This window comes from Lissotriton helveticus, chromosome 1_1 (assembly GCF_964261635.1).
Source record: "Lissotriton helveticus chromosome 1_1, aLisHel1.1, whole genome shotgun sequence".
Classification (NCBI taxonomy): Eukaryota; Metazoa; Chordata; class Amphibia; order Caudata; family Salamandridae; genus Lissotriton; species Lissotriton helveticus.
In genome coordinates, this window is record NC_136057.1 from 409,848,695 (window position 1) to 409,920,783 (window position 72,089).

The window sequence follows — 72,089 nt, forward strand, 5'->3', positions numbered from 1 at the left end:
TGTATGTATGAGTGAAGATTGCACTGCTGCTTGTGCTGTACCTGTTTGATGTATGTATGAGTGAAGCTTGCACTGCTGCTTGTGCTGTACCTGTGCTGTACCTGTTTGATGTATGTATGAGTGAAGCTTGCACTGCTGCTTTTGCTGTACCTGTTTGATCGATGTACGTATGTATGAGTGAATCTTGAACTGCTGCTTGTGCTGTACTTGTTTGATGTATGTATGAGTGAAGCTTGCACTGCTGCTTGTGCTGTACCTGTTTGATGTATGTATGAGTGAAGCTTGCACTGCTGCTTATGTCAATAAATCAGCCTTAGTCTCATGTGTTGTGATGTCACGCACCTCTAGCAAGCATTTCTGTAAGTCAGTGGGAGATTGTATCTATACCTTTCAGCCCACCTAGGAGGTGTTTAATAAAAATGTAAAACATTTCAAAGGAGCTAGTAACATTATATTTACCACAGGAAAGACTTTGTAATGTTTGTAAAAAATTTTAGCTGCAGTAAATTGACAACATAATACATATTAAAGACAACTGCAATAGACATATACACTGACAGGGAAAGACACAAAGTTGTTGTGATACTTCTATACACTTACAGGAAAAGCTGCAGCACAAAGATGTTGTGATACTTGTGCATGTCTTTCCCAAATGCTATTTTCCTTATTACACTGACCTATGTCTATAGATAGTTCTACGAACACACTAATGTAAGTCAAAAGACAACAAATGTTTAGTTTTAAAAAGATGTGAGGTTACAAACTGAAAAGCAGAAAGAAAAGTATATTGACAGACAAAAGGCCTCCTGCCCTCATAAAACTGAAGGTAACATCTGTTTTGTGTTAATTACTTCTTATCTCATCTTGTCACAGTAGTGTTACATTCCTATCCTTCCCACTGGCCTCACGCTTGAATGAGAGGGGGCAAACAGATTGGAAACTAAGTTTTCCCACGAAGTGGAAAACAAAAGAAAACAGCAGCATATTCTGTGAAACATAAGTACCTTAAAAGTATGTCTGTAAAAGGAAATATAAAAGTACCTGCAACATAGTCGCAAAATGTAATGTTTCAAATTAAAAGTGAATGGAGATTACAGAATGTGTGAGAGTGGCTGGTGCCAGCGTAGAGGAGGAGGTGGGTATTGTACTTTAGTGGAAGGAGGAAAAGATTATTGAGAAAAACTGTCAATGTAGCAGAAGGCCTTAGGAAAAAAACAACAATAGTGAGAAAAGGGGTAGGAAATGCCGTCTACTGTATGAACGCGTACTTTGAAATGCAGGCCAGCCATAATTAATTGCACCGTGTCTAGAGGACAGGTCTGGGGACTGCAACTTGTTTACCCACAGTAAGCGCATGCCTGCTTCCACGCACAAATTACTCCCAAGCATGCTTCAATTGTGTTTGTAAAGCGTGCTTCGCAATGCGATCGACCATCATTAATTGCACTGCATATGAAAGACATTTTGGAGCCCTGCCACTTTCTTTAACAAATTAAGCCCTCACACACAAAACTCTAAACTCTACACTCAACAGCACACAGCACACGCACTCAACATCACTCTGCACTGAACAACACTCTGCTGTCAACACCACTGTGCAGTCAACAGCACACAAACTCTGCACTTCACAGCACACAGTAGCCCCACTCAACATCACTCTGCACTCAACAGCAAACACAAAGAAGCACGATTGATCAGCGACATTAACGATTTCCAGATCACTAGGTGAAATGTCTGCCAGAGTGCTCAGCCTGTTATCGTTCCGACACTGTAATACAGAGGACTATTACGGTTGCTAATTTATCCAGAGTTACAGCCCCTAGAAACGGCAATACAGAATCCACCGCAATTATACACTACCTGATACGGCGCTACACGTACTGGGTGCGGTCCAGTTCAGAAGCGCCATTACTCTGCAATAAGCAAAAAGACAACAGCACTTGTGGACCATTACATTAACAGGAGCCTACAGAAAAACGCTCCTGTGCTGTTACTGTCCCACCAAAGGAAATGCACCATGAATTAAGTATGCTGACAAGGACTGCTAATACTGTCCCACTAAAAGAAAATGCACCATGAATTGACTATGCTGATTAGGAGTGCTGGTACTGTCCCACTAAAAGGAAATGCACCATGCCAAGAAGTGCCAGTAGTGCACCACAACAAAGGAATCCCGTTGAAAACCTCAAGTGCTGTCCCAATTACATAAAAGGTGGACCACAAACAAACGTACTACTGCCCCGTTAAAAGAACAGGAGCCAAGCTGAAAAGTGCTGGTACTGTTGTATAAAAGGCACAGGAGCACTGCTGGGGAGGGCTTGCACTCTTCCATTAAAGGGACAGAAGCGCTGCTGCCACGAACCAGCACTTTCCTAGTAAACGTCTTGTAGCGATGTGCCAGTACTGTCCTATTAAAGAAACACGATACCTGGTGAAGTGCAGGGTAAAGACGGGGCAATTAAGAGAACGATTCCCTGAGCGAAGGAAAGTTTCATCTAGGATTCATACAAACTTCAACTTTTGTACCGAATACTACCAATACCAAGTTTAACGGTAATTTTTTTTATCGACCGTAGGAAAATGAAGGTCAGAGACATCCCTGACTGAAGTGAAAAATTTACGCTGAGCCAAATGACTGAACGCATCCAATAAAGCGCTTGCCACAGATAATACAAAGAGCCGCCCGCACAACGCACACCATGAAATGGAAACAAAGCAGCTGAGGCCAGGTACCACACATATGTCAACAACCCGGGCGCACGCCAAACAGACTGCAGAATCTCACGCACACGCACTATCAGCTCCCTCTCTCTTATCTCATTGTCGCGCACCACCAAGCCAGCTCTTCAAAGGCCAGCACAAAGGATGAAGACTAATTCACATTTACCGATGCAGACCAACGCGCGCCCGACAAACGCAATGCTGAATGGTGAACGCGCTCAGACCATCTGGATTGCATTACAGAGCCACCCTGACAGCTCCTAATTGAAATTAATGGACTGCCGTGCGCACAACCGCACAGAAAATGCCAAAAATGGCGACCAAAAATTACATATCGCCTATCGCGTCAAGGCTACTAAAAAGACAGCACAGCGAAGACGAATCACTATGCAGATGGCAAACAAAATGACTGAAAAAGCTCGCGCACTGAGGAATTTTTCCTGCAAGTTCCAAAAGCCCTTAACAAAAGGAGCTCGGAGCTCCGCCCCCTGCTGACGCTGGGGGGGCATAGGCCGAGCCCTAAAAACAATGGTTCCCTTGGAATGTGAATACTGTAGGGTACTACAATTATTTATAGTAGCCACGGAAATTAGGAATGAATGACAATATATATTGTGTCATGTACAGGGTGTTAAACACTATAAAAAAGGAGGAGGACCCCACACAGGCTTATAAGGGACTGGGGGGAAAGATAGTGTCAAAAAAGAAGGAAAGTCCCATTCACCAAATGGACAACAAGGGATATGTCCGGTTTCAGTATTCCTACTGAAGATGTTTAACTAAGAACAGCATGCCAAATTCATGGGCGGGAAAGGCAAAGGTACAGTGTAGTATTATACCATATAGACCGTATCTCAAGGGGGACAGTTTTAAACTTGCACAGATTACAACAAATAACTTTAGGCTGTATTAATCATTTGAGACTTTTTGCAACACATGTTTGGTAAAACTCTGTTATCAAATTTATTAACCTCGCTTTTAAAGACGATGAAAAGTATTTGTAGGTAGTAGTAAGATGGAAGCAGTGATTACTGTTTAAACAGGTAAGAATATTACCTAAAAGAACGCCTAACTGAGATAAGGAGAAATTTGAAACATCTAGTAAACTGGTATAGGACTTTATACATCGTAATTTTTTCTTTTTAAACAGTTATCACATACCGACTCCGGATATTAGAGGAGAGGTGCCTTACTCCCTTCATCTACCACGAACCTATTGGTTCATAACTTCCTCTTTTTTAGGTAAGAATATTTGGTAATTAAATTCAAATAAATCGATGTAGGCTCTTTTGAGTCCGTCTACCCATATAACATATCGATCATTTTTGATCTTCCAGTTGACGCAATATAAATTTTAAAAGAATCAGATCTTCTTTAACCACATTTTATTAACCTTTGGTTTTTAAATAAGACATCATGCCAAAATAGTCCAGCATATGCACAATAAATCTGTCTCATCAATAAAATTAACTTCTAGTCAAATTCACCTTTTCTTACTTTTTTAAGATAGGTTGTCTACCATTAAAAAATTATATGCAGGTGAGATAGATTGAATAAAGCCTTTTGTAATAGCTTACTCTGTTTATTTAGAACTATAGGTATCTTTTTGAAATATAAGACTCCTGAAATGTTACGCCAATTTCTCTCGAACATATATTCTTGGGAATATTTCCGTTATTAATAATACTGTGATGTACGTTTGTTTATTACGTCTATGAAATATGTAAGTGTTTTCCAACTTTGTGTCCTCAATCAAATTTGTACTACAATATAAGTCTGGCTAGGTAAAGAAAAAGAAAAAGAAAAAGAAAAATTTCTTGCAACTGAATCATGTTCGATCTATGTAAATACAAGAAATAGCAATGCACTGTGATTTAAATGTTATTTTGTTTTATCTTATTTCATTTAGAAAAAGTGGCTGAATACTGATCTGTCCTGATGAAGACAAATGACTTTGTCGAAACGCGTTGACACACAGCCTTATTTTTCATAAAATTTGAGAATTTATTTTTAAGAAAAAGCCCCCCCCTTTTTTTATGTGTATCGATATGTCTGCTTTATATCTATTAATGAAAAGCCCGATGAAGTAACATTTACTCGTATTATGTAACCTCTTTTATTGAATCACATGTATCCATACATCTTTTATATTTATATTAAAAACTAACCTTTTGATATCATTCCAGTCCATTGCTTTAATTTTATCGATTATGTGTTTATGAATATGTTTTTTTTGAAATAGCCAGTTTTCTGTTTTAATTGTCTGCCTGGGTAGATACCTTTACAAAATAATTGTTTTCCCTGACCCAGGAGTACGATCCATATCAGGGGGTCCTTGATACCTACAAAAAAAAATCAAATTTATTAACACAATCAATTTCACAATACATATAGTCATTACAACACAATTAAAAAAGCAGGTCCCAATGCTTTCGTTTTCGTGCCCGAAGCATTGACCGAGACGCACTGCCAGGAGAAAGGAGCAGGGAGGCCGAAAGATATAAAGAAGATTACCACACTATCCCCAGTTGAGTGATTTGTTACCTGCTGTTCCTTAATCGGATATAAAGAAGATTAAGCCAGTAGCGGCTCTCCTCCAATATAACCTATTTGGAATAGAACTATCCAAGCGATATTGAATACGGTGGCTCCTCCTGGCAGTAAGATTCAGCAACAGAACATCATTCTAACAGATCGACATATAGATCCTGAACGTCCGCTTATAAAAGCTGGTGGCTATTAAATGCATATATGATTTAAAAACCTAAATCCAAGAGATAGGTCACATTTTGTCAATTGAATACGGCATCCTGTGATCCGTCTCCCACCGTAGAAGCAATCAGAAAACTTCTCGTGGTAGCCAGTAACCTCCAGTAGAGCCAATTTCACTCCATCTGGAATAAGAATCAGTCCTGAAGAAGGTGTACTAAAAGAGAAACCGAAACGCCGCGTCGACTTTTGTGATTCTTCCTGTTTTTAATTTTGATTGTTTTGTATAAAGAGAAAAAAAAATTTTTATTCTATGTCAAGCATTAATGTCCAATGGGACATGCTTTTTTAATTGTGTTGTAATGACTATATGAATTGTGAAATTGATTGTGTTAATAAATTTGATAACAGAGTTTTACCAAACATGTGTTGCAAAAAGTCTCAAATGATTAATACAGCCTAAAGTTATTTGTTGTAATCTGTGCAAGTTTAAAACTGTCCCCCTTGAGATACGGTCTATATGGTATAATACTACACTGTACCTTTGCCTTTCCCGCCCATGAATTTGGCATGCTGTTCTTAGTTAAACATCTTCAGTAGGAATACTGAAACCGGACATATCCCTTGTTGTCCATTTGGTGAATGGGACTTTCCTTCTTTTTTGACACAGGGTGTTAAACAGGCAGTCAGATAGACATAAGCAAAGACTTGTATTGACTTTGTCTCCAGGTGATAAGAAGACTGGGAGGTGCTCGAAGCCAAAGGAGCGTGGTTCACATGAGATGTGTTAAAAGGTTTCTCCAAAAGAGTGTGATAACAACCATGTCCCCAACAAGAAAGAGAGGATGGTCATCAGCAATGATGGCATGCCAATCTGAACACTGGAATCTGTAAACATCAGTGACCGGCACACATGAGAATCTATTCAACGCCATTGTGACCCTTCCTAAGTGTGTGGGTCCTCACCAGGAAGGAATACTATTAAGAAAGGCTGATGAACACCCTCTCTCCCCCTACCCACCACCCGGTTTATCTTCCTTGCTGATACAGACAGTGGTGTTGTGTTGTACTGTTTACCATGCCAAATGGCAATATAAAGATGTTAAAAGAAAGCCTGATGGATGAATAATCTGGATCCAAGTAGTACCCTGGATTGTCTAGGCTGAGAGTAATAAGTAGTAGTCTGGCAAGTGATAAAGCACAGATGTTAGGCAGAATATCCCAAAACAGAAGGATAGGGGACCACAAAGGTCGGCTGAGCAGCAGTACCGGGGGTTAAATCATCTCAGCAACTCTGGACTCCTGATGAACGAGCAGGCTTTGAAAATTCAGACGTGAACAAACCGACAAGCTGAGAGCTCCACAGTAATCATTATTGTCAAGTGAGGTAAATGTAGGTGGAGTTAGGAATATAAATATATACTTCCTTACAATGTAGCAGAAGGTCGATATAATAGATACAACATTATTGTAGGTCAATATTAACAAATTTGATACAGTGTTTTATAGCCTAAGTAACATATATGAATATTAATAGAGGTGTCACTCAAATACATATTTTATTTAGAAAATAAGAGATGCTGGCTGATTTGGAGTTTGGGCATTAGATTTCCCATCTGCCATGTTGGCGGACTTTCATCCTCAGTGCAAGTTTGCGGTTTAAAGTCCACTATACTTAGAGGAGCTTACTAGAGTAGCCATCAAGATGTCTGTATATGCCATGGAAGAAGCAGTTCTGGTGGAACAACTTTTCAGAAGAAATTCCACCAGTGTCTCTCAATTCTACTTGACATTACGTAGCAAACAAGAGCACAGTCAATGTCCTATACATTGGGGATACCGGATATGCCTACATGGTAGTCTCCCTAACGTCCAGCTGCGTTTATTTTGCAATGTTGGGGAAGAACTATGTAGACCACACTAAACTTCTTGATCTCCACAACAAACACTGACCACGGCAGGACATTGTCGATCAGCTATTTAAACCTTTATTCTACCTAATTACTCATTAAGATTGACTGGAAATTCCCAGACCAGACCTTACTGACCACTCTTGCTCCTTCATTTCTAGGAAAGGCCTTGAAAATGTCACAGACCTGCTCACCTCAACACGTGTTGGCTGTGATCCTCTGTAAAAAACAAAAATAATAATAAGAGAACTAACCATCATATCTACAGTCTAGATATCGCCTTCTCCGATTAAATAAACTGATTTGCAATATTATGATGTCGTTTTACTGGCCACTATAGCCAAATTAAACTGGAGTTGTTTTTTCACCTCCTAACTCTACTCTACTCAGAAACTAGGGCAGCTACCTTAACTGCTGTATCCCAAGGCCCCACCTTCACGTGATAAAATGGGGACACTACACTTACAGCTTTCTGAACTCCTTTCCCCAATTCTTGAGAGTAAAGTCTGCTAGACGCGGTGGTCAACACTTTTCCTAGATTGGCCGAATGTTTCACCACTTTGGCTACTGCAACTCTGGGACTTAGTGGAGCCAATGGTAGACCTCAGGCATTTACCGGTTGTCCACTATTTTCTTTGACAAGTCATGGATGCACAAGAAAGAAAATAAATTAATGGTGTTTGAATAATCTAATAGAAATGGAAAATACAGCACAGGCATGAGATGGGCGAACTACAGGGCACTGAACGGATTCAAAAAAAGGTCACAAGTAAGGTCATTCTTTTGCATTGCTTCTATCTGCTGGGCACCATTAGGCAGTTGTAATTCAGTGTTTCCCAATTAAAGTGGCATATCGATGACTTCGACATCCTCTGGTTTTCACATGTACAACAAAAGGTCTGTGCGTTATGACAACAAAGAAGTCACGCTCACCCGGACTGCAGAATGGAGTAAGTTCATGACAGGGTCTGTTGTGGTAAAACATTACTTATTTTAAAGATGGAGAACATTCTTGTAAATATGACTGAATTTACATACATTTTCGTGTTATTTAACGAGTCTTGGGGTTCACAGTGGAAACTCTGCCGTGTTTAATTTTCGTTATAAAGTAGGCGATTAAAAGACATCAAAATACGCACTCAAACACAAAGTCAACAAAAAGCACAGGTGTTGAAAGTTTCATGCACAACCAAAAGGTGCTCTCGTCTACTGAGACATAAGCCTACACATGGAGACATGGGCCATGTTTATAGTTTAGCAGACGCGGAGAATGTCCCGTCCTCTGTATCACAACTGCATTATAGTCAGTGGCACTTGTAATATGGCAGACGGATGTCCACGTTTTGATGATGTATCTTGCTCGCCAAACTCTAAATCAGGCCCTTTCTCAGATCTGACACACAAAAGTGCCTGCGCTCACACATTGAGCCTTGCTCAAGAGATCCACAGGCACTCAACCAAGCAATAGCGATAATTATCGCTATTGCTTGGTTAGCGATAAAAATGTATCGCCGAGCTGCGATGATTTTTATCGCAGATAAACCTTGCTATTAGCAAGGTTTATCTCTGAAACGATAAAAATCGGCCGAAATGCATGAATATCGCTGTAAAGTCAGCGATATTCATGCATTACCGAGCGAATGCTCTGAGCCATGTTATCCACCTCCCATTGGACAACATGGCTAAGAACTGCTCAGGGCAGGTGTTAGCTTTTGGAGATATTCTCGCTTAGCGCGAATAGCTCCAAAAGTTGGTAATAGGAGATAGCGATGTTAGCGAATGTTTCCAGTCGCTAACATCTTGGCACGCCCACTTTGCATGTCATTAGTGATAAATTTCTCTGACATGCCAAGCGGGGCCCAAGATGGTCGCTATTTCCTACTAGCTGTCGCTAACTGGTGTTAGCGACAGCTAGGTAATAGGGAGATAATTTTATCGCCACTTTCTTGGCTTTTAAAGCCAAAAAAGCGGAGATAAATCCCTTGATAATATGCCCCTCAGTCCTCGCACATTCTGCCTCGGTCACTGGTGACCCGGCTCCCAATCACTGACCATCTGACTCTTAATGTAGAACACCTTTGACAGAATTATTGGACTCGCTAAGGCTTGTTATAGGAGCCAGTGATGTTCAAAGTCATATAAACAGTGCAGGAACAGTTTGTTTTTGGGCTCAGCCAGACATGCTGCTGTGTTCTGCTTGCAGCTACACACAGGCGATACAAGGGGTTAGACTTATTCCCATAAACCTAAATTTGTGGATTATGTTCTGTTTATGATTTTGATCTTCCAGGCACAGTGAACAAACAAAAAAAAACTTTTTTCTCTCTTGTCATGAAATGGGTTGCATATGGATGCATAAAGCTCTACGAAAAACATGGGCAAAATACATGTTTTCCTGAAAGTGGCAAAAATATGTTGTGCGGTATATGCTTAATTCTTGGAACGTGTGCAGGGATTGAGCCCAAAAGTACTGTTTTAAGCCATATGTAGTTTCTGTACTATACCCATGAATGAATGTCTTGAATATATTGTTTCAGTTGAGAATGTTGTTTAATTGTTTCCTTCGTGAAGAAGAAAAAATCAAAATGTATTCAATTTTATAAATAACAAAATATAAACAAGCAGTAGCAATGGTATACGTTTTCAATTTGGCTGCTGAGCTATTGGCTTTGGTTGTGCTCCTTTCCTTTGGGTGGTTATTACAAAAACAAAAATCATTACATGATAGCTGCTTGTCATTTCCACACATTCACGATTGATAAAGTTTAACAGGAAAGTTGCATGGTCACGCTAAAGTTTGTTCGGAGTGGCTTGGTGGAACAGCACACATACATCTGCCACTAAGGGTAGAATCTCATAACACGACCTTATAAGGGGGCAGAGGGGGGATAAGTTAAATGTTGTTGTGATACAGGGTTGGAAAATTATATGTGTACAATGTGTAATCTAAGTGTTGCAGAGGGGGCTCTGAGGACGTGATAGTGAGATATCTGAAATATGCATTTCCACAGCGCGGAGGGAAGGATCGTGTAAGTTGATATGACATGCATGTATGAAAATGTACTGTTCTTACGTAACATGCCAATAAAAAATGATAAATAAAAAACGGGTAGAATCTTCATCCTTAATCTAAGGGTTCCCTGAGACTCCCCGTGCACTGTTTTAAATTCACTTCAATATAAGGGCAACCGAAAGGATTCCTCAGCTATTGGAAACGTGGGTAATTCTTAGGATACATTCCACAGTGTGGGAAACCATGCTTGCCCAAGGTGTGCAGGCACGGCCATTAATGGTGTGTGGTTGTCCACTCTGGAGAACGTAATCCTAGTGGTTACAATATGCCCCCAAAATACCAGGGGATCTTCATTACACCTGTGCATATAAAAGGAGCAGTCTAGGAAATTGACTCCAGTACATGGAAGGAGGGTGGCCTGGGCGCTACCACCACCTTGATTCGGGTAGAGCTTAAATCACTCCAACTACATAATTCCTTGCTAAGTGACAATATTTTAAAAAAGTGGTAAGTGCATCCACCCAACTAAAACAAGTCCACACTTGGAGGGCTGTTCTTCCCTGGCTTGTATTTGGGTCTAGAATGCCACTAACCCCCCTCCAAAAAAAAGTGTCTCCTCTTACCTTTTATCCCTATTACCTTCAAAGGAGAATACGCATCACAAGAACCCCTGCTGGTCTTGGGAAAGGTACAGCCATATTTGGAGGAAGGCAACTATTTGGGGAGAGACTTTTCTGCATATGCACAACTGTCCTGAGAGCAGCAGCTCCCCTGAAATTCAATATTGACACCTTTTCAGGTAATTATGTAAACCATCAACCCCATTTAGTAGTGCTGACTCACGATGGTTATTTCAATGTACCCTCATGTAGCTTTACAGGAAAAGCTAAAAGTTCTAGTGCCATGAAAACACTTTCAATTTAAAGTGCAGGTGTCGCTAAGAGTGGCTGCTCGACGAATAAACAAGCATGGCAAAGCCAATAATTCTTAGTTTTAAATGTACAAGTTCTGGGCTTTGTCAATACTTGTTGCCACCAGCATGTGAACGCAAGCGTTGAGATGCATGTGCATGCATGTCTGGCAGGCTTGGAATGGGGAATGCTATTAAAGGAAACCCGTTTCAAGATGGCCTAAGCATGCAAACATCACAACACACACGTGCGTTGTGATGCATGTGTGCATCATGACACATTCATATGCACGTCTCATGACTCATATGGTCCATTTTAAGTTCAAGTTACCATTCTAAAATGGCAGTCACGTTAAAATGGTAAATCCAAAATGTCAAGTGCAGATATGGATGCAAGCCTTCAAATGTTGTAAAAAAAATGTATATTATAAGAATGTTTAGAAAAACATGCAGAACAAGATGGAGAGCAGAATGAGGATAATTAGGGGAATGAGTGAAAATAGAGCAGGTGGAGGAGAGGGTGCAGTAAGTGTAATAAAGGGAGAGAGATCCAGGAATCTCATGCACTCAACTGGAGTATGGAAAAGAAGAATACAACTCCTCTAATCAGAACATTGTGAGACGTAAATGCTCCTGGGCAGGAGGACAAACACCAGAATAAGGAGAAAAGCCATCGAATCAGGAGCAGGGAAATGAGATACACAACAAAGGCATTCATTCAACAAGCTGCTGGCCCACAGCACACTCTAAGTGAAGGTAATGTATTGGAAACAATATGTCTTGCCCCTATATTTCTAACTCTGTCTGTAGTTGAGACCTCAAAAGATGCTGGTCAGTATTTTGACACTTTTCACATTAGTATATGCAGTCTTTCACTGCTGCATATTTACACTAGTATTACTATTATTATTACTAATCTGTCCTACTATCCCTGAACAGACACGTAACAGCTGATTATCTTAGAATACTGCTCCCTTACTGACCACAAAAAAAATAGAATGTACCTCGTTACATGGCGATAGACGTGTGGTTAGTATATGTTGGTACTAATTGGTTGCATGTCTTTGAAATTCTAAATATGTGCAAGCCTAATGAAAGATTGATTGCATCTGCCTATGGGAAGCGCGCAGGAACATATCCAATATTTACATCATAAGCTGTGTCTACACCATTTCCTTCAGGGAGCTGGAGAGCTACCAGTAACTCATAAGCTACTCCTTAAAGAAGCCTGATGTAGCAGAATCATCGAACTAAGTTGCTGAATTGTGTTCCTGCTTCCTCTCAAAACTATGATGTCGACCACCATATGTCAACTGATAGTCAGTTTCCTGCACTCACCAAAGTATTGAAAAGGCTCTCCTTGTGCACTACAAAGATGATGTCCTTGGCCTCAGTGACAGTTCGCCAGCATATCATTTTGTGCATGAGTCACTGGTGCCTCAGCCTAGTTTCATAATGGATCAGTTCAAATCTCCATATGTTAATATTACTATACAGTCTCCTTACCTAAATCATCATAAAAGATAAATGTCACATGTGGGCTGCAATGTACATTTATACCTCCCACATGTGTGACCAAAAACAATTTGCATCAGGTCTAGCATTGGAACCTGGATGTCTGCAGCCCAAAACACTGCAGCAGTACATGCTGAAATAACCCATGCGTACATGTAGAAACATTTACATTTAAACATTAGTTAACTCACTCCTAGGTGTGGCATCTAGCCCACAAATCAGGGTCCTTAATGTATAAAACTGGTACATGCTAAATATTAGGAACTGTATGCCTGACCAGACCAGCAACATAGCTGCAATGCGCAGATTGTGGTGGCTTTTTATAGGCCAAAAACCTATTGATGATTGAAAGGCACATCTTCACAAATAGTACATTGGAAGTTTGTTTTTAATATTTATTGATTTCATTTGTGATTTTAGAAGTGTTCGTGTTCGAAATAAAGTGGGAAGTTTACGTTAGAGACACCTATTTTGTGCTGCCTTTGTGGGGCCTTTTACTTCTTTTCTTTCGGATTTCCCCCCAGAAGTGATTAGGTGTTGATGAGGTGTGAAATACCTCTCAGTTCAGAGACAATAGTGCTGCCTCGTGGGACCAGAAGGCTGGGAGGAGTGACCACTGCCACTCATCATGGAGTATTGGAGCTGGAAGGGAATATAAATGGCATCCAAAAGGACCAGGTGTCAGAAAATGTTAACCCTGCAGCCCAGACCCGAAAGGAGTGATGTACGTCTCCACTTTTCACTGTAACCCACCACCCAGCAACACTGCCTAATCTGTTTGTTAGATGTTTCTTGGGAACGAAGAATGAGATAAGACAGAAAACTGGGGCACTAGATAGCACAGCTCTCCTTGGCCTTTGTACTCTCTACCATTCCTATATGACTCTTAGAGTATATCCATTCATATCCCTTCCCTATGTATATTGAGATAACTTTAATCACTAGTATATGCAGTAGACCTCTGTACTCTCTACCATTCCTACGTGAGTCTATATCCATTCGTAGCCCTTCCCTATGTATGTAGAGATAACTCTAATCACTAGTCTCTACTTTGTGTGACTTTACATCTTGTACATTTGCAATTTTTTCTGTTTGTATCTTTTATGTAACGCATGTAATCCTTAGTCCTTATGTTTTGCAACTGGTTCTTACGTAAAGCTCTCTGACACCTTCGGGTAAAGTTTGCGCTATATAAAATCGCATTAAATACAAATAAATAAATAAAAAAAACTGGGCACTTCCTTCAACTTGAGGAGCGTTGGTGCCTAAAGATAAAAAGAAGCTTTTAAGGTCATTTGAGATGTTGCTACAGCACCTTATATCTAGTACTGAATGTGATAAACCTTTAGTACATCTCTTTGTCTCCAACTTTCTAAGGTTTAAAGAAACTCTGTGTCTTCTTAGAGCTGAAACAAAATTAGCTTCGTTAAAATAAATGTTAAGAGCCTTCTAGGCTATTACGCTTCTCACACTTTTTGACAACTACCCTCTCTGTTATATTAACATGCTCTGTGACTTAGTTTATGTGCAAAGTTACATGTTCATAATCTGTAATATAATACCTGCACATTAATATTAAAGAGTTCACCTAACAATAAGCACAAACTTTCCCTGACTCACTTACCTTAATACAGCGCCGGACTGGATGTAGTGGGCATTGGACGTTTTCTCCGGAGACTGGAAGGGTGGGGCCTGTGGTGATTGGGGGCGCTAGGCCCTCTTTACGCTAGGCATACAATCACGCAATCAGACACGGACACAGTGGCTGGGGATAGGTAATGGGCCCTGAGCACGTGCGCTCAGCCCCTTTTATTGGCCAGGGTCATCTGACCTATGACGCCTGGTGGTGGGTGGGTGTTAGGTGTGCTTTTACAATAGAACTGAGACACTAGACCGTGTCTTCCGACAGTACATCCCTCCCAACCTTAGTTAAGAAAATTAAACCAACTAAAGTCCAACCTGTGGGAAAGAATATAGTTCACACAAAACCCATAACGCAATTCACGACGACTACCACGTAGTCTTCTCCACTGCTGGTCACGTCAACTGCTGGCAATGGCGTATCTTCTTGCCTTGGCAGACTTGCAGCTTGTAGGTGGGCTGTACAGTCTCTCTCACTCCGTTTCACGTCCTGTGAACATGTAGAGGTAAGAATTGCAGGTCCCGAGTGTTTTGCTTCCCGCTGGACCGTCCTGGTCAAGGTGTTCGGTTTAAACTGGTGTCTGTCCTTGACGGGATCTTCAGTTGCAGGTTATCCCTCTCATGGATACCCCTCTCTCGTGGGTGTCCCCTCTCACTGGACGACCCAGAGGCCCTCTTGCCAGGCTCCCGCTGGACCGGAGAACATGCCGCCTTGTCGCTCCAAAGTGTTGAAGGACGTCGCTACGGGCCCTCTCTCCATGTCCGAAGCTCCACCTGAAAGGGTGTTGTTGGCACTGGTTCCGTCTTGTGCGACCTTCCGTCTTCCAGGATCTTCAGCGCCAGCTTCTACGGTCCGTCTCTCATTGGGGATCCGCTGTCACCGGTGTCCCCGAGGCCTCTGCCCCTGGATTTCCGCGGCCCTTGTGTCGGTTCCATCCCAGAGGCTGGTGTTGCCAACAGACCGGCCTGCTCGCTTCCGTCCTTCCTGGATGACTGTAGGGTTCGCACGTGTATGCTCGCTTCCAGTGATGCTACTTGTCCCGGTCGTGCGTGCGTGGACTGTCGTGCACCTCTCACGTTCTCCTCGGTGTTTCCCCTTCTTGTGTGTCGTAGTGTCTTGGTCCACACTCCTCTTAGTTCTACTCCATTCTCTTATCTTCCTGTCGTCGTGCTTCTCAGACCTCTTCTCCTTTCCTTCTCTTCGGTGGTGGCAGACGTGCCAACCAGACCTCTTCTCCTTTCTTCTTCTTTGGTGGCGTCGTGCCACTCAGACCTCCTCTTCGTCCTTTTCGCAACGCGGTCTGGTCACCTTGCTGTCTTCCTCTTCCTGGCCAGACTTCTCCAGGCAGCGTGCACTCCGCCTGCTTCCATCCTGTCTTGTCCTGGTTTATGGACACTGTCTTCTTCCAGTCTGTGACTGGACTGGTCGTTGCGATCTCTCTTAGACTTGGAATGTTGCATTGTGGTTGTTGAAGTTCGCTGTCCATGTTTGTGGACTGTGTCTTGGTGTTCGTACTTCTTGGACCTCTTGCCGGTCCATTCTGCTGCCGATGCTGGCAAGCTATCTTCGGTCCTCTTGTGGGATACTTGCTCTGTTGTGGTTTGTTGACCCTCGCTTCGGTCACCTCCTTTTGCGACCCTCGGTGAGTCGGCTTTTGATGCGGCCATCTAGCTGGCCGGCTTCTTGAGTGCGTCACATCGTGTGACCGTCCGGGATACTTCGTGCGACCGTCTGAGGGGTCGGCTTTGGGTGCGGCCATCTGGCTGGCCGATTTCTTGGGTGCATCACGTTGTGTGACCGTCCGGGTTCTTTGTGCGACCGTCTGAGGGGTCGGCTTTCTTGGGTGACCAGCGGGGTGGTCTTCTGCGTGAGTCCTCTCACTTTGCGGACTTCGGTTTGGTCGCTCTTCGCTCTGTTCCAGTCCTTTAGTGTTGGCGCCCTTTTGTGCGCGCCCTTCTTGTGCGTCCTTAGGTGCGGAGGGTTACGTCACCGCTCCGAGCTTCTTAGTGTTCAAGTCGCTTCCCGTTACTTCACGGGGTGTGCTTGCTTCACGTTCTTTTCTTCCTGTTGCGATGGTGCTTTGTCACCACGTGGTGCGCAACTCTGCGCCCTTACGCTTCTGTGTCATTAGATATTTGCTGCATTGGATCGTTGGTGTTGGCTCTTCCTGCTGCTGTGAGTACCTGTGGCCACTAGGCATCACTGCTCTCTCCGTCCTTGATCCTGGCAGGCGTTCCTGAAGTTCTGTGGTGGCCTGGCACCACTGGTACGTCATGCAACCTTGCGCTTTCTGTGGGCTAGCAGCAGTCTGTACTGCCTCTGTGCTGTTGGCATGTCGTCTTCCTAGACATCCTGGATCTGCCTTACTTTTGAGCCTCCGTGTTGTATCACTCAACTTTGCATGGAGGGTGCAGTGTTGCTGAAAGGCCACCAGGTGGCAGCGTTGCTTCCACCTGTGCTTTCCCAGTCTCTATTATACTTTCATGTAGCGTGTCCTCGTGTGTGGAACAGTGCTGCCTGCACGGGTGTCGGGCTCTGCCGGAGGATTTTCCCCTTGATCACCCGGTGAGTGCACTTCTGTCAATTCGTGGGGGGAGGAGGGGTGAAAGCCAGTTACCTCTGTATTCTTGCTGTGTCTTTCCTCGCTGCTGGTCGCTTCCTAACGCCTCACAGGAAGCTGGGCTTCCGTGGACTCTTCACTCCCTCTTCCCGGGGAGCTTGCGAGGTGGGGCACTTAGCAGGGGGGGCACTGCATCGTCTCACGGGGCGGCGCTGGCCATGTGCAGTACCTCGCCACCCTACCCTCCTCATTTCTCAGGCTGCGCTGGGCTGAGGAGAGCCAGTGCTGCTGCTGTTGGGGCCGGTCCTCTCTTGGTGCACGGGTGGGCTCCGCAGTCATTCACAGCGCCCGGCAGCTCTCATTTAAAGTTCATTCTCCCTACCGCCGCACTTCACACGCACTGCGGCGGGGGACGCTTCTGGCAGGCAGCGGGTAGGCTCCGCTGGTCCTGCTTTGACGCGGGGACATCGTCTGGCGCTGCTCGCCCTGTTTGGGGGCACAGGTCCCATTTGTAGCGGGTGGGCTCCGCTTGCAGTGTATACTCGCCCGGCAACTCTCGACACGCTGCGGGCGCTTCTTTCCACAGTTCATTCACCCCCTCGCCGCGGCAGCCTCAGTCACTCGCTGTGCGGCGGGGGACAGGGGACGCATCAGGGAGGCCGCGGGTGGGCTCCGCTGGCCCTGCCTCATCTTTTGTCTATTTTCCGGCACGGCGCCATGTCATGCGGGTAGGCTCCGCTTGCGACGTTTTCCCGGCCGGCAGCTCGCCTCACGCAGCGGGCGCTTTGCACTCCAGGTCATCTACCCCCTCCCCGCGGCAGCCTCAGTCACTCGCTGCGCGGCGGGGGGCAGGGGACATTTCAGGCAGGCCGCTGGTGGGCTCCGCTGGCCCTGCTGTACTTAATGGTCATGGTGCCGCTGTGGTGAGTGCGGGTGGGCTCCGCTTCAGTCTGTATGCACGAGGGGGGTCGCTTCTGGTTTGGGCGGCCTCCCAGGCTCACCTCAGGCCCACGGGCCTTTTCAATCGCTTCGGCAGTGGCGGGTGGGCTCCGCCGTCGCTCCCTTCCATGGGGCACAGTTGCGGCCGGTGCAGGTGGGCTCTGGCCGGTCCGCTACATTGTCTGGCAGGCTCGAGGGGTGCGGGTTCGGGCTCCCGGTCACCGTCTCGCTACCATGTTGGCCCTGGGCTTGGCACACGCCCCTTGGGCTCCTGGCGACCAGCGCCGATCCTGCGGGCGGGGGTGCGACGTCGCCCCTCAGCTCTCTATTCTTCCCCAACGATTCTCTTCAGTTGGCTGTGGCATGCTGGGCACAGCTCCGCCTCGTCGCCATTGTGGTGATTGGGGGCGCTAGGCCCTCATTACGCTAGGCATACAATCACGCAATCAGACACGGACACAGTGGCTGGGGATAGGTAATGGGCCCTGAGCACGTGCGCTCAGCCCCTTTTATTGGCCAGGGTCATCTGACCTATGACGCCTGGTGGTGGGTGGGTGTTAGGTGTGCTGTTACAATAGAACTGAGACACTAGACCGTGTCTTCCGACAGTACAGGGCCCATTTTGCAGCAGTGAGGGCCGTTTATTTTGTTATTGGGAGCTGGTTTTGCAGAAGTGCTGCAATATCGGCGCCGAGTACCAAAAACAGCAGTGCTTCACGCTTGCACCAGTTATCGTCCCTTCCCTCCTGTTTGGGCTGGTGCTACAAAATTGCCAGGGCTGTTTTGAGTTTCCAGTCCAGGCCTGCCTTAGTACCATATGAGTAACAAAGAAAGTTATAAAAAGTCCATGACCAGATGAGGACCCTTTTTGCTTCTGTTGTGGAAATAACAAGATGCACAGTATTTGTGTTCAGCTATGTGTTAGCCATGAGGACAGAAATATTAAAAAAGGTCTCCTCCTTTTGCGGTCGAACTAGCTGCCTATTTGATTATGCTGGATCACAAGCTGGGCAGAGCTGGTCTTCTCCAAAAACCCGACTGCTGCAAGAGAGAGCAGAAGTAGGTTTTCAAGCTCCTACAAAGAGTGGGTCTTAGTTATTCTTGGATCTAGGGAGATGCAGGACAAGGCAAGTCTCACCAAGTGAAAAATTACCTGGGTAGATATAAATTGCAGGTTCGTCCCACTTAGAAATTTTTCGAGCCCTTTTCAGCTATGAAATCCTGCCTTATCTCGATAGAGGATTTCACGGAACCAAAAAATGTGTATGTGAGAAGGTAGATGTACGGACCGGGCAAGGCATCAAAGTCAGCCCTGTGATGAAGTAGCCTCAGTGGCTAGAGAATGCCCTCTCCTTCTGTAGAGATATGGAATTCACAACAATATAGTTTTCTGTACTAGGTAAAGAGGGATAATCGGCAGGGACAATGATAATATTTCTCCCCATCAACCTCTAGTACCTCTCTTGGTTTCCTTAATCAGGGTAAGAAAGAGCTGGCTGACACTGGAAGGTTGAAAGAACTGAAACTGATCTTGTTCTGAAGAGAAGTTGGAGGAGAGTTTATGCTCCATATGAGTGGTTACCTCAGTGTTTTTCTCACCTTAAGCTGAGGAACAATCTCATCCTGCTGGGGAGGAGGTGAGTTGCTTGATCTGTGAACCACCGTTGGCATTTCTTGAGTACTCACCGGGAGGGCGAAAACAAATGCAATTGAAATAGGTTCTGAGACTTCCTCTCATCTAGCTATGATTTGGGTGTCTGTGGCCTTTTGTGTGTCTTAAATACGAATTTTGCATGAACAAAAAACCAAGACAAGAGGTGTTTGGCACAACAGGACCAGTTGATTTAATCAAACACTACGACTGGGAGTACAGCATACAGAATCTGGTCGCAGGACTGTCTCAAAGTACAATCGTTTTGAATGTCTTTTCAAACATATCTTGAAGTATCATAAAACAATTCCTAGATCCTGTTTTGGGAGTGAAATGTGGGCCTTGTCATGAGGTCATACATTACTCCCACCTGCAGGCAAATGCAGGTGGGTCTCAAACTTGCATGGACACAATGAGTTCCAACGGGTAATGTGCCCAGATGTTCGGCATGTGGAGTGCGTGATTACTTTGTGTGTAGTGTATGCTGTGTCCTGATTGGCTGAGTGTTCCTAACTTCATGTGGCATCTAATTTATGGTCAAGACTGATAATTCTTTAGGTTTAAGGATTCTCACAGTGGCAGACATGGAAGGGAATCTGTCCCTTCGGGCATGGAAAAACAGAAGTCTAACAAAATTGTGTCTAAGTGCTGGTCATGTTGCAAACATTAACTAATGTTGACTTATATTTTCCTTGAGCATTTTTCTTTCAAATTTGTATCAAGTCATATCTCTGATTCTCTTAATTCACTTTTAATTACTTGCGCACGATTTTGTTTACTCAATTCTTCTCCAATTTACTCAAATGATTTATCAATTGTATTGTGTATTGTTTGATTTTCTGACTATAGTGTTGTTCTTGCACTGCTGTAATACTAACATATCTTTAGACCAAACCTACTATGATTAAAACCAATGTTTCCTCATTGAAGCTGTGTTTTTACTTAACAGAAAATGTGGTATATTTATGTTGGTGGGTACCCTGCCCTCCATTAATATTACTAAATCTACATGATACTTCTCCCCGTGCTATTAAATTCCTACCTGATCCCCCTGGCTGACATGAACGGCATTCACAGAGTGGTGCTGCATATCTGTGATATCAATAATCAATTGCAAATATTACTAAAGGATGATCTTCACTTTTGTGCTGGAGGTCCAGAAGGAACAGTAGTTAAAAAGCCGGCCTTTCTACTGCTGGTTAGTTTGGCCAATGATTTGGATATGCGGGAGTACCTGCACAGCACTTGCGTAGGAATGGGTCCCTGTGGTGAGTTTTGTTTACAGTTGCTGCTATCTATTGAGTTATAAAGTTTACTCCAGTGGCAGCCTCTTGGTTTTGTCATCTACCAAGATAATTGCAGGACACACTCTTGTAGGTGATTTCACCTGTTGGGTCCTTTTTTACTGCTATGATGCTGCCCCAATATTGTTTTAACACCTCGACATTAGTCATTTCTTGAGGATGCCTATTCATCATCATCATCAAAATCCTTTATTCGGTATTTAAAAAATACCATAAAAGTACCAATTATACAATTAAAATACAATAACATACAATTCATGACAAATTACATTGGAAACGATTAGCCAGAAATTGCTTCAGCCCATGCCTATTCTTACTGAATGATTAATTTTTGGTTGGCTGTTGCATATCTACTCACCACAGCCTGTACAACTGTTAATCTATTTGTGTTTCAACTGAGGAGTCATGCAATGAACTAATTTAGCTTCAACTCAAAGTAGGAGACAAAGAATTTAGGACCTGGCGCTTCTATCTGCTAGACTTTGCCTCCTGTCACTTAACGATTAGTTGTAAAGTTTTACATGTTCTTGTAAAACAATGCAGTGTTCCGAGTATTGTGTGCCTGTTACATGCTTATTTCATATTAACATGTGTAGTTCATTATTTTCTTTCATTTTACCAGTGTTTTCTTTTATGGCTCTTTCTTGCTGTTTGACTATTACAGTAATGAAATCACCACTAGAGTGAATGAGCACAGAGAGGGGGCACTCATTCCATCTTCACCCTCTGCTGGTCTCATCAGCTCTCCCTAGTCAAGGTAGCAACGTGGACAGACCAAGTCATGTCCATTCCTGCCAGCTGCCTGTTTGAAATTGGGGTCTCTGGTTGGCAGTGGTATGCACCCTGTTCAAGTAGGGACCCTTCCTTCTAGTCAGGATAAGGGAGCTACTTATCCAAGAGAACCCGTGCTCACACCTTGGTAGCTTGGCACAAGCAGTCAGGCAATATGTAAGTATTTGTAGATAACTGTTAGAAATGGGGGACTCTAGTTGGCAGAGGTAGGTACCACTGTCCAAATAGGGACCCTTGCTTCTACTTAGGGTAAGGAGGAAACACTCTGAGATAACCCCTGCTCACCCTCTAGGTAGCTTGGCACGAGCAGTCTAGGCTAACCAGAGGCAAGACCAAAACGACAAAAATCCAACATACACAATTCAAGAATATGGTTTCAAAAGAGTTCTTAAGGTTGCGATAAAATTCTTTAGGTTGTTATAAAATAATCCACAGTTACGTGAAAAGTTCACAGTTGCGTCACGTTTAGCTCACAGTACCTTTAGTTGCGACAAAGTTCCAAAAGCAGAAGCTGATGCGGTGGAAAACAAGCGATGCATTGCTCCTGAGACCCTGGGGATGCGAAGCGACAGCCCCGCTGCAGCAGCGGGTGTGTTGCGACGAATCCGGTCTGTATGGGGAGGAAGGCCACTTGCATGGATTCCGGTGCGTAGGTTCTGTAGGAAGTTTGTTCTCGCAAAGGCATGATGCGACGATCTTTGGAGGTGCGGCGATCTCCGGGGCGACGATGCGCGGACCAGCGGTGATCTTCTCTCTCGCAGCTCCTCGATGCGTTGGCTTCGGCGATGACTCTCGCAGCGACGTGATGCTGTCCGCAAGCAGGCGGTGTGGCGATCTCACCCAGCGACGACAGGCTCTGCGACGACACTCGCAGCGATGTTAGACTTCCTGCAACAATTGGGTGCGTCCCGCAAGCGAAGGATGTGACGGCTCTGACAGTGGTAACAGGCGCTGCGACGATCTCGACCTTCGTAGCGGCGGGAATCTTCTCGCACTGTCGGGGATGCGCTCCGCAGCGAGCGATGCGATAACTTTTCTTTAGCAAAGTCTCTCAAGCTTAGTTTCTAGCTTCCCAACACAGGTACAACTTCCAGAGGCACCACACATGGGCCAAGCACTCCAGGAAGGACAGAACTCTCTCAGTAGAGCTCAGGGGAAGCTGGGGGTGAAGTCCTTTTGTTCCTGGGACTTCAGAACAGGGAGCCAGCTCTTCTCAGGCCCTTGGAGATTCCTTCAAGCAAGGGGGCACAGCACAAAGCAAAGTCCTTCCCCTCTCCTCTGCAACAAAGCAACAGCAGGGCAATCCAGCAGAGCAACAGCTGGACAATCTTCCTTCTTCAGTTTCAGCTTTCTCCTTGGCAGAGGTTCCTTTTTCATTCCAGGATGATCACATTTTCTGTAGTCAGGGGTCCTGTACTTATATCCCTAAAAGTCTTTGTTCCCTTTGTGCAGGAGGGCTCTGAGTCCGGTCTGAACCTGTTCTGGGTGCTCCTTGAGCACTTTGTTTTCCTGTCCTCTCCCTTTCTTTCTGAGAGAGGGGCAGGGTCGTCAGCCGCCCAGCAGGAGGTGGAGCCAGCATTGTGGAGGGAAAGCACAGCCCTGGAGCACTTTGTTGACATAAATTCCTTCTCTCCTTTCACAGTGCAGGGCAGAGACATCAGACGCACCACAGGGGGTGGAGCCAGCACTGTGGGGGGCGGGCACAGTCCTATTCAGGCCCAGGTGCTAACTCCTCCCACCACTCAAGTTGAAAATGTAGTCATTCAGCCTAGGGCTGACTCAGCCAGCCTCCTGGGGAATCCCCAGCCCCTGTCACTCTCAAACCAGACAGTCAATCCACAAGCAGGCCAAGGCACACAGAAAGGTCAGACAAGAGAACAGCAACTTTCTTAAAGTGCTATTCTCAAACACAGGAGTTAAAAAACACCTTTCCTAAAAGATGTGTTATTAAATTCTGAGCTCAGGGATACCAGGCTTTTATGTCCTATCTTGTTCCAATGGGAAGAAATGCTGGTAGCCACTGTAGCCGGCATCCCCCATGATAGCCTATGGAGCAAGATAGCCTTGCAGCAGTGAAAAACGAAAATGGCTGTAATTCACTACCAGAGCATGTCACCTGCACAAGTACATGCTCTACCTTTCAAATACACTGCACCCTGCCCAAGGGGGTACCTCGGGCCTTACATAGGGGTGACCAATGTTCACAAAAAGGGAAGGGTTGGGCCTGGTCAGTGGGGACACTGACCAGGAGGACATGGCAGTTCACAGACTACACACAGGCACTGTGGTGGCAGGCCTGAGACACCATTTTAGGGCTACTCATGTGGGTGGCACAATCAGTGCTGCAGGCCCACTAGTAGCATTTGTCATCACCAGCCCTGGCACACCCAGTGCACTTTACTAGGGACTTCATGGTGATACAAATATGCCAATCATGTATATCCAATCACAATAACAATTTACCCAGAGGGCATATGCACTTTAGCACTGATCAGCAGTGGTAAAGTGTGCAGAGTCCTATTGCCAACAGCCAGAGGTCAGGAAAAATAGGGGAGGGAGAAGCAAAAAGTTTGGGGATGACCCTGCAAGAAGGGCCAGTTCCAACAATAACACATACATCAACACACTGAAAACACTACAAATCGACCCCACACCAGATTAGAAAAATAAAGTATCTTTACGTAAACCAAATAAGACCAAAAAAGACAAAAATCCAACATATACAACTCAAAACATGACTTTTAAAAGGTTTCAAGCAATTCTGTCCATAGAACTCTAAGAATGCAGTGTTTTTATACAAAGTACCTCAAATGCGTAAAAGTCCACAAGGCGAAACATCTGCAGATGAGGGAAGCGTCAGAAAACGTGACAGTTGTGCTGGACGCAAGAGAAGTGGTGCAACAAATCCAGTCTGTTGGGGAAAGTGATGCATCGATGCAGCAGTGGTAAACAGGCGCTGCCTTCAGCCGAGGTCCCATGATGCGTAGATCTTGACAGTCGCACAGCAGGGCCTGTGTCGGAGCCAGTGCAGTGGTCTCAGACCTCGAAGACATTCAGCCTGATTCATCAAGCTGAATTGCACTTGCAAAGGGCAAGATTCTCAGAATCTTGCCTTTTGCGAGTGCAATTTTTGCATTTGGGATTCATCATCCCAAATGCAAAATTCACTATTAAAGAATTCGCACATTTGCGAAGAATTGCATTTAAGGAATCTCTATTTGAGATTCCTTAAATGCAATTCATGAATCATTTGAAAATTGCGAAATTGCAATTTTGGGCCGCTATTTACCGAGAGGTCAGACCTCGTGGTAAATAGCAAAAACATAGAAAAATGCATTTAAATGCATTTTTCTAAGTTGCATGTTACACACACACATGTCCTTTGGACATGTGTGTGCGCAACACCAATGTAGATTACATTTCAGGGGTGCTACAGGGTGTCCTTTGGACACCCCTGCACCCTTGAAATTGCATCCTTATTTGCGATTAGCTAATTGCTAATCGCAAATAAGGAATAACTCCCCATTCATTCCTATGGGCCTGTAGGCCCATAGGAATGAATGGGGAGTTATTCCTTATTTGTGATTAGCAATTTGCTAATCGCAAATAAGGAACATGTAGGAATCGCAATATTTTTTGCAATTCCTACATGAATCCCGTTTTGCAAGTCCTTAATAGCGATTCCTTATGAATCGCTATTAGGGGCTCGCAAAACGGGACAATGATGAATCTGGCTGATAGTGAGCTGAACTCGGCGTGCAGCAGTTTCTTCAGCCGGTAACTGGCACTGCGCGGATTTCTTCAGCCACATGGTGGCGGTGCATGGAAATTTCTCCTGCATGGGACTGCTATGTTAGAAAAACAGGCGCTGGAAGGGCAATGCATCTATTTTGATGGTTTCAAGCAGGTCTTTGCAGCAGGAACAAACTCCAAGGGCCCAGAACTGGATTTTGCACCACAAGACATGTCAGAACTCCCAGCAGTGGAGTTCAGGGATGCTGCAGGTGAAGTCTATTTGTCCCTAAGACTTCTTAACTGGAGGCAAGCTCTACATCAAGGACTTGGAGAATGTTCTTAAGGTGAATACCAACTCAAAGTAAAAGTCCAGTTTGTTCCACTGCCCACAGACAGTAGCAGCAACTGCAGGCTAACCCAGCAAAGCAACACATGGCAAAGGGGCAGTACTCCTCCTGGCAGCTCTTCAGCCCTGCTTCCTGGCAGGGTCCTCTTGGTCCAGAAGTGTTTAAAAAGATTGGGGTTTTAGGTCCAACACTTATACTCTTTTGGCCAATAGCAGGCCTGAGACATGTTTACAAGGCTACTCATGCGGGTGGCACAGCCAGTGCTGCAGGCCCACTAGTAGCTTTTGATTTACAGGGCCTGGGCACACACAGTGCACAATAGTAGGGACTTACCAGTAAATCAAGCATGCCAATCATGGAAACACCAATGTATAACATAATTTACCTGGAGAGCATATGCACTTTAGCACTGAATAGCGGTGGGAAAGTGCCCAGAGTCCTGAAACCAACAAAAACAGGGTAACAAACAGGAGGACAAAAGTCTGGGGGTAAACCCGCTGAAAAAGCAGAATTTAACACAATATATTTCACGTCTCACAACACATCATAGATGCATCATGTTTAACCAAAGTACTCTATCAAATGCTGCTAGTGGGCCTGCAGCACTGCCTGTGCCACCCACACAAACAACCCTTAAAAGGGTTCAGACCTGCCACTGCAGTGTCTGTGCTCAGTAGTGACTGCCATGTCAACTTGGCAAGTGTACCCACTTTCCAGGCCCTCACCTACACCTAAGGTAGGCCCAAGGTATCCCTGGGCAAGGTGCAGTGCCTGTGAAAGGTAGGACATGTACTGGTGTGTGTGACATGTCCTAATAGTGAACTACAGTGTAATTTGTTTTTCACTGTTGAAAGGTTATCTCTCCCATAGGATAGAATGCGGAATACTCTGTAACATTTTACGAGTATATCTTCCCATTGGGACTAGATAGAGAAATGGAGTTTAGTATGGCTGAGCTCAGAATGTAGAAATGCATCTTTTAGTAAAGATGATTTTTATGTTCTGTGTTTGCAAATACCACTTTTAGAAAGTAGGTATTTCCTTGCCTAGCAATCCTGACTGCCTCTGCTGGTTTATGGATTGACTATCAGGCTTTGGAGTGACAGGGGCTGGGGATGCGCATTCTCTCAGACACCCACGGGGGTGGTTTGATGAGTGTCCTGCCTTTTCTTAATGAGTCAGGGCTGGGCTGAACAGACATGGGATGAATTCGGAGGAGTGAGAGGAGTATCACTAGCACCTGAACAGGCCTGGTCAGTATTTAGAGTGGTGGGAGGAGATTTTCCATGCCTCGGAATAGGCCCTGTCTCCCTTGCACAATGCTGTTTCCACCTACTGCTGGGAAGCTGGACCAGAGATGACAGAACTGATTTGGGCTGAGCACAGACACTCTCTGCCCAAAAGAACCAAGAGAAACTGAGTATAAATATTAGGGCCTAGACCCCAGGACTTTAGATTACTGCTGAACTAAGGAACCTGCCAGGAAGAAGGACTGGAATAGCTGTCAGGAGGAACTGCTACTTTGCTGCATGCTCTGCTGTGTTGGGCTGCTGCTTGCTGCCCCTATCTTGGACAGGGAAAGAACTGGATTGTACTTTCATCATCCTGCTGTTAGTTTTCTCAAAGGGCTTGAAGTAGAGCTTGCCGCCTGTTAAAGTCTCAGGGAAATAAAAGACTTCAGAGAACTCACTTGAATCAAGGAATCTGCCAAGAAGAAGAGCTGGAAGAACTTCCAGGTGGAGTAATGCCCCTTTGTTGTGGTATTGCTTTGCTGGGTTGGCCTACAGTTGCTGCTTCTGCAGTGGACATTGAAAGGACTGGAATGAACTTTCTCAACTTGTTGCTGAGTTTCTCCAAGGGCTTGAAGTAGACCTTGCCTCCTGTTTTGAAGTCTCAGGGACCGCAAAGACTTCATCGACCTCTGGGTACTGCCTCTGGAACCGTGGTTTCAGTTGTCACAGAGGGTGGTAAAGCAGCCGACCCCATCACTAACTCTGTTGCTGGCTCTGTGTCCTGAAGGCACCACAGAGGGCATCGGCGCATCTCGCACTGCAACCTCGATCTTACCGACGACGACCGACACTACCGCCGCCAAGCCGCTGCTTGCACCGTGACCTGTGGGCACCGCACTCCGCACCGCCTCACTTCACCCCCCTTGTCTCACCAACGCCGTCGCTGCATGCTGACTTCAACACCCGTGGCCGCACTATGGCTTGGTGACACTGCTCATAAGTCTCAAGATGCACCACCTCGTCCCACAACGCAGTCCAGGCTGACCAACGCCAATTCCAAACAACCAGCTCAGTCACCTGCATCGTGATCTGTCAGCACCGCCTTCACTCTGCACCGCAGCCCTGGTCTCACTGATGAGGCTGGATGACCATCACTGAGCCACAGCCTGCACTGGACCTTGAGGGCACTGCATGCCGCAGCGCGACTCTTCACATCACAACCGGGACGGTTGCCGCAACCAGGCCGCACCAATGTGATCGGCCATAACAAAAAGGTACAGTTGTGGTCAGAAGGAACTGCTGGATTCTGATGTTTTCCGCACTGCGGTAGCACTGGATGGAGCTACCGATCTCAAGGAACTACATTTTTAAGGTTATTCTTGCAAAGTGCATATTTTTAAGTACTGTATGTTGAATTTTTATTGTTTTGGTCTTGTTTTCAAAATATAAAGTATTGGATATTTTTCTAAACTGGTGTGGTGTCCTTTTGTGGTGTTTTCACTGTATTGCTGTTGGTTGTGTGCAAATGCTTTATACACTGCCTCTGAGATATGCCTGAATGCTCATGCCAAGCTACCAAGGGGGGAGCAGGGTTTATTCCAGTCCCTCTTTGGACAAAGGTGCAAACCATTAGCAACTAGAGACCCCCATTTCTAACATCTTGGCATTCTTGATTATTGGCTAATAGTTTCTGTACTGTTGCTGGAGCTAATTTCTTACATTCTGACCATCCGGATTTCTCCAGAGTATTTAGAAAGTTCTAGTTTAGTTTTCTGTAACTTTTCTCTGAATTGAGCCTGCCAGTCTTTGAAGTGAAACAATTTGTCCAAAGTCTTTAAGACCCATGGGTGCGGTTAGTTGACAGATAAGATATCAGTGGACAAAGTGGCTTTGTATAGTCCAAAGGAGTCACAATTATGATTCTTTCATGATATGCTAAGAAAATGTGTACTACAGACCACTGAAGAGCAGTGTGCACATGTACAAGTCCACTCAAATGTTATGATAATGTCTCAATGTTGCTAAAGTTCTTGCATGGTCTTTGGCTGAGGCCATGCTGTGCTCAATAGGGCACATCAATCATGGATGAATAAGAAACAATTAACATTCTAAAAATGTCTTGATAAGATTTTATGCTTATTTCTTCATAATTTGTGGTGAACATGCTTTTCATGCTAGATAAAGTTAAGGGTATTAAAAGTGGAGGTGAAAACTGGTACAATGTGTAAACATCTTTTTTGACTTGACTGTAATGTTTACCTGTGGTGCTAATTGCTATCTCTGTTATGTATAAGATTTTTGTGCACTGTGCCACCACACCATGGCATGGGTCTGCTCCACTTAGTATAGTTGTACTTTTAGGGCAAATGTGCTGAGGTTTTCTTTGGCTCCCTGGAGTTGATTATCTCTCATTGGTTTTCGGCTTTGGAAATCTTTTAAATTACACTGGCATTCATGGCTCTCTGAATATATGCTGTGGCTGATTTAAATGCCTCGGGTGTTATGTCACTGAGGACAAAGGTGTGGATTTCACTGTTGTTCCTCAGGAAACCTTCAACCTCAAAGAGTGACCAATCCTGTGCTTCATTGCACCTCAAGCAAGGTAGCAGAAGAAGAATGGGAGATCATCTTTTTGATCTGTGTTCAATATATAGGAATGCCCATGATTTTACCACATGGTAATCTTATGTTGCCTATTTTTTTCAAGTTTAATCAAAATTATGATGCAGTCCCTTCCTAAATTGAATTATTGTAGTAAGCTCATGAAGGTATTCAAGGAATTGAGGCATAAAAAGTCTAACTGTGGTCACAGCATGTAAGCACTTTGATATTTTTCTATAATCTGTTGATTGCTTAACGACTGTGGGCCATGAGACACATCTGACCATATGTAGCAGAATAAATAGTAGAATCCCAACATCAGTTTTTTGTGAAGTATTATGTCATGCAGCATCATCAAAAAAACGAATCAAAGTCGGTATTATTGTGCATTTCAAACAGGCCTCTAGTAAGTTCTAAGCAAGCAATTCTATCATCATGCTTTCATATCACAGATTCTCTAAGATAAAAAGGTACACAGTTACAGAAGACATGCTATTTTACATCTCTGGTAACCAGCTCTCACTTTAACTTGTGCCCTAACAGCCTTACAGTGGTCGAAGGATCTGTATTTACAGATGAATGGGGCGGAAAGGCAGTCAACATAAACTGATATGATTTCAAGAATTTCAAACGAGTACTTCCAGCTCATAGCAGAGATATAATGAAAAGACTAAGGGCCAGATGTAGGTAAAATCAAATTTGCGAATCGTTAATAGGGAATTTTACCGAATCGCTATTAAGGACTCGCAAAATTGAATGTAGATAGGAATCGCTAAAATATTAGCCAATCCTTAATATTCCTTAATACCGAATCGCAAATTGAGATTCACTAATAAGGAATACCTAACCATTCATTCCTATGGGCTAGGAGGCCCATAGGAATGAATGGGAAGATTTTCTCTATTTGCGATTTGCTATTAGTGAATCGCAAATAGTGGGCGCTATTTCAAGGGTGCCAGGGTATCAAAAGGACACCCTGTTGCACCCCTGAAATGTGCATGGGTGCACATGTGGCGCACATACAACTTGAAGTTGGTGGTAATTAGCGATTCCTTAAGGCTAAAGTGCACTTTCTTTTGTGCTACTAACATTGCATTTTAGGAATAGCAATTTGCAATTCCTTAAATGCAAGAGCAAAATAAGGAATCGCGATTCCTTATCTTGCTAGTAGGTTTAAACTCACTTACATTGCTCGCAGCCAAATAGTGATCGCAAACGCTGAAATTCTGCAAATTTCAGCGTTAAAGCTCGCTATTTGTTCACCTACATCTGGCCCTAAGAGTGCAAACGGGTCAAATTGCTTAGGATTCACTTGGGGGGGGGAGTCTTCTTTCATTACTGTGCTATTGAATATTTAGTGCTGCTAATAAGGTGTTTGCACTGCAAATGCATCCAATGAAAGCAAAAGAGGTGTGGCTACCAAGACCGGAAACTGGCTGAGGTCAGTAATTTTCCCTGATTTCAAACTCATAGAAATTGCCAACAGCAGGAATCTGATCGTGCTGGACCCGGACAAAATCACAAGTTCAGGCTGACCGCAATGGAGGGCAGGCCGAGTACAGGACAGAGTTCCGCCCACTGGGAGATGTACCTTATTTCCTTGATGCTAAGACTATGCAGCATTGCTTTGCGAGGACTCGCGTCACTCTGCATCAGTTCCAATTAATCTTTCAGGTGTGTGGCAAGGCTTTGCGGAACTTCAACTCACTCTGCCTTGGTACTGATGAAGCTTTCAGCTGTGAGGCGATGCTTTTGTGGGGCTTCCTTTGCTCTGCGTCAGATGCTGCTAAGCCTTCGATTTGGAGCTGTATGGCTTTGAGGGGCCTTGTGTCGCTTTAGGTTGAACCTGGTGAAAACTTCAGTTAGGCAGGGAGGAATACACTTTGACTCCAGCCAAGGGTCCAGGACTTTGAGGACACTATTTGGGGGGTCCAGACTCATTCCCACAGAGGCAAGCAGAGAGAAATAGATCAGGCCAAGGTCTGGTCAGCTAAACAGCATAAAGGGCCTCTGGAAGCTTGTTGTGGCCCTGTAACTCACACAGTAGATTACCCAACTGACCCTTGGAGTAAGCCTGGGTAGCCTGGGGTCAAGTCAAGCAGGTACAATCGTCCTTCTTCATATAGCAAGGCAATCCTTCCAGCAGCAGGGCAGTCTTTCTGGCAGTAGGGTTGTTCTTTTGAATGAATATTCCACAGGTTCAGGAGTGTTCTGAAGAGAGGTTCTGAAGGTCTATCTTTGATACCAGTTGCAAGCCTTTTTTGTGGTGGACCCTGATCTACCCTCAAAACTGGGAGTGATCTGTTCTTCCCCTTCCTTTTGGTTTGTCTCCAAATTCTCTAGGGTGTCAAAAGTCAAAGCATGCCTGGTATTAGGTTCCTTTGTGTGTGCTGCAAGCAGATCCCTATGAAGTGTAATCAGGGCTGGGTACAGTCCCCCCTCCTCCCCCATTCCAGCCACCTTGTCAAGAAGACCCTCTCGCTTCACACCTATGGTTCCATTGTCTCACCGTCTGGTAGCAATAACCAACCCACAACAACTCAGCCATTCACAATCGGGTTACCCAGAACCCTTACAAAAAGGCACATTTGGTTTGAACAGAAAAATGTCAACTTTCTAAAAGTTACTTATTTCGAATTGTAACTAAAATCAGACTTTACCAATAAAGCAGATTTTAAATTCCTGTTGATTTGAGTATAAGCATAATATTTCTATCTGCCCTCAGTCTGAAATTAGAACATATTATATGTAATCCACTAATAGTCTATGAGAGAGATAGGCATTACAACACTGAAACACAACTTTGGGAGTAAACCCTACACACACCAGTTTTCAAAGATGGTGCACCCTCCCCCATGAGTGGTTAGGTCCTACCTTACGGGTGATTTTTTACGTTTTAAAAAGGAACGTTTGGGCTGAACAAAAGGTTTATTTTGTCATGCCAAAATGGCAGTTAATATTGCACTACAGGCTGCAGTTGCAGGGCTGAGACATGTTTTTCACTTATTAAATGGTATAAGGCAACCCCAAGGTTATCCTATGGGAGAGGTAGGCCTTGCAGGAGTGAAAAACATATTTAAGAGTTTTTCACTACCAGGAGATGTAAAACTAAAAAGTGCATGTCCAGCTTTTTAAATACACTGCAAGCTGCCCACTGGCTGTCCAGGGCCTCCCCTAGGGTTGACCTATATGTATTAAAAAGTAAGGTTCTGCCCTGGCAAAAGGCTTGTTTTGCAAAGGTCAAAATGGCAGTTTAAAACTGCACACACAGGCTGCAATGGCAGACCTGAGACATGTTTAAAGTGCTACTTTAGAGGGTGTCTCATTGGGTGCTGCTGCCCACTAGTAGCATTTATCGTACCATTTACTGGTGACATACAAGTAAGTTAAATGTGGCTATAAAGTGTAGGTCAATTTTACCATGTTTTAAGGAGAGAGCAAAAGCACTTTAGCACTGGTTAGCATGAGTAAAGTGCGAATAGTCCTAATGCCAACAAACATGAATTTAGCAACAGAAGGCAAAAATCTGGGGTGAACCTGCTGGGAGTGCCAGGTCCACAAATTAGGTTAAAAGAAGCTCAGTGTGCGTTCTACAGATAACTTAAGAATCTCGGCTGAGCTCCCACTTTTGTCTCATTTCCTAAAGCTCCACTGAAGAAATATAATAGAGGGGGGTATATTATTGTCCTTAAATAATTTACATTAATTTCACAAGGTTTATCTGAGGTTTAGACTAAAGGTGGGTTAAAAAAGACTGCATTATTCATCCAAAAGACTGCCACATGACACGTGACCAAATGCCACTTAAATCATTACATTGGGATAAATTTAACAAATGGAAAAATACAATATTTATTAGCTGTAGACGTTTTTATAACCTGCACATGAAAGACTGTGTGTTATTTGTTGTCAGTTGAGGCATCCGTGCTTTATTCTCTCGTGGTGGATTACTGGTTTCTGTAATATGAATAGTGGTTACAGTGCCCAGGCAGGCCACCGAGCACATAGAGTTCAACCCACACACTCTTCCCTCGGCCAATAACAATAACCTCAAACATACCAGAAAAACACGAAAAGGGAATATTTTCCAACCAAAGATATTTGTCGAAATTCAGTTCAGCTTTCTTTGCACCATCTTAATTCCTGCACTCTCATTATCAAATCATACTTTGGGGTTTCTTTTTTGTTTTTGCGTGCATGTCATTTTATTTCAATTTTTTTTTCTTGCTTGCCAGCCCATCCTTCAGTTTCATGCTACTTCAAATTGCAGCTGGATGTACAGTATGAGATATGAATATTTCTTTGCCAAGCATAATTTGGAATTCATTATCTTGCCATTTTTTAGCTCTTGATGGGAGTTGACAGTCAAAACATTCAAACGAGGTTAACCATTAGGCAGCTCTCAGGCAGCAGCCAATGCAAATATCAGGACAAAAGGAGGAGAAAGGCAATTTAGATGGGAAGAGTTTAGGGCATTTTTACAAACAAAATCTTGCTGAGATTTTTTTTCTTTGATGAAGAGAGTAGATTAGGGACTGGACAAGCTCTGGATTTCACACCTCCTAGGACCCAGGTTTTTACTCTTTCTTCGAAGTAGCTTGGCGGCCTGAGTGCGCGGGTCCCCGTTGGATACTAACCCGCATTGCAGAACCACCACAATGAATCAGGCTTTTTCAGAACAGACTAGCGATGAGCAAACTGGAGCACTGCTGCATTCGCCTTTGATATGAAAGCCATGGTGTTCCCAGTTCAGGGTCAGGAGAAGGGCCGTGTGTGGGAGTGGTGTAATAGGAGAGGTAGGAAAGGGTGGAGTGAGCAATCAGGCAGCTGCTCTGACTGGGACAATATTTTCCAGTGCAACATCATTTGTTTCTTAAAGGTGCAGCTTTTCCCACAAGAACAATTTAACAGAGAGAGACATCATGGAGCCTGCACACTGTGCATCTTATTATATGTTAGCCTCACGTGCCCCTCTACTGTATAGATCCTGCAAAAAAACACAGCAGCTCAGTTTCTTATCAAAGTAGCCATGGGTGTATGTATCAAATGAAATTAAATGAGGCATGAGACAGACTTATACAGCTCACAGTTACTAAAAGGCATCAAGGTGCTAAAGAGAGAGGAGAGATTCAAAGAGGAAGACGAAGGAAGGAACTACCATCCCTGTGAAAAACGACTGGACAGGAATTAAAGAGGGAAGAGCCAGGTCTTCAAGGCTTTATGAAACCTTCATTGCTCCTGAAGATCACTGATATCAAATAATGTGGTTCTTTGGTAGGGATTAGAAAGGATATCCAGCAGTAAGGACAGATCTTTGCAGACCATGGTGGTCTATGTCCGAATTCATCACCCACCTGCAAATGTGCCACTGTAAAATTCAACTATATCCTTTGATATTGAAGACAAGAATTGGGGGATGGACATATGGCTAAGACCCTGTCAAAACGAATCAAATTGTCATTGTGCCATGTGTGTTTGTGCAGCCACAGGGTTAGGGCCCCCACTACTCTGTAGATGTCTTCTATTGCACTATTGCATTATAGATATTATCCTGCCAAAATATTGACTACAATAGTATTGTGAAGCTAAGTACATATAGGTAAGCATTGCTTTCGTATTCTTAACTCCACATCTGTTTACCTTGATGTATTTGGCAGAGAGAAAGTCCTTGGGGGCCAACTAGCCCTCCTGTTACCTCCAGTAAGACCCACACAGGTAGATTACTGAGAGGTTGTCAGAGGCAAAGCCCCCTTTATCTGCCACTCTGCAAATGGACCTCCTGGGGAAAAAAGTCTACTTTAGTCCTGAGGTTCTCAGGAGGCAAGCAGACGTCATACCCCCTACCAGCAGTGCGCTGAGTGGCACGTTTGCAGAGCGCTGGAGAGAGGGGGCGTGGCCTCCGACCATCTCTCAGCAATCCCACAATGTTGGGCTTACTGGAGGTAACAGTAGGCCGTGTTGCCCCCTAAGGACCCTTAGAAGCCAATGGGGCTTCATCCCTCAACCAGCAGTGAGCAAGGAGGTGCATTTGCAGAGTAGTGGAGAAATGAGGTGGACCTCCCACGAGTTGCAGTTTACTTTTTCTTTTTCTATTTTTCTATTTTAGGTAGGGGAACTGCGTGACCCCCCCTTCCATGGACCAGTTTGAGCCCTGGGACCCCACCCCTCAGGGCCTGACCCTTTTAAGAAAACATTTAATATAAAAATGGGAGGGGGGTCATGTTCCCCCCACCCCCCCCACCCCCGGCAGGTTTCAGCCCGGGGACCCATCTCCCAGGGCCCAGCCTTAATTTGTATTTTTTTTTAAGTATAAAAGGAGGGGGATCGAGAGGCCCCCCCTCCCGGGCCATTTTCGGCCCCGGGACCCCATCCACCGGGGCATGCCCATTTATTTATTTTTAAATAGGAGGGGGGCACGTGGCTCCCCTTTCCAGGCCTATTTCAGCCCCAGGGACCCTATCCCCCGGGGCTCGCCTTCAACAAATTATTTTTTTAAATGGGAAGCGGGGCCAGCCCAAACCTCCTCCCCGGTCCGATATTGCCCCAGGGACCCCAATCCCCCGGGGGATGTCGACCCTGTTGGTGACTGCGGGGGAGCATAATAGCCCCGCAGTCTCTGCTGGCTCCCTACCTCCTGCGGAATCCAGCATTGCTTTTGGACATCAGGAGCTGCACACATGCAGCTCCCACTGTCCAAAAGCAATTCTGCTCTGCTTCATGGAAGCGAGATCATTTTTACTGCTCTTGCTTCCATGAACCGAGCAGAGTTTGCTATGGCTTGGCAGGCTCAGTGCTCCAGCCAAGTCATAGCAAACTGCAATGTCCTGGGGATGGACACCCTGGAACATTGCAGGAGCAGGCCCTGGGTGGTGGCGGTCCTCAGGTTCATGCAGGGCTCCACGAGGGGGCCATGTGGCATGCATTTTAATTTAATACTCATACTCTGTATCCCAGGGAGCCCACCCCCAGGACACAGTAGCTTTCCTGCCCACTCAGCAGGAGCTTTGAAAATGCTCCCACTGGGTGAGAGCATACTTTTGTTTCCCTGCCTACAGTCTTGCAGTCAGGGAAACTCAGATTGTTGCCACTCACCAGGAGCAAGCAGACACAGCTGCTCCCATGGGGTGGGTGCAATACTGGCTCCCGCAGCACCTAGGATCTGTGCATGCGTGGAGCCAGCTAGGCCAAGGGGGCCCTCTGCCTCCCCTTGTTTCCTCCAATTCACCGTTTGGTTGAAGGCCTGGATGCGCACCGTGGCACCCACCCAGGACAACCTGAGGCTCTGAGGGATGGGGTCCCCAGGGCCAGGAGGGAGGTTGTGCACCTCCTCCCTTTAATAGAAAAAGGCCCCAGGGAATAGGGTCCCTTAGTAGCCCAGGGAGGGAGGGCTCCCTACCTTAATAAAAAGAAAAGAGTTCCGGGAATAAGGTTCCCGGGGCCCATAGTGGCTTGGAGAGGGACATTTTAATAAAAAAAGAAAACAAAAGCCCCCCCCTAAAAGAAATGACCTTGGGGATTGGGACCCAGGACTTGAAGTGGCTTGGGGAGGGAAGCTGCACCAATGGGTTGGGTGCAGGGCCTGACTTCGGCATGTGTGTTGTACAGTTGGCTGAAATGCACCAGTTATAGTTATATCTAGTAACTATAACTTGCACCCTCATGATGCACAGTTAATTAACCCACACATCACTCATCACATGCGCTATAACATCATTGATAACATCAGTGCAGCATTTTGAAATAACATCATTGATTACAAGACTGTACATGGCGAGGGTGCGAGTTATAGTTATCTCAGGAAACGAGTTGTAGTTACTAGAGATAACTATAACTGGTGAAGTTTTGTGGTTTCTTTTTAGTTTAAAACATTACATTCTCAAAGAAATTTTCACCTAAGTATAACATGCATTTAACCTTTTTTACAGTGAATACATATACATTTATGAATGTTATTGCAGAAAAAAGGATTACATTTTACATTCATTATTTTCTATCTCATTAATATGATTGGTATGTATGAATATACATGTGATGTGCATGCACTTCATGATTATTGTATAAATAAAGTAAAAAAATATGTTGGATATAATGTTAGAAGTTAATATTTCCCAAGCCTGGGCTGACCTTTGATTGAACAGAAATGTCGGTCTTGCTGGGTTCTTTATGTTTGTATAGATTGTTTTACTCATCTCCCGGGATGTCAAAACTTATATATGAGGGAGTACCCTGTTTGTATATATGACATTAATGATGGAAAACCTTGCCAAATTAGTGTTACAATAAAGATGAGATGTATCCTTGTATGGTTATGAAAGATGAGGTTTATTAAGCTTGGTTAAGGTTATAGATAACACCCCGCCAGAAGCAGCCTGTTTGCTGCTCAGCCCATTCAAACTGACACTGATCCATACACAAACACTCTCAACATTTTCTATGACCTCACATGCAGACTGAGCAGCAGGGACTTGGAACTCTGGGGAGGATGCATAGTAACCAAGACAAGTCACAACACATCCTCTACCTTATAAAAACAATAGGAAATATAAATAAAACAAGCAACTCGTCCCATAAATATTCCTTCTCGATTAACATCAAATCAAAAGGACAAGAGAGGACACTATATGATTAAACAGTCCGATAAACATTACATGCAATCTTCAACAGGGATTTGGAAACTAATAACACCCCTATGTCATTCAGCTTGCAACATCAAAGTGCAACACACCTGCTCCTGAAAAAAGCTCTTAACCACTCAGGAGGGACAACACTAACATAAGGGTGCAAAACACATGCCCCTACACTATGTCCTTAACCAACTAGGAAGGACAACAGTAAAAATATCAATGGGTGTCTCAGAACACTTACAGCAGGACCAGGAACTTCACACCCTGTACTGCATCGTTTCTCACAGCAGGACCAGGGACTATATACCCTCTACTGCACTTACACAACACATCACAGGACCAGGGACCACAAACCCTACTGCACTTACACAACTCACAGCAGGATCAGGGACTACGTGACCTCTACTGCATCCCCACAACTAATGGCAGGACCAGGGACTTCATACCCTCAACTGTATTGGGGTGTAACAACATACCCCCTGCACCCTTAACCCATTAGGAAGGGTGGTCAACTATGAGCTTACACACTGCCCCTACACAAACCAGGGTGTAACTCACATACCCCTTGGACACATAAACCAGTGTGTAACACACATACTGCCTACAAAGCACAACTTGGGGTCAACACACTGCCCCACTCCCTTAACCCTTAGGAAGGGTGGACATATAAACTAGTAACTCACATACCCCTTAGACACATAAACCGGGGTGTAGCACACGCACCCCCTACAACATACAATTTGGGCTCAACACACTACCCCTACACTCTTAACCCTTTAGGAAGGGTGGACACATAAACCAGGGAAAAATACTCAGAACGCAACATGACACCAACACACTACACAACCCACACTCACCCCTCTGCATATACAACAGGACCAGTGAGGAAAATACACTCTGACAACCAATAAAGCATGGCAAAGAGACCTATACACTGGTAGCACCTAAAGTCCTTCACTCCGGTGAGTGACCTTTCTACCGACATCCAACCCAGATTCAAGCAACAGGACCAACAGGAACAGTCTACTTCCTGAACAATTGCCATAAGATGATCAGCCGTTGCAACTTAGCGTTTTAAAACAGTTCCGGGATATGCCACCCTCGCACGTGTGCACTTTCATATTGAACTTCACTCAAATCCAGGTATTGGAAACATATAAAATGGTGTTCATAGGGCACCTTCTACTGTGAGATACGCTCCCACAGCTCTCCAATGATAGATGCTGGCACACAGCGCCGACATGCGTAGCCACACAATGCTGCCCTCGTACTTCATGGGTTTTGCCGCCCTGCTGAATTTCCTGTTGTTTCATAAGAGGGAGATGTGTTGTGGCTTCTTGTTATCTTATGTATTCTCCCCACAGTCTTGATGTTCCCTGCTGCTCAGCCAGTGAGTGAGGTCATTGGATGGTTGGAATGTTGAGAGCGTTTGTGCTTGGATGAGTTAACAGTTGGATTGAGGAGGGCTGAGCAGCAGGATGCTGCTCCTGGTGGGGCTTGACCTGATTTATGTGTAACCTGATCTGAACCTAATAAACCTACATCGTTTGTAACCTTCAAGACTATATCTTTGATTGTAACAGCAAAGCACGTTCATAAATTTGCATTTCTTTCCAACTAATACATTTTCGCAAAGTGATAATCTTCAAACATTTTTAAGAAAAAGTGCATCTTTAGTGACCCTAAGCAGTTGCATGAAATGTTTCCAGCGTCTCCTTGTGGCGTGAGCAGCAGCGGGTAGACCACCACCACTTGACAGGAGTCGCCCGCTCACAAAGCCCATCAGCACCTTTCACCTGATGATGCCCTGATCGTAGGTTCATCAACTTTTTCCTACGGCAGAATGTCCTACCCATGAATAGCCTTAATGGGTGGGATGTCCTCAGTATCCCTGAGATGGCAGGCTTCCTAAACGTTAGGCAGGCTAAACTTTGTTTCCTGTGCACTAAGGCAAAATCCCCCTCCTTCACGGCGGACACTGTTTTGTGCCTACATTGACCGATGAAGAGTACCCAAGAGTGTGAAAGCTATTTATTACACCCCATAAATCCCAACTATCCGTGTATGTATTTATTGGTTTTCCATTGGTTTTCCTTAAATGGCACCTATTCAGAATTTTTGAGGCAGAGGATGTGGATTTTAGTGCTTACAGCACCAAGGCACGATGTGGCCCAGTGAAATTAATGAAGCATGAAGACTTTATCACACTCGGTTATTACCGGGTTTTGTAAAATTCCCCCAAATTGGAATTCTGATGCCTGTGCAGACAGAGGTTTTCAAAGGATCGAAACACTCCAACACACTCATAACCGATATTATTGGGAAAAGTTAAATATTGTCCGTCCCTTCCTATCACTTGCTGCCTGTCACCTGCTGACTGTCTTGTGCAAGGCTCTTTGGATTGGTGGCTGATTCATTGGGGCAGTTGGGCTTCTCCCCTCCAATGATACCCTGGATATCAAAGGAGATGTCTTGATCTCTAGTGCCAATGTACAGCACTGTGCTTTGTTGTCACTGTTAGTTTCATATTTGAAGTCTGTGTCAGCACATCACTAGTTTGCATTTAGACGGCTGAACCTTGTGTCGGACTCCATCTACATTGCTAATCCTTGGTTCTCACGGCCTCGAATGTAAATTCAGCCTCAGGTATAAAATTGCTCAGCACAATTCTGGATGATAGGTCACTGGCACCGCCCTATTCTGCTGTGAATCCACCCTTTTTAGTGTACAAGAAGGTTGGAGTGGATTCAACAAAGCTTGTTGAGCGCACGCCAACCTATAATAGAATTGGAATGTGTGGGGTCACAAGAGGTATCTCTTCAGTACCATTGCCCTAGGGAAGATGCTACAGGCCATGATGACACTTGGGGCAGGCCATTGGCTCCAGTAGAAGGGGGCTAGTAGGGAACTCCTCTTAACTCTCATGGTGGTTGCACTTGCCTTAGCTGCTGCAATGCCAAGTCCACATGTAAAGTTGGTCTTGGAGGCTGCTGCATCCTGCCTTTGATGTCCAGGCGCCCCGTTATAGTGCCAAGAGAAGGGGCACCAAGGATCAATCCAAATCTCTAAGGCGGCTGGAGTCAGATTCCATCGAGATGAACTGACTTCTAAACTAGTTTGTAGCAGAAGCCTGGAGGTCTGCTGCTCACGTCAATGGTCAAATGTAAGGTCAGAAGATACACAGATTGTGTTTATTTGTTTTGTCTTAACTAATCAGCCGAGAAACATGGCAGCAGCAGAGCAGGGTATTCTATCAGGGTGTAAAAAACATATCATACAGTCCCATGTATTGCAGTATTATTGCATTAAATATATATTTGTCGAAGTGTGTATGATACGTTTTATGAACAAATATGGATGTTGTTTCTTATTGACGTATCCATTATCGCCTCAAATATGCTTGCTAAATTATATGGGTACATTTCAAGCTGGTTTATTCAAGGCTCTTCATTTCCTCATTTCTTCAACGTGTGACCTCCTTTCCAGAGAGAATAATGAGCTCACTATTATATTCATGAGTAAGATCTTATGCTCAAGCTCATCTTGCACTTCCTTTGGCAAATGATTCTGCCACCTGCTCATTAGATAAGCTTTTGATGAAAGTAACGAGTTTCTGTCACATGATTCGTTTCCATAGGTTTGTATTAAGACCGTTTTTTAGTCGCAAATGCTGCGATTCGCAAAAAAGCAGCGTTACAACTAAAAATTCGCAAAACGCGATGAAGAAGTAAAATCGCATCGCAAAATTAAAGAATCGCAAAATTTGCGATTCCTTAAATGCTATGTATCAAGCACCCAAGTTGAACGATTTCTCATTAAGAAATCGCAAATTACCACCAACTTCAAGTTGGTGGTAATTTTCGATTTCTTTCACAAATGCACTTTTTGGCATTTGTAAAGGTGCCATGTACGCACATACATGCCCTAAGGGCATGTATGTGCGCCAAATGCGCACACATGTTCATTTCAGGGGTGCATATGGGTGTCCTTATGACACCCTTGCAGCCTTGAAATTATTCTCAATTTGCGATTCTCAAATTGCGAATCGCAAATTGAGAATGACTTCCGAATCATTCGTATGGGCCTCCTGGCCCATTGAAATGAATGGGAAGGTATACCTTAATTGCGATTTTGCAATTCCTAATCGCAATTAAGGAATATTAAGAATTCGCAAAAGAATGGTGAATTTTAAAATACATCCCATTTTGCAATTCTCAAATAGGGATTCTCAAAAAATCGCTATTTGAGAATCGCAACCACAGATGTTGATACATCTGCCCCAAACTGCCCTAAAATGTGTGGGGCTTATTTACTATTGCAGGGACGTATGGGCAGCAAAAGGGGCTTGTAAAGAAGCCCCTATGTATTTAGCATTATGCTCTAGCTGAACCTTTTCTAACAAGACCCTGGTCAGCTGAAATGGCAATTGTATTTTAATTATTTTGTTGTGCTACTTGCTATTTTTTATTAAATGCAAGATAGACTTTGGATTTCCCGACATCGTTGTGTTTTATTTTTAACACAGGGTGATTTTAACTTTTCATTATCTGCCCTCCCCTTGTGCATGCAGCTAAAAAGAAGCAGATTCAAGAGTCCATAAAACGTGATGAATTTCTGAGATAATGTTTCAGAGAGATCCATTGATGTGTATTTTGAATTATTTTTCCGAAGTGTTTGCAAATTTATTGTACAAGAACCAAAACAAACTCTTTGTATAAATATTAATTTAGTTTAGATTGATAAAAAAAACTGTTTGGTTTTTATTGTATCCTCATAATTTTGATGTGGAGTGGAGATGATCAGGCAAAAACTCACTAAAGGTTGTCATGTTAGTCAATAAATTGTTGGTTATGATTATTATGCTCCTATGCCCCCTCTCTGTAAGATCAACTGAGTATGTCTCGCTGCAAAAAGATCACATTGGAATTACATTGCTAAATTATGTGGCTTTGAAGATTTAAAACTTGCAAAAATGTCAATAATGTGCAGAAGGAAAAAAAACTAAAATCATTAGGTGTTGAATTATGTCAATATATGGAACCATGTTAAAAAGTAATATTTTCTGTTAAATGAGTTGGTTTTTAGGTGGTCTGTGATATAATCTGGAAGATTAAGTCACCATTTTGAAGGAATATTTCTCCATAGTACTGAGGCAGGGTCCTGATGCAGGCCCAACGTGAACTACAAAGCATTTCTCATTCCTTTAGATCGAGTGGGCCTTGCTTGTTTGCAGTGCAATGTGGGACTGGTGTGTGCGCCCCACTATTTTGAAAGTTGCACAGCCACCACTGAGACTTCAATAAAAAAAAGTGGTCTATATAAACAATATATATATATATATATATATTACCTACTGGCGGTCGCCAGTAGGTATATATAGTTAGGATTTTTTCCCTATGGGATTTTTGAAAATTGTATGTCTAATAACTTTGGCGTTTGTGGACGGAATTGGCTGAAATTTTCTGGAAAATGGAACATTTTGTTTCTGAGCAGCCCTTGGAAATTTGGGGGGGTTTCGTCAAGGGGGGGCCGAGAAAAAAGGGGGGTCCCAAAACGTGTTTTTAACATTGAGTTTTCCATAGGGCGGTTGGCCTCACTTTGCATGAAACTTGGCAAAATTGTAGGGACTGGTAGCCCGATGTGCCTTTTCTAGGTCTCAATATATGTGCTCCAGTGGATTTTGAGAAATTAACGTTTAAAAAAAGATATATATCTGTAAGCGCGCTCTGGGCAGCGCTCCGGTCCGCGGACCTTAAGCGTACCGGAACTTCGCGTAGCGTAGCTAAGCTGATTGGCTCTCCGGTGTCTGTCAACATTCTAAACAGTCCGGAGCGGCCGCCATCTTGTCTCTCGGTAGGATTGAGAGACAAGAGGAGGCCAAAACAAAGGCGAAAATGACCATAAGGGGGCATACTAGATCCTCCCTGACCCCCTAGGTTTAATGTGGAGGTTTTAAAAGGGCCCCGCGGGGCAAAAAAAACAAAAAAAATGTTTTGTTTTTTTTTGCGTGGGGAGCGCCCGGTCCGCGAACTGGGAAGCGTTCTGGGCAGCGTACTGCAATGAAAAATGAATGATAGACTTTTCAAATGCTGTATGTTAATTGATTGTTGTTTTTGTTGATTATTTTTTATTTTCTTTATTTTTTAAGCATTTTTTTTATTGTGATTGTGTTTCATAATTTATTAAACTTTCTAACATTTCATTGTCAGAAATTTCATAATTATCATTGAATATACATTGTAGTCTCTGAGGGTGTAAAATGTCCTCATTTTCAAGGAGGTTATCTACTGCTTGTACACATTGCAGTAGTTCTTTGTCTAAAGTTTCATCGAAAAATTCAATATCATTTTCATCATTGATTTCTTGGCTGCTCTCTTGCAGGACAATTTGAAATTCAACTTTCTGTTCGCCTTCCATTTTGCCTGAAATTTAGATTAAAAAAATATATATTAGTAGAGATAGGGCACTGTTGGGATTAATTTTGGGCAGTGTATAGTATCAGAGTGGAAGTAGGAATATAAAAAAGTGTATGTGATTTAACGTAAGTAAATTCATAATTATACAAGAGAAGCCTAACTCCATCCATAACTATAACAGAGAAGTCTATCTAAATCTATAACTACTACAGAGGGATAGTATATAACTATCAGAAAAAGTTTACCATATTAACTTATAGTGCACAATATACTTCAGTTTTAAAAATAAAAACTTACCTTTAGATAGAAGTTGAAGGAATTAGTGAAAATCCTATTGAAATGTACACCAAGAAGTAGTAGTCAAAATGGCTGTGTTTTCTTCTCTTCCTTTATATATATTCAGGTATATAACCAATCAAATGTCAGGTAAAAAAAGTAGAAAATGAAAGTAACATTTTAATTGGTTGTCAATTCCAACACTTCAGATGTGTTTTGTGAAGTAATTTACCTCACGGTATTTAGAGAGGTCTACAGGCTAAATGGCTAAATGGAATTCCAATCAAATTTGTGAAAATGGTAGGGATTGGTATGTAGTATGAGCTAGTCTATATTTGGTGAAATTGTCTCCAGTGGCTTTTCTGTGAACTACTTTCCCACCTTTTTTGATGGTGCGCTTCCCAGGGAGCGACCCGGTACGCGAACCGTTGAGCGCCCCGGTTCGCGAACCTTAAGCGTAACGGGAGTCCACCATTTTGTGTTTCGGTCGAATTAAGATACAAGATGGAGGGCAAATAATGTTCAGAATGGGTAGAAGGGGGCACGGTAGACTTATCTTGACCCCCTAGGTTTTGTGAGGGTGGCTGAGGAGGCCCATATGTGCGAAAAAAAAACATTTTTTTTTTAAATTTCGCGAGGTTAGCTCCCGGTTCGCGTACCGAGTAGCGTCCCAGGGAGCGTACTTTGTTGAAAATTAGTGAAAAATGTTAGAGTAAAATAATAATTGTGAGTGATCAGATGTAGGGTAGCTCTGAGAAGAGCTTTTGGGTTTATGGTACATTTAGGTACTTATAAGTAGGTACCAATGCACATTCTTAAATTCAGAGTGAAAATTCTGTTGCCCTCATCTGAGAAGTGAACTCCATCTCCTCTGTAGATATCTTGCATGTAGTAACGCAAGTTATTGTTGTACAGGGAGCCCATTCCATGGTCTCTCATGTAAGCTGAAACAGATTTGTTTACATGCTTCCTCGACTTCTCAATTTGTGGACAAAATTGGTTTGACCACCTCCATTTCTGTCTTTGGCATATATTTGAATATACCAAGGCAGTCTGAGGAAAAAGTGCCATTAATTGCTCAAAGGTGTCCTTTAAAAGCATTTCCAGACCTACACCAGTCAAAGTGCCCAAGTCATTACCTCCACAGTGCACAATTAACAGGTCAGGTTTGGGCAAATGCATAAAGGTTTTCACCAATGGTATCAATTGGTGACATTTTAATCCTCTGTGGCCAAACCACTTAATTTCCACATCTTGTAAATTGAGGTTAGGTAAATTCCTGTTTTCAGTGTACCTTTGAGCCCAGTGAATATAACTATGTCCAACAATCCAGACAGAAAACATGGTGAGAGAAGGTTCTCCTGCAGTCAGATGAAGTGTGGCAATGAAATGGCAGTTGAAAAAATGAGAGTTTAAAATGAAAAAAACTGTGGAGTTTCTGTGTTCATGAAGCAGTAACAGTGATTGGTGGATTTTGATTGCTGAAAACAGAAAGTTAGGGTGCACGGATGAGTTATTTGAAAGATGTATTTTGAATGGTCAATAAAAAATCATTAAATGAAAGAATGCACTGGATATGCAGGTGCACTGAGAGTTCAGAGTTCAATTGCAACATTGTTGTGTGAACTTGCAAACACCAGAAGTCTTCCAAGAGGTGGTTGCTATGCAGAAAAGGCATGAAATGGCAGAGGGGGGAAGGGTTTTCATTTGAAAAAAAGTGAGGGAAGAGTTTTGATTGGGTGACATGAGAGATATGTGTGAAGAATTACAGCATTTCTGTGCTTTTGATAGCTGCAGACTCTGGAGTGCATACCTTTTGCTCTGCTGAAGACAAATTGGTGTGTTTCTGAGACTGTTTTCAAACTCAAAGTATTTGCTAAGGTGAGAAAATATTTCTTTAATTTAGATAGAGAATAGTGTGCTTTAAGGAGAAAATTATGAATTATGTGGCGCAAATTGCTTGTAAATATGCTCCCACCAGTGCAAGGAAAATTTAGATTTTTAATGTTTGTGTTACATAGCCATGTTAAAAGTGATACAAACATGCTGCAAAGGCAATTAAATAACGCTTTTATGTGTCTTAAGGACATTTTAAGTAATTTTCCCATGTGCAGTGTTTTGAAATTATGATTTGAAAATCGTTTTTGGGGAAAAGGAATTGTTTTTAAATTTATGACAAGGACATAATGGTGTATGCTTCTTTATAAGGCAATTGACTGTCCCTGATGTTATTTTTCCCATTTTAATGTAAGACCTTTCTCTGTGGCGCAAATTGCTTGTAAATATGCTCCCACCTGTGCATGGCAAATTTAGATTTTAAATGTTTGTGTTACATAGCCATGTTAAAAGTGACCCAACCATGCTGGAAAGGCAATAAAAAAACACTTTCATGTGTCTTAAGGACATTTTAAGTAATTTCCCTGTGGGCAGTGTTTTCAAATTATGAATTGAAAATCGTTTTTGAGGTAAAGGAATGTTGTTAAAATTTATGTGCGCCATATGCCCCCAAATTTCTTTTTCAGGGGTGCGGCAGGGTGTTATTGAGACACCCCTACACCTTTGGAAAAATTCCTAATTTGCGATGAGCTAATTGCTAATTGCAAATTGCACCTTCTTTCATATGGGCATCCTGGCGCATGGAAATGAATGGGTAATTTGCAATTAGCAATTTGCTCATCGCAAATTTGGAATGGTAAAGAATCGCTATTTATTCCTTAAAATTTGCTATTTTGGAAATGCAAAATAGTTATATGATACATATGGCGGTTGATGTCTAACAAGATAAGAAGCTTAGGGATAGATTTATGATGACTGGCGCAATGAAGTGGACATCACTTACTTCATTGGTAGAGCTTTACATGTATTATGTCCTCTGTATTCTTCATCAAGCGTAACTTTAATCTGCAATCCTGAGTAGGCCTCACCTTAAACAAACCTCTGGATAGGCCACATCTTATCGTCATCCTGAATTAATCATTTAAAATGCTAGGGACATATTTATGATAGGTGTATGCCTCTTTTGCGCCACTTACAAAACACTGTCCATGGGGAAATGACTTAAAATGTCCTTAAGACACATGAATGTGTTTTTTTAAAGCGTTTGCAATTTTTTTTGGGTCACTTTTAACATGGCTATGTGACTCAAACAGTCAAAATCTAAATTCACCATGCACAGGTGGTAGCATATTTACAAGGAATGTGCTCCATGGGGAAAGGTCTTATAATGTAATATGGGAAAAATGACATCAGAGACACTGAAATGCCTTATAGAGAAGCATACACCATTATGTCCTTGTCATAAATTTGCAAACCATTACTTTTCCCCAAAAACGATTTTCAAATCATAATTTGAAAACACTGCACATGTGGAAATGACTTAAAATGTCCTTAATTCAAAATTTGCTATTCCTTATTTTGCGATTGCACTGAAGGATTTGCAAATTTTGTGATTCCTTAAATGCAATGTATCAAACAAAAAATATGTAAAAAATGACATTAAGGATTTGGAAACTACCACCAACTTCTAGTTGGTGGTAATTTGCGAATTCTTTTCAAAAAGCATTTTTTTCCCAAAAACAAAAGGTGCCATATGACGCCCATACATGCCCATAGGGCATGTATGTGCGCCATATGCCCCCAAATTTCTTTTTCAGGGGTGCAGCAGGGTGTTCTTGAGATACCCCTGCACCCTTGAAAAAATTCCTATTTTGTGATGAGCTAATTGCTAATCGCAAATTGCACCTTCATTCCTATGAGCCTCCTAGCCCATGGAAATGAATGGGTAATTTGCAATTAGCAAATTGCTCATTGCAAATTAGGAATGGTAAAGAATTGCTATTTATTCCTTAAAATTCGCTATTTAGGAAATGCAAAATAGTTTGATGGTACATATGGTGGTTCATCTGTAACAAGATAAGAAGCTTAGGGATACATTTATGATGACTGGCGAAATAAAGTGCAAATCACTTACTTCATTGGTAGGCCTTTACATGTATTATCTCTTCTGTATTCTTCATCAAGCGTAACTTTAATCTGCAATCCTGAGTAGGGCTCACCTTAAACAAACCTTTGGATAGGCCACACCTTATTGTCATCCTGGATTAATCATTTAAAATGCTAGGGACAGATTTATGATAGGTGTATGCCTCTTTTGTGCCACTGTGCGTCACTTTTATGATGCAGCGGCGGTGCTAATTTGCAATTAGCAATTTGCTCATTGCAAATTAGGAATGGTAAAGAATTGCTATTTATTCCTTAAAATTTGCTATTTAGGAAATGCAAAATAGTTTGATGGTACATATGGTGGTTCATCTGTAACAAGATAAGAAGCTTAGGGATACATTTATGATGACTGGCGCAATAAAGTGCACATTACTTACTTCATTGGTAGGCCTTTACATGTATTATCTCCTCTGTATTCTTCATCAAGCGTAACTTTAATCTGCAATCCTGAGTAGGCCTCACCTTAAACAAACCTCTGGATAGGCCACACCTTATCGTCATCCTGGATTAATCATTTAAAATGCTAGGGACAGATTTATGATAGGTGTATGCTTCTTTTGTGCCACTGTGCGTCACTTTTATGATGCAGCAGCGGTGCAAAAGATTTGCTATGAGGCGACAAAATTACAAATTGATGCATTTAGGCAGATATGTCATGGTGTAAAAAAAACGTACCACATGAAACCGATGCAGCAGTGATGCAAAAGATGCACCATGTCGCAAGACAGGCCTCACTTGGGGCCATATGTATCAAGCTAATTAGCATTCGCAAAGATCAAAATTCTACGAATTTCGGCCTTTGCGAATGTTAATTAGACAAATGGTATGTATCAAACAAGTTTGATGCAAAATAAGGAGTAGCAAAATTTGCTATTCCTTATTTTGCAATTGCACTGAAGGATTTGCAAATTTTGTGATTACTTAAATGCAATGTATCAAACAAAAAATATGTAAAAAAATGACATTAAGGATTTGGAAACTACCACCAACTTCTAGTTGGTGGTAATTTGTGAATTCTTTTCAAAAAGCTTTTTTTCCAAAAAACAAAAGGTCCCATATGACGCCCATACATGCCCTTAGGGCATGTATGTGCGCCATATGCCCCCAAATTTCTTTTTCAGGGGGTGCAGCAGGGTGTTCTTGAGACACTCCTGCACCCTTGGAAAAATTCCTAATTTGCGATGAGCAAATTGCTAATCGCAAATTGCAGCTTCATTCCTATGGGCCTCCTGCTGCATGGAAATGAATGGGTAATTTGTAATTAGCAAATAGGTCATCGCAAACTAGGAATGGTAATGAATCGCTATTTATTCCTTAAAGTTCGCTATTTAGGAAATGGAAAAAACTTTGATGATACATATGGCGGTTCATCTCCAACAAGATAAGAAGCTTAGGGATAGATTTATGATGACTGGTGCATCACCAGGGATGTGTCAGTCATCCTGCGCCGCTGTTCCGCCACCCATGGTGTGCTGCATTTACAATGCGGGGCATCATGGGGAAAAAATGGCACAGATGCGTGACGTATCTGTGCTGTAAAGGTAGTGATTGCTGGAGTTGTATCGCAAGTGCGATGCAGCTCAAGCAAGGCTCAGGGGTGCCCCATCTCCACAATGTTGCGTCAAGACCTATGCCTGCTTAAAGCAGGCGCAGGGTTTTGACGAAGCTTTCTCCTATCTAATTGTAAATACGGCACAACATGGGTGGCAGAGTAGTGGTGCACGTTAACTGGTGCATGCCTGGGGATGTGCCATTTAACATAAATCTGCCCCTTTACATTTAAGTATGTGCAGGACACACAGAGTCGGTGAGGCTTATCCAAGGTTAAGAAGAGATGAGTCCTGTTCACTGAAAATTTAGACATAGTCTTCACCTGCTCAGCATTGCTGGACATGGCTAAATAATAGCTGCAAAATATTACTCTTGTTAAACAATTTTACTATTATAATCTCTGAGATTTGTCTCTTACTCTGCAACATCTCATTGTTGTTATCTTTCTTTAAAGATAAAGACAACATCAACATGAGCGACAATCTGCAATCAGTTGATTTTGACCTCATCATTGAACTTGTAATTGAAACATCAGTGGATGTTGATCCTTTGGATGATTTAAATCCTGAGGATGAAGAAGAGCGTGATGAGGATGCAGATTTGTCCGAATTATATGACATAGGGTGGGAAGCTGACCTGCTTGAGCCTATGGAAATATAAACATTTATTTTTAAAATTTATAATTAATAAAAAGTAAAAATGTAAACCGTTTAATTTAAAAATAAAGACACCTTCAAAAACAGGTTATGTGTAGTGTCTTCAATAAAATATTAAAATATGCTCATAAAATTAGATCAGATTCACATATAAAATAGCACAGGTAACATAAATATAAATGTCATTTCTTTTCTGCTATTTCTGTATTGTAAATTTGCCAACGACTAAAAAATCTTCTAATTAAAATGTCAAGTAGTGTGTTAAGTTTTTGATCACTGTTATTGATTTACTGTTTGGTAATAATGGTTAATAACATTTTTTATTATATTTTACCACAGATTCAACTGCAGATCATTTCAAGATTTCACCATGCCAACAATAGAAAGACAGAGAAAGGCTGCAAAACGTCAAAGACAGCAGGTGAAAGAAAATAAGCAGCAGTCCTCTAACAAAAAGATTTGTCAAGTCACGAAGAAAGCACCGGGTAAGAGCACAAAATATTTCATAAGAAATATGTGTAGTAAAAAAAATATTACTACAGAAAATGTTTCAGTCCATAAAACGAGAAGGAATTCAAATGGAAAGGAAAGGCCAATCAAAAATGTTACTGCTAGAGCAAGAGATAACTCTGTGCATGATAGTAGAAGGAAACAACAGTTTAGGGAGATTCGTAAACGAATGTTCCGCAACAGGATAATTGGCAATTTGTTAAAAAATATTAAGAAAGGTCAACAGAAACTGGTTTTTTATAAGAGAAAAAAAAAAGTTGAGAAAGTTATTGATCAGGCATTTGAAATTAAACGTAAGTTATTTATTTTGATAATCAATAGAATTAGGAAGCTAAACAAGGCAATTTATGATTTCAAAAGAAATAGTAGATGGAAGAGAATAGTTAATCGTAGTAATTTTTGTGAAGTTTTTTCTGGAGAATGGATGCATAGTTCAAGCTGTGAGGCATTTTTTAATGAGGAGAGTTATTTCCAGGATAATGATTTGGTGCATGCAGTTGACACCAGTGGTCGTGCTTATGAAGTGAAAGATGGTTGTCCAGTTGAAAAAGAAAAACTTGTGACAACAGAGACAGAAGAGGTGTTAGGTAATGAGGTTTTAGGAAGACGTGCTAAGGGTCCTGTCTACACCTGGAAGTGTAGTAGTATTTGTAGTGTGCGACAGGATTCCATCAATTTGCTTTGTGATTTTGTACGGTCATTTAATAAGAAAAGTTTGAAGCAGAAAATAAGGTTGTTGCAAGAATTAGATCCTTGCAGAGTGAGAGAAGTGACAGGTTTGCATGGTCATTCACTGGCTTGTCTTTCCAGGAGAGTATGCCAGAGTGTTTTTCATCATTTCAGGATGCTAGCAGTGCATCATAATAAAGTGAGGAAATTAGTTAGAATGTTGTATTATGCTAAGAGTCCAGCAATTATGCTTAAACAATTATGTGCTGCTCTTTTGCATGGTTCTGAAGTAGATGTGAAGAATATTTGTGAAGAAATTGAGTTTTGTTACTTTGGAAGTAAAGAGGAGAATGTTGAAATTGACCAAGAAGAAGAGGGTAATGTGGAAGATAGTGTACAGGTTTCCAGTACAGATAATTTCCAGAGGGAAATTGCCACGTTTGAGGTGAAATCAAGTGAGAGGCCAAATTTCACTTGTGTGTGTTGTCGACGCACTTATTATAAGAATCAGACTAAGTTAGTGGATTTATATGCAAAAAGTGAAAGGGAAAATAATAGTGAATGGAAGGATTTCGCAACATACTTGATGGTAGAAAATTGTTTTGATTTGGGATTGGATCAACGTGTGTGTACTTATTGTTGTTGCAAATTAAATCAAAACCAGATGCCTGCTAGAGCAGTTCATAATAATCTGGAATTGGTTGAGATTCCTTCTGAATTGAAGGATTTAAATACTTATGAATCTATTTTGATTCAAAGTATCCATCCCTTTCAGGCTATTGTAAGAATGGAGCCAAAGACAGGGAAATTGCCTCCATCAGATTTACAGAGAGGATTAAAGGGAAGAGTTGTTTATTTGCCTCTAGATTTGAAGAAAAACATTAACACAATTGGAGTAGAAAAAGTGGAAGAGGAACCTCTGGTTATCTTAGTTAATGGGGTTCCGACAAAGAATAAGAAAATATGGCAAGATTTAGTAGATGTTAGGAAAGTTAAAAAGGCAACATTGTATTTGAAAAAAAATAATAAATACTATAAGAATGTATATGTTGCAGAAGAGGAAGTAAGTGAGGAAGAGGATAGCGATTTGTGTGCTGGTCAAATTGAGAAAGTAGAACCCTCTACTAGTGAAGAAATATATGAACATTATAGTGTTCATCCTTTGCATTCCAAGGAAGTCATGGGGAATGCTATTGAGTTGTTTCAAATGAAACAAGCCAAAGGGAGTCCCATTAGTGTTTGGGAGGAAAGTTTGGAAGCTCGGTGTTTCCCACAGCTTTTTCCAACAGGTCAGGGAGGAAGATATGATGAGCGACCTCATCAAATTCCTGCTTCTGAATACCGGACTTTGCGATTGTATGCAGGAGATGCTAGGTTTCGACAATGCATTCCTTATTTGTTTCATCTCCTGTTTGAAAGCGATCTGTCTGGACTGTCATATGCAGTGAACCACATCTTGAAAAGTGGTATACACATGCAAAACATCTCGGCAAGTGACTTTATGGATAAAGTCAATGTCCAAGACAGTATTTTGGATTCTCACCTGATTAATCTCATGGCGTGTCAGCGTGGTACTAATGAGTACTGGTACCGTCGTCATGGTGATTTAAAATGTATGCTGAGGAACTTAGGTACTCCCACATGGTTCCTCACTCTGAGCTGTGCCGAGTATGGCTGGGAAGACTTACTTGAATTTCTACGAGAGGCAAATGCTAACGTAGATAACATCGAATTCAAGACACCCGGAGAACTGTGCTCTTTGGATCCAGTCAATGTATGTAGGTACTTCAATCATAGATTTGAAGCTATGATGTCTTTCATCATGAATAAGAAGAATCCACCTCTTGGAGAGGTGTTGGATTTCTTCTGGAGAAAGGAGTACCAAGCAAGAGGTGCTCCTCATATACATATGTTGCTGTGGATCAAGGATGCACCTAAATTTGGAACGGATCCAGAAGACTCAGTGATGAGTTTCATCCAACAGTATTCTACGTGTGCTGTTCCAAACGCAAAGGAGAAGAAAAGCCTAAGAGAAAAAGTTCTGCGTTTCCAAAGCCATCGATGTGGAAAGTACTGCCGTCGTAAATTCCGAAACAAGGACAAGTTCTACACCAAATGTCGTTTCGGCTTTCCACGACCGGTGATTTCTAAAGGAAGAGTAAACAGTTTGATGTCTTCGCTGCGACACAATGTCATGAAGAAATCACCTAAAAACACATACAATTTGAAGAGGAACGAAGAGTCCAAGTACATCAATGACTACAACCCGGTGATTTTGTCCATGTGGAATGCTAACATGGATATACAGTTTGTGGCTGATAATTGTGTGGCTGTGGCTCGGTATGTGACGTCTTACATCACCAAAAAAGAGAAGACAGAATTGAAGGATATGTGGGAGGACATTTCCCATGAAAAGAGCCTCAGCAAGAAGTTGTACAGTTTCAGTCTGAAGATGTTGTCGCATCGAGAAATCGGAGCGTACGAATGTTCTGACCGGTTGTCTTCAGCAAGTCTCTATGCCAAGTCCAGGAGTATCGTTTGGGCGAGTCTTGGTCTTGCTGCAACGCGTAATCGAGTTCTCAAACCTGTCCGGGAAATTGAGTATTTGGCGGAAAAGGAGCCAAACAGTACCGACATTTTGAAGACCAACATGTTGGATACATATTATCCAAATCGAAGCATTCACCTTGAGAATGTTTGTCTGTATGAGGTTCTTCAAAATTACATATTCAAGAGGAACATCAAAGAAGATACTGAGAAAGGAGTGTATGCTGTAATAGGAAGTGAGGGATGTCTGGTCAAGCAAAGAAAATGCCACTTGGTAAACCATCGAAAATTGAGTGGCGAATCTCCTGAAAAAAAGGAGTTTTTCTATTTAGCACTTTTGCAACTTTTCAAGCCTTGGCGTGCAGAAGAGGAACTGCTTGGAGATTTTCTCTGTTACGAAGACTCTTTCAATGCCGCCAAGGAGACCATAGAATGTCCTGCTTTTCCCAAATATGTAGAAATGTTGAATGCGGAAATTGAGCAGGAAGCAACGATTGCAGCCGAGATTGCCAGAGACAGTTCTCAGGACAGTCAGAGTTCTGCTTCATTGAGTCAGGATCCACTAGGAGGACCTGTTATCGAAAATGAAGCTGCCACTGCTATGAATGAAGTGGAAAGAGCCATGGCACATGCTCAGGAGGATGCGGTTAACTTAGAAGAGTTGGAAAGACAACTCAACGTTGAGCAGAGGAAAATATATGACGAAGTTGCCATGCAAATTGATCATGGATTAAGTCATGATAAGAAAGAGTGCTCATGTACGTCGTTGAAGCCTGTCCGACTGTACGTGAGTGGAGAAGCGGGAACTGGAAAAAGTTTCCTCATTAAAGCAATTTCATGCTATTTGCAGGAAAGGACAGAGTCATCGCTGTCTTGTGTTGTCACTGCTCCAACTGGACTGGCAGCACATAATATTAAAGGGATTACTTTACATCGTTTACTGATGCTGCCAGTGGAGCATGACAACAAATTACAATATCACAAGCTATCTGGAGATGCTTGTTTTGAAGTTTCAAGAATCTTGAGAAAAATGAAACTTCTTATCATTGACGAAGTAAGCATGGTTTCCAATGTCATGCTTGCCTTTGTGCATTTGAGAATGCAAGAAGTTCTCAAAACAGAGTATGATGTGTTATTTGGTGGCAAACACATCATTGTTTTTGGAGATCTTCTGCAGCTGACACCAGTGAAAGGGCAACCTGTGTTCAAAATGCTCACGCATGAAGATACCAGGAAGTGCCTAGGCAGCATTGGCAACGTCAATATATGGTTAAACTTCAATTATGCTGAACTGCATGAAAATATGCGTCAGGCGAAGGATGAAGTTTACAAGACTATTCTACAAGATGTTAGAATTGGAAAAGTGACCGAGCATGGGAAAGAAGCTTTACATGCACGATTACTGTCAAATTTATATCCAGAACAAGATGTTGTGCCTGAGAATATTTTTCAGAAAATTACTGAGAAGAAATCTGGAATATGTTTGATGCCAACTCTTGCAGAATGTGCCAAATTTAACAACAAAATGTTGCATTTAGAAAAGCAAGAGATTGTGAAACTGGAAGCTATTGACAGAGTGGAGCATATGGGATCAACAATTATTTTGTCTGAGAATCTGAAAACAAAATTGGATTCATTAGAGAAGAGTATATCTAAAACTGCAGGTTTTGAAAAGACTCTGAATGTGTGCTTGAACTGCCGTATAATTTTAAGAAGGAATTTACATGTTGAAAGAGGTCTGGTAAATGGATCAATGGGTAATGTTGTTGATTTTGTGAAATACAGAAATAGAGATGGAATTGAATTTTTAAAAATTAAATTTGATGGCATTGAGGAAGTACAGCTAATTGCTCGTTGTTCTGCTAGATTTTTGCTTGTAAAAGACTTATATGTTCGCCGTAAGCAGTTTCCTGTTTGCTTGGCATATGCGGTGACAATCCATAAATCGCAAGGTTTAAGTGTAGACAGTGCATTGGTGAATATTGGCAGTTCTGTGTTCAAGGAGGGTATGGCATATGTGGCATTGTCACGAGTTAGAACTTTATCGGGATTGTACTTGATTGAGTGTGATGTCACAAACATTTGTGCTGATCTAGATTGTGTTAAGGAATATAATAGGTTAAGAAGAGAGTATGCGCCACATTTGCCTCAGTATCCTTTGTTTGAGAAACGTGTGGTAGGCCGGAAATGAAGAAATGTGACCAATACTGGGGAGGTTGTAGCAAAAAGACGAAAAGTCGATGAACCTAAAATTACAAGCAGAAACAAAAAGGATTCTGTTGAAGATGTTGTTGGTTTTCAATTTGAAAACAGTTCTGGTGTCAACTGCTATGCTAATGTAGTGGTTAATGTTTTGTTTTCTCTAGAAAATGTAAAAGAAGAGATTGTGGTCAATTCTGATCAAAGATTTTGCAGTTTGTTAAATTCTGTGTTAGAGAAATGTAGCACTGATAGAAGAAACATAGAAAGTGTGTCTGAAATTCGAAATCTGTTAGACAGATGTTCAGGCCAAACACAATTCTCTCAAAATATTCAGCAAGATTGTCAGGAGTTTTTAATGTATATGCTTGATGTATTACATGCTGAAGGTGTAGATGTAGATCAGCTGTTTGGGCTTTCTTATCAATGGCAGCATGACTGCGAGAACTGTATGGTATCAAGTACTACTAGTGTAGACTCAGAAAGATTTATATATTTAACTTTGCCAGACAGTAAATCAGTCTCCTTTAATAAGCTAGTAAAAGCAGCTGATCACAACATGGAGTGTAGCCAATGTAAATCTGAAATGATGTCCACATTATTTATACGAACATATGGCCAGTATGTCATTTTAATGTTCCAACGATGTAGGCCTGATGGAACAAAATTGACAACTTTAATAAAAAAATTTGTAGCTTCGCAGTTGTCAATATCAGGAAGGACTTTTGTAACTGCAGCAATTATATATCATGACGGCCCTTCAATAACATCAGGACATTACACAGCTTATTTAAAGTCTAGAAATGGCTGGTCATTCTGCAATGATTCTGTTTTAATTTTCAAAAAAAAATTGCCGTATGACCTTAAAAACTCTTACCTGGTGTTTTTAAAACCAACATTTTAGGGAAATAATCTCGGGATGTGCTCTGTGGAATTTCAAGAAGTTCTAATGGCTCCTACACAATTTGGCCTTGAGGATAAGTGTAGTTCAGAGACATAACTTCTAACCATAGGACTGGACGTCATGGAGAAATACGTGCACTTTGAATGAGTTCAGAAAAACTGTTTCTTTTTATAAGCTAATTGAAGCAGCCAATCAAAACATGGAGTAGAGGGAATGTAAGTCTGCAATGCTGTCTACTGTTTTACATTGCTTTGTGATTAAAAGTGATGTAGAGAATTAAATAATTGTAGTAGTCATAGAGGTAGTGTAAGTCTGCTTCATAGTAAGCAGTATCAGTGTCATAGGAAATGTAGAACATGACTGAGCAAGAAGGGGAAGATATTACTATTCCAGGATTGTGAAAATGATCTTCAACATTTTAATTCTGAAAGTTGCGGAAATGCCAAATGACGGGATTGGCTTACAAGAAATCCAAGAGTTATAAATGGCTCTGACCAGATTTGGCCTTGTGGAAACTTGTGGTAGAGAGCAAGAAGTCATTTATTGCATGTAACGTGTTTTTAAAAACGATGGAGATTTTCTTTCAGAAAGTGGCGGGCTGAAAGTAATAACAGCACAAAAGAGTGTAAGCTGTTCATAGGACATCCTTGGACGTCATGGAAAGTAAGTTAACTTTAAGGAGTTCTGAATTTTGATTTCTTATGTTGTATGGGTTTTTTAAACACAATCATTTTGATTGTGTTTTTTTTTCCCCGCTGTTATATGATGAATACCTTCAAGTCACTGTTTTTAGTGAATTTTGATACATTCTGAGAACAGCAAAAATAAACCATTTAACATGTATAATTAATTCTGTACTGTTTGCATTTATGATGTATATGTAGAACTGTGTAGGAGGCATGGAGAAGGTGAGGCTTCTGTAAGTGTCAAAGTTGTTGCATGCAGTGCTGCACTTCTGCGTATTCTTTCATATGCTAGACTACATCTGCACAATGAGATACCTAAGCAAAGGAAACACAAGTGATGTGATTGTGAAATGAGCAAAATAAATTGCACGTATTTCAATTACATCACCTGTGTTTCCTATCATTACGAATCACATTGTGCAGATCAAGTTTAGGTCTGTCCAGGGAAACATAGGAGGTTTGGACTTTGTTGAAGAGTGCAGTGGACATGACTCACTTCATTGGTAGACCTTCACATGTATTATCTCCTCTGTACTCTTCAACAAGTGTAAATCTCATCTGCAACCCTGAGTAGGCCTCACCTCAAACAAACCTCTGGATAGTAGACATCTTATTGGCATCCTGAAGCAATTATTTAAAATTTTAGTGTCTTGCGACACTTTTCTGAAACAACAGCAATGCAAAAGATGCACCATGTTTTAAGATAGGCCTCACTTCATCTGCATCAAGATACTGTTAGTTTAAAATGTATATCTTTAGGACTGTGTAGGGGGCCTGGAGAAGCAGAAGCTTCTGTAAGTGTCAAAGTTGTTGAAAAACTGTTTGTCCGTCAATCTTTTCCCTTGTCTTTTCTAATTTTTAAATACATGTTTTAATATTTTTCAAATGTTTGTTCTCTCTTTCACAGATTGAAAGTATAAAAACAAAAAGTGAGTAATTTAACGACAATTATAAGGTAAATATTTTGTACTCTTTTCGTTACATTTCTATCACATTTAACTACTATTAGTTCCACTGCTTCATTTCTTTAACCCTCAGTTTCCTGCCTTTGCTACTTCCCTCATTCCTTTCTCTATTACCTACTTACTCAACTCCTTCCACTCTTTTTCTCAGTCCCTCTCTTCTCATAGTTCCTCACTCTTGTTCACTCACTCCGTCTCTATTACTCTTAGTGTCTTTGACTGATCACTCTATCACTACTTGTTCATAATGCTTTCTCTGTGTAGTTGAAGCACACTAAGGGGAATATTATGAACACAGCCAATAAAATTATTGCTCTTTTTATTGGCAGAAAACTGGTGCAAAAGTGGTTTTAGCGGCAGTTTTCTGCCACAAAAGCAGCTTTAGCGACACATTTCTGCCAATAAAAGCTGCAAAACTTTTATTGCCTATGTTGATGATATGGCTCTATGTTACTTACATTTCTTTGCTGTTTCAATTAATCTTTTTCTGTTATTTTTTGTTTTCTGTTTTCTATTTTTTCTCTCTGTTATTCCTCATGTTTTAATCTTATTTTGAACATTCACTCACATTCTCCAAGAAACTCTTCTTTGTTAATGTTATACTCTCTTTTTTTTTCTTTCACTTCGTTATCTATTTTGTTTTTCACAATTATACCCTCTTCTGTCTTTTCTTCGGTAAATAGATCTATTAAACAGTATCTCTTCTTTACTCCCTATAGCTGTCTTTCTTTTAACATCACTCTCTGTTTACTTTCCTTATACTTACACTTTTTTTTTTTTGTAATTTTTTTTGGTTAGCTCCCGGTCCGCGTACCGGGAAGCTAACCCGGGAGCGAACCAAAAGAAATAGAGCTTGCCAGAGTGCTAAACATTCTAGCAATTTTTTTTGAAAGGGAAGGTAGTTCTGAAAAGAACTTTTTTTTTTATATTTTTGTTGTTTTATATTTTTTTTTTATTTTTTGAACATTTTTTGTTATTTTTTTATTTTTTGAACGATTTTATATTTTTTTTGGTTTTTTTGGGGGGGGGAAACAACAAAAAACAGGCGTTGAAAAGGGCTCAACAGGAGCAAAAAAAAATTACTGGGGGCGGTTAGGGCAATCATGGTGTTCATACGCCAGGTTGAGTGCATTGATGCTCATGTTGCCACAAGCTAATAATGCACGACAGTGCATACATAAGTGAATCATGTGCCCAAAATTTTCTTGAATATTTGGCACAGTTTTCCGTGCCTCTTCTGGTGTTAGAGAAATCGGTATTGTTGGTCTGGCCACAGGAGTTGGTCTTGGATTGTCCTGCATATCCCTTATTTCCGCCCGGCTGTAATTTAGTGGATGCTTCCTTGTCATGTGCCTGTGCATTGTGTGATTTCCATAGCTATATTTTTTGTCCGTCCCTCTGGACAATTGTTCTTTGCATATGCGGCAGGTGACATACCTCGCATTGACTTTTTTTTGGCCAGGAGGGATCGAATAAAACTGCCAGATGAAACTGGCTTTCTTTCTGGAAACCCGGGGCAACTCTTCTAAGAACTGTGGTTCTTCTCCCTCCTCATCCATTTCTTCATCTTCCTCCTCAGTGTTGGTAATGACCTGGGGAGGTGGTCCTCTCTTCCCATGAGGAGGTGGAGGTGGTGGTGGGGGTGCACCAGCTGAAGCAACCAATGAAGCCATTTTCCAACAAGCAAAATAGGTCTTCCTCTCACAATGATGAAAGTCAGAGTGAGGAAAGAAGGAGGGGTTTTCATCATTTGGGAAAAACAATACTTCTCAACCAATGAAAAGTGTTATTTTTAGGTCACCTGACCTAGCCTTACATCATTATGAAACCAAAAGTGAAATGAACCAATGAAAAGTTTTATTAACAAGTCACATGACCTCTCACGCTCATGTTACGTGCTGCGGAACGCGCCCCGGTTAGCTTCCGGGTCGCTGAGCTTCGCGCCTCGGTCCGCGCCCCGGGACACTTCCGGGTGCGCAAACGCGGTACGTCACAAGACGCATTACGCGGCAACGCGATACGTCGCGCTTTCGCGACGCGCCCCGGTTAGCTTCCGGGTCGCTGAGCTTCGCGCCTCGGTCCGCGCCCCGGGGCACTTCCGGGTGCGCTAACGCAGTACGTCATAAGACGCATTACGCGGCAACGCGATACCGTCACTAAGTTGATTTTTTACCGGTTCGCGGACCGGGTCGCGGCATCAAATTGAGCTAACGGGAAGCTTCCCGGTTCGCGGACCGGGAGCGAAACAAAAAAAATATTTTAAAAAAATTATTAATAAACATATAAAATATATTTTTGGATTTAAATAAGAATACATTTTACAGCTATAGATATTTGCTATTAAAAAACCATTGAAATTCACTGAAAAAACCATAGGTTATAAACCATATATAGTTAGGAATTAGCATTTACAAAACCTTGAAAATTCACTGAAAAAACCATAGGTTATAGACCATATATAGTTAGGAATTAGCATTTAAAAAACCTTATTTTACTCACACAAAACCAATGAAATTCCATATATAGTTAGTTGTACTAACTATATATCACGCACCCGCAATCCACTGCTGATGATGTCACATATTACATCATTCATGACATGGTCAGTGACATCACTGATGACATCACTGATGACATCTCAAATGACATCACTGATGACATCACTGATGACATCTCAAATGACATCACTGATGACATCACTGATGACATCTCAAATGACATCACTGATGACATCACTGATGACATCTCAAATGACATCACTGATGACATCACTGATGACATCTCATTTGACATTACTGATCACATCACTGATGACATCATTCATGTGATAATACGATGAACCTCTTCAGACTCTAATATAACCTTAGATACACTCAGTGTAAACAGACACTCACAGACTGTCACTCATCCATGGAGTTACTTACACACCTAGTCAGTCATGCAAAGAATCAATCACACCTCCATTTTCACAACTATACAGTTATACACATCTTACTTATTCAAACATATACTAAAACATATTTACTCACTTATACAATCCTGGATACAAGAGCACAATGATCCATACAGCCACTCACACATTCACTGGCTCTTATGCACAGTTATTTATATATGTCAACTCTCACATGTACTGTATTTTACATATGTACTTACTTTGACATGTAGCACTGAGATATCCATTCACTCACCAATACAGTCATGCACACAGTCAACCGCCCATTCAGCTGTTTCCACATGCACTTTTGAACCCATACATCTATGCACAGAGTCATACACCTCCCAGCCACCCACACACACACTCAGTCTCCCATACAAATGCTTGGGCAACCAATCAATAACCCATATAGTTACTCATATAGCTACTGATCAACACATGCAGCAGTTTACAGAACAACAGACATAATGATGCACAAATTAAGACAGTTTAGTCACTAACCCATGCACTCAGTGAGACACATTTAACCACTCACTCATACAGTCAGTCATGCACCTACTAAATCCTTCATCCAGACACTTATACATCCACTCATTCTTAAATATGTAAGACATATTTTAACTTTACAGAAAAATACAGTCACTGTATGATGTCATCAATGATGTCATCAGTGATGTCATTTGAGATGTCATCAGTGATGTCATCAGTGATGTCATTTGAGATGTCATCAGTGATGTCATCAGTGATGTCACTGACCATGTCATGAATGATGTAATATGTGACATCATCAGCAGTGGATTGCGGGTGCGTGATATATAGTTAGTACAACTAACTATATATGGAATTTCATTGGTTTTGTGTGAGTAAAATAAGGTTTTTTAAATGCTAATTCCTAACTATATATGGTCTATAACCTATGGTTTTTTCAGTGAATATATATATATATATATATGCACATATGAGCCACTTTCCTTAGATGATATTCTGGACTTGGGTGAGGATGACACCAGAAGGGGCATCCCAGCCCTAACTATCGCCCCGATTAAAAGATGGTCCCACAGTGCAATTCAGTTAAATGCGGTGACATTGGAGGTTGGCCTAAGAGCCGTAAATGGTCGTACACCATCAGATCCTCTGGGCGCTGCCACATATAATAGACCCAACCATACATCAAGAATTGATTATATTCTCCTGGACTTTACACTATGGGGTTTAGTACAGGATATGGCAGTTTTACCCACGGTAGAAAGCGATCATAATTCGCTTTCTCTATCCTTAACGAACCCCTGGCCTAATAATGCAGTTGAAATATCCCCCAAACATGCCCATAAAATCTCCGTCTCTTCTTGCGGGAGACGCTTAAAGTGGAATGAAATTTCTGTTGACGAAGCCAAACTTAAAATAATTAATGAGCTACTCTTGTCCTCACAAAGGGAACTGGATACCATCAACCTAGCTATAGCATCACCTAAGGTGACATCCATTTTTGAGGATACACTTAGGTCCATAGGGGACATTTTCCTGAAAAAGGGGAGTGTGGGGAGGAATAAGGTACCCTGGAGCACCAAGGGAAAGCATGACTGGTATACATCTGCATGCAGACATGCCAAATCCCGCCTGATCGAGGCAGTTAAAGCCAAATTACAACCCCAGACACAAGAGGCTAGGAAAGAGTACAAGCGAGTATTGGCTAGAGCAAAAAAGGAGTGGGAATTAGAGTTCTGGTGCACTTTAAAAGAGGCAAGTGCTAAGAAAGATCCAAGGCGTTTCTGGGACACAATCAGAACCAGAAACAGACCTGACAGTGACCTTATAACATGCAATATCACTAGTCAAGAGTGGGTCACCCACTTCTCTAAACTATATACCCGTCAGCCCGGTTATAACATCCCAGATATCCCCATTGAAGAACAGGGACGGGAGGTGGCCCCATCTGTAACCAAAAAGGATTGGGATGTAGATCAAATAGACTTAGACCTAGACTTCTCAATAAAAGAAGTAGAGTATGCCATCTGTACCATTATGCCCCAAAAGGCTCCTGGTCCTGATGGTATCTCAGGGGATCTATTGCGCTCAGACATCCCCTTATGGGGGAAACTCATCCATCACTTGCTTATTGCCATCTGCAGGGGTGCGCCGATTCCCACATCCTGGAAGGGGGCGGAGGTCGTCCCCATCTTCAAAAAAGGTGCCAGGGACGACCCGTCCAATTACAGACCTATAAGTTTGCTGGACATAAGCCAAAAGGTAGCGGGGAAGGTACTGCTAGCCAGAATATTGGAATGGATCAATGATAACAACATCCTTTCTGACTATCAGGCTGGGTTTAGAGTGGGCACTGGCACAATTGAACAAGCCTTTAGATTAATGTTAGTGTACTGGAAGGTGGTGGTTATAGGCAAAGGCAGTCTTTATCTCGTGTTCATAGATTTAAAGACTGCCTTTGACCTAGTGCCTAGAGAGACCCTTTGGAGAGTTCTTATTAACATGGGGATACCGCATTACATCTTATCGCTACTTGTAAAATTCCATGATAACAGCTTTGCCCAGATAAGATGGGGCACAGGGGGTGAGAAAACCAGTAGCATTCCGGTAGATAGAGGGGTTCGCCAGGGATGTGTTCTAGCTCCCACCCTTTTCTCCCTGTATATCAACGGAGTGGTCGAGCATCTGCTGAAAGACCCTTCAGACGAACCATCCCTGGCGGGGGAGCGTGTCCCCACCCTTCTCTTTGCCGATGACACGCTCCTCCTGTCCAAATCCCCAATGGGTCTCCAAAAACTCCTTAACAACTTCCAGACCTTTTGTGTAGAACGGGGCCTGGTAATCAATACCGACAAAACGAAGTATCTTGTAATGAATCCCCCCAAAAAATCTGTACGCCCCCCCAAGCTGAATGGGGTACCTTTGGGGAGGGTAGAAGTATTTGATTACCTAGGCATCCGTTTGTCGCACAACATGCAGTGGGCCCCCCACTTAGATAAAATGTTGCTAGCCCATAAGAGGGTAACTGGGGCTCTTTTGAAGGAGCAACGCTCTTGTGTTATAAGACCTATAGCCCCTGTTATCGATATCTACATAGCAAAGGGAGTTAGCTCTGCTCTGTACGGGGCAGAGCTATGGGGTTCCTGCAACATAAACGAACTGTCAAGATCTGAGAGGAAGTTCTGTAGGGCAATTATGTCACTTCCCCAAGGCATTCCCATGACCCCACTTATGCTTGATCTAGGTTGTCAACCCATTGAAGACCTAGCAAAGTTCCGGCCCCTACTACTATGGGCCAGGTTGTGGCGAGTCCCGGAGCTCGCCAATTATGCGAAAGGCCTCTCTGAGATCATGTCACTACCAGGTTGGCACAAAATTAAATGGCTAAGAGACATGAAATCCCTCTTGTGTGACCTGGGCTTAAGTGAAGCGTGGTCAAACAAGGCATCTCCACCAAAGGCAAATGTGTGCAAAAGTCCTAGGCAGTCTAAATCATAGACAACAAGTAATGGAAACCACTCATGATTAGGGGCAGGCGTGCAAAAAAAAACATAATCATACGTAAAGTACAGGCATGTTTTTAATGACCACAATAAAAAAATTCATATATAAAAGAGACTAACATAGTGCAAATCACATGACAATACAAATTTAAAAGTATTATATACACTTGTTGTACATAATAACAACCAATTAAAAACTGACACCACAATTGATAGTTGCTAGGTGTCCAAAATCAATAGAAGAAGAATAACTCGACGCGCGTTTCGGCGAAAACGCCTTCTTCAGGAGTCACAGATAACCATCTGCAATTACACATTTGAAAAATAATTATTATTACATATATTCAAATTTATTTAAAATAATTAACATTTACAACAATACTTAAAAATGACAAACATATCTTTCCTGTGACTTTGCCGCCGAACTAACAGTAGAGGGACCAGTATTATTACTTTGTGTCTAGTTATTCATCTGATATACATATTTCAGAAAGGGGATTGTATAGTACTCGAAGATGTAAATACATTTTCTTTCTATAGCCTATGTAACTCTTAACTGGATCAAAGAGACAACTAATGGCATATAGACGTTAACATGAATTAATGGCAACTTACAAGATGTAACAGAAACAACCTTCAGTTTTGTAGTGTTACCACATGGAGCGATGGTCAAACAAGGATCTGAAAGAACATATATATAGAAACAACATATGTAGTAAAATACAGCAATAAGATGGTTTAATACAGAAACTGTGATAAGTCAAATGAATACAATAGCACCGTGTAACTGCAAAGGAAACTAAAGATATGGTTTTGGAACTATGTGTATCAACCATGATGTGACCAGTTCTATGTATACCAGAGGAACGCTGGGGTCGTCTGGTGTAACAACCACACCTAAATGTTAAAGGGCAGATCCAAACAGTGATAGATTCGACAAATAAAATTAATGGTACCTGTTAAAAGGATATACTGGTTCTTGGATGGCCGTTGATTTAATATTCACAGATATCTGTAATGATTCACATTACTGAATATCGGTAACTGAAAAACATAATTAAAGTAATCCTAGTCGTTAAACTTATGGACCCTAGACATGCAAAAGCTGAGTAATATGCGTCTAATCCGGGAAACAACCATTACAACGCAACTTTTACAACGCACTACCATTACAACGAAACTTTTACAACGCAAAAACCATTACAACGCATGTATTTACAACGCATGTTTTTACAACGCAGGTACCTTTACAACGCATACCATTACAACGTAAGTATTGGTAAGTATACAATTATATCTTAAATTTTATATGTTTGGGTTTTTTAAGGGGTATTTTTAGGGTTCAGGGTCAGTTTTCAGTTTTTGGGTAAGGGGGCATTTTTAGGGTTCAGGGTCAGTTTTCAGTTTTTGGGTAAAGGGGTATTTTTAGGGTTCAGGGTCAGTTTTCAGTTTTTGGGTAAAGGGGTATTTTTAGGGTTCAGGGTCAGTTTTCAGTTTTTGGGTAAAGGGGTATTTTTAGGGTTCAGGGTCAGTTTTCAGTTTTTGGGTAAAGGGGCATTTTTAGGGTTCAGGGTCAGTTTTTAGTTTTTGGGTAAAGGGGTATTTTTAGGGTTCAGGGTCAGTTTTCAGTTTTTGGGTAAAGGGGTATTTTTAGGGTTCAGGGTCAGTTTTCAGTTTTTGGGTAAAGGGGCATTTTTAGGGTTCAGGGTCAGTTTTCAGTTTTTGGGTAAAGGGGTATTTTTAGGGTTCAGGGTCAGTTTTCAGTTTTTGGGTAAAGGGGTATTTTTAGGGTTCAGGGTCAGTTTTCAGTTTTTGGGTAAAGGGGCATTTTTAGGGTTCAGGGTCAGTTTTTGGGTAAAGGGGTATTTTTAGGGTTCAGGGTCAGTTTTCAGTTTTTGGGTAAAGGGGTATTTTTAGGGTTCAGGGTCAGTTTTCAGTTTTTGGGTAAAGGGGTATTTTTAGGGTTCAGGGTCAGTTTGGGGTTTTTGGGGTACAGGGGTATTTTTAGGGTTCAGGGTCAGTTTTGGGTTTTTGGGTAAAGGGGTATTTTTAGGGTTCAGGGTCAGTTTTGGGTTTTTGGGGTACAGGGGTATTTTTAGGGTTCAGGGTCAGTTTTGGGTTTTTGGGGTACAGGGGTATAAGGTAAAAATAAAATAAAATTAAATTTAAATTAAATCAATTAAATAAAATAAAATAAAATTAAATTAAATTAAATTAAATTAAATTAAATTAAATTAAATTAAATTAAATTATTTTTAATTATTTTAAATTAAAAAAAATTAATATATACTTACCAATACTTACGTTGTAATGGTATGCATTGTAAAGGTACCTGCGTTGTAAAAACATGCGTTGTAAATACATGCATTGTAAAAGTTTTTGCGTTGTAAAAAATTTGTTGTAATGGCATGCGTTGTAAAAGTATGAGTTGTAACGTCATACATCCGTCTAATCCACGTGAAATAAAGAAAAGAGAAGTGTTTACCTTCTGATGATGAGAAATCCATGTATACGATGTCCATGGATATAGGGTTGATGGGAAATTTGGAGTTTAATAAGAATGTTGGTTCTGTGAGAAGGAAATATGATCAGAAATAAATTTCTGGCGTTTATAAGGAAGACCTAATAATTGAAACGATAAATATGTCAGGTACCTGACGGAGTGAACGCAGAAGATGTGATTGTTTCTAGAGGTACATTCAATAAACAGTCCGCGTAACGTTGCAGTTGTTTTTATTCTGTATTTATGGCAAGATAATGGCTGTAAGGTTTAAGAAGAACAATCGCATTTACGGAAGAAAATAATCATAATCAAATATCAATAAGTGTCTATTCTTGATCTATAAAGGTGTTTCCTGTGTGGGCAGGGAAGCGCCGTACAGAGAAACTCGATATAAGTAGGGAGGGTCTACTAAGTTAAATTTATATGCCTAGATATGCGATCCGCAAAAGGGACAGACACGACATTATTTCTCAAATGTAAACCAAAGGATCATCATTTGGGCCAAGCAGATACTAGCGAATGCTAGAGTCAAACTTCATCTGTTAGTTTATATGTAAAACGTAGCCCATAACATGTGACTAAAGAGGTATTAGAATGGAAAAAAAAAAAAAAAAAAACGAAAAACGCCACATAGGAGCGAAAGTTACCGGGTGTATAGGTACTTTGAGGACCGGGTGATTAAAAACGGCGTTCCGTTGATGAGGCGTGCCGTGGGTACAGGGAGAGATCAACTGTTGCCTGTTGACCAATCCCTTTAAATATCTAACAATGAAGGTGGAGTTATCGAAGTTGCCAGGATTAGGTCCTAAAGATGGACGAAGGACTACAAAATACAAAGAATAAGTCCTAGAGGTAAATGAAGGACTATACGATTTAGAGAGGGAAAGGGAGGAAAGACTCTAAATATGCAATGATACGAACCTCTATCTCTAAAATGTTAACTGGGCAAATTTATAAAGTAATAGAGACGGTGTCTCTAAAACTAAATAATTTCTGAATATATAGATTCCAGTGACGTGAATTCGATAATTCAAACTAAATAATCCAAGGTGGGATTATTAGAGAAGATTAACTGATCGTCTTTGTAAATGTATTGAAATCCGCTTACTATCTATCAAGAGTATAATAAAAACTATCAACATTTTTTTTTTTTAAATAAAAATAAAAAGAATAAAAATAAAGTTAAGGTTCCAGAAAAGTAATAAATCTCAATCTCATATAACATATTGCTTGGCGTGATATGAAAGAGGGAGCTAATTAATACTGACGGGGGTAGTGTATAGAAAGGGACTTCACCTATTAGTAACTACAGAGGGTAATTGAGAACAGACCAATACATTACGATTGTGGGGGGAGTCCACAGGTTATCGCTGTGGATTAATTTACAGTAAATTCTAAATATTATATATATGAAATTTACAGGAAAAGGCATACTGAGGCTTTAATAGATGGCGTTTTCCCAAGGGATTTCTGTGTTAAGGCCCTTGGGAAAACGCCATCTATTAAAGCCTCGGTATGCCTTTTCCTGTAAGTTTCATATATATAATATTTAGAATTTACTGTAAGTTAATCCACAGCGATAACTGGAACCTTAACTTTATTTTTATTCTTTTTATTTTTATTTTAAAAAAAAATTGATAGTTTTTATTATACTCTTGATAGATAGTAAGCGGATTTCAATACATTTACAAAGACGATCAGTTAATCTTCTCTAATAATCCCACCTTGGATTATTTAGTTTGAATTATCGAATTCACGTCACTGGATTCTATATATTCAGAAATTATTTAGTTTTAGAGACACCGTCTCTATTACTTTATAAATTTGCCCAGTTAACATTTTAGAAATAGAGGTTCGTATCATTGCATATTTAGAGTCTTTCCTCCCTTTCCCTCTCTAAATCGTAAATCCTTCATTTACCTCTAGGACTTATTCTTTGTATTTTGTAGTCCTTCATCCATCTTTAGGACCTAATCCTGGCAACTTCGATAACTCCACCTTCATTGTTAGATATTTAAAGGGATTGGTCAACAGGCAACAGTTGATCTCTCCCTGTACCGACGGCACGCCTCATCAACGGAACGCTATTTTTAATCATCCGGTCCTCAAAGTACCTATACACCAGGTAACTTTCGCTCCTATGTGGCGTTTTTCGTTTTTTTTTTTTCCATTCTAATACCTCTTTAGTCACATGTTATGGGCTACGTTTTACATATAAACTAACAGATGAAGTTTGACTCTAGCATTCGCTAGTATCTGCTTGGCCCAAATGATGATCCTTTGGTTTACATTTGAGAAATAATGCCGTGTCTGTCCCTTTTGCGGATCGCATATCTAGGCATATAAATCTAACTTAGTAGACCCTCCCTTCTTATATCGAGTTTCTCTGTACGGCGCTTCCCCGCCCACACAGGAAACACCTTTATAGATCAAGAATAGACACTTATTGATATTTGATTATGATTATTTTCTTCCGTAAATGCGATTGTTCTTCTTAAACCTTACAGCCATTATACTGCCATAAATACAGAATAAAAACGACTGCAACGTTACGTGGACCGTTTATTGAATGTACCTCTAGAAACGATCACATCTTCTGCGTTCATTCCGTCAGGTACCTGACGTATTTATCGTTTCAATTATTAGGTCTTCCTTATAAACGCCAGAAATTTATTTCTGATTATATTTCCTTCTCACAGAACCAACATTCTTATTAAACTCCAAATTTCCCATCAACCCTATATCCATGGACATCGTATACATGGATTTCTCATCATCAGAAGGTAAACACTTCTCTTTTCTTTATTTCACCTGGATTAGACGCATATTACTTAGCTTTTGCATGTCTAGGGTCCATAAGTTTAACGACTAGGATTACTTTAATTATGTTTTTCAGTTACCGATATTCAGTAATGTGAATCATTACAGATATCTGTGAATATTAAATCAACGGCCATCCAAGAACCAGTATATCCTTTTAACAGGTACCATTAATTTTATTTGTCGAATCTATCACTGTTTGGATCTGCCGTTTAACATTTAGGTGTGGTTGTTACACCAGACGACCCCAGCGTTCCTCTGGTATACATAGAACTGGTCACATCATGGTTGATACACATAGTTCCAAAACCATATCTTTAGTTTCCTTTGCAGTTACACTGTGCTATTGTATTCATTTGACTTATCACAGTTTCTGTATTAAACCATCTTATTGCTGTATTTTACTACATATGTTGTTTCTATATATATGTTCTTTCAGATCCTTGTTTGACCATCGCTCCATGTGGTAACACTACAAAACTGAAGGTTGTTTCTGTTACATCTTGTAAGTTGCCATTAATTCATGTTAACGTCTATATGCCATTAGTTGTCTCTTTGATCCAGTTAAGAGTTACATAGGCTATAGAAAGAAAATGTATTTACATCTTCGAGTACTATACAATCCCCTTTCTGAAATATGTATATCAGATGAATAACTAGACACAAAGTAATAATACTGGTCCCTCTACTGTTAGGTTGGCGGCAAAGTCACAGGAAAGATATGTTTGTCATTTTTAAGTATTGTTGTAAATGTTAATTA